The sequence below is a fragment of the Drosophila tropicalis genome, unplaced genomic scaffold (assembly GCF_018151085.1).
Source record: "Drosophila tropicalis isolate 14030-0801.00 unplaced genomic scaffold, ASM1815108v1 contig_158, whole genome shotgun sequence".
NCBI classification, from domain to species: Eukaryota; Metazoa; Arthropoda; class Insecta; order Diptera; family Drosophilidae; genus Drosophila; species Drosophila tropicalis.
The window spans coordinates 429193-498880 of record NW_027172602.1 but is presented as its reverse complement, the minus strand read 5'-3'; the positions used below and the strand labels follow the sequence as shown (position 1 = coordinate 498880).

General features: G+C 37.8%; 11 protein-coding genes and 2 long non-coding RNA genes across 13 annotated transcripts; 6 read left to right on the top strand and 7 right to left on the bottom strand.

The window, feature by feature from the left end:
* Positions 1-2795: 2795 nt before the first annotated feature.
* Positions 2796-10021, top strand: LOC137583034 (endothelial lipase). Its single transcript, XM_068297917.1, has 6 exons — positions 2796-3013; positions 3081-3235; positions 3379-3855; positions 3948-4246; positions 4280-4322; positions 9978-10021. The coding sequence occupies exons 1-6, from the start codon at positions 2796-2798 to the stop codon at positions 10019-10021; spliced, it is 1236 nt and encodes a 411-aa protein (XP_068154018.1).
* Positions 10022-15405: 5384 nt separating this feature from the next.
* LOC137587315 (uncharacterized) lies at positions 15406-26832 on the top strand. The gene is made up of 5 exons (XM_068303658.1): positions 15406-15549; positions 25874-26075; positions 26146-26262; positions 26333-26485; positions 26550-26832. Exons 2-5 carry the CDS (start codon positions 25875-25877, stop codon positions 26655-26657), a joined length of 579 nt encoding a protein of 192 aa, XP_068159759.1. The 5' UTR covers positions 15406-15549; position 25874; the 3' UTR covers positions 26658-26832.
* A 2090-nt stretch (positions 26833-28922) lies between these two features.
* LOC137586618 (uncharacterized) lies at positions 28923-30111 on the bottom strand. Its single transcript, XR_011033807.1, has 3 exons — positions 30044-30111; positions 29402-29481; positions 28923-29317 (listed from the first exon to the last, which is right to left on the bottom strand). It is a non-coding gene; the product is annotated as an uncharacterized lncRNA (long non-coding RNA).
* Positions 29931-31129, top strand: LOC137586619 (uncharacterized). The gene is made up of 2 exons (XR_011033808.1): positions 29931-30035; positions 30661-31129. It is a non-coding gene; the product is annotated as an uncharacterized lncRNA (long non-coding RNA).
* Positions 30495-31112, bottom strand: LOC137586617 (uncharacterized). The gene is made up of 2 exons (XM_068302720.1): positions 30684-31112; positions 30495-30614 (listed from the first exon to the last, which is right to left on the bottom strand). The coding sequence occupies exons 1-2, from the start codon at positions 31057-31059 to the stop codon at positions 30607-30609; spliced, it is 384 nt and encodes a 127-aa protein (XP_068158821.1). The 5' UTR covers positions 31060-31112; the 3' UTR covers positions 30495-30606.
* A 1246-nt stretch (positions 31130-32375) lies between the features above and the next one.
* LOC137587094 (uncharacterized) lies at positions 32376-33079 on the bottom strand. The gene has a single exon (XM_068303346.1). The coding sequence runs from the start codon at positions 33038-33040 to the stop codon at positions 32489-32491; it is 552 nt and encodes a 183-aa protein (XP_068159447.1). The 5' UTR covers positions 33041-33079; the 3' UTR covers positions 32376-32488.
* An 863-nt stretch (positions 33080-33942) lies between these two features.
* Positions 33943-34711, bottom strand: LOC137586853 (uncharacterized). The gene has a single exon (XM_068303033.1). The coding sequence runs from the start codon at positions 34619-34621 to the stop codon at positions 34115-34117; it is 507 nt and encodes a 168-aa protein (XP_068159134.1). The 5' UTR covers positions 34622-34711; the 3' UTR covers positions 33943-34114.
* Positions 34712-35311: 600 nt separating this feature from the next.
* Positions 35312-36219, bottom strand: LOC137586843 (uncharacterized). Its single transcript, XM_068303020.1, has 2 exons — positions 35882-36219; positions 35312-35815 (listed from the first exon to the last, which is right to left on the bottom strand). The coding sequence occupies exons 1-2, from the start codon at positions 36198-36200 to the stop codon at positions 35418-35420; spliced, it is 717 nt and encodes a 238-aa protein (XP_068159121.1). The 5' UTR covers positions 36201-36219; the 3' UTR covers positions 35312-35417.
* Positions 36220-37694: 1475 nt separating this feature from the next.
* Positions 37695-40672, top strand: LOC137586626 (uncharacterized). The gene is made up of 2 exons (XM_068302727.1): positions 37695-39562; positions 40261-40672. Exons 1-2 carry the CDS (start codon positions 38530-38532, stop codon positions 40323-40325), a joined length of 1098 nt encoding a protein of 365 aa, XP_068158828.1. The 5' UTR covers positions 37695-38529; the 3' UTR covers positions 40326-40672.
* Positions 40673-43488: 2816 nt separating this feature from the next.
* On the top strand, positions 43489-44320 carry LOC137587208 (uncharacterized). The gene is made up of 2 exons (XM_068303513.1): positions 43489-43933; positions 44139-44320. Exons 1-2 carry the CDS (start codon positions 43699-43701, stop codon positions 44153-44155), a joined length of 252 nt encoding a protein of 83 aa, XP_068159614.1. The 5' UTR covers positions 43489-43698; the 3' UTR covers positions 44156-44320.
* A 2729-nt stretch (positions 44321-47049) lies between these two features.
* On the top strand, positions 47050-47647 carry LOC137587209 (uncharacterized). Its single transcript, XM_068303514.1, has one exon. The coding sequence runs from the start codon at positions 47246-47248 to the stop codon at positions 47474-47476; it is 231 nt and encodes a 76-aa protein (XP_068159615.1). The 5' UTR covers positions 47050-47245; the 3' UTR covers positions 47477-47647.
* Positions 47648-47999: 352 nt separating this feature from the next.
* Positions 48000-50085, bottom strand: LOC137587207 (serine protease easter-like). The gene is made up of 3 exons (XM_068303512.1): positions 49933-50085; positions 49724-49875; positions 48000-49319 (listed from the first exon to the last, which is right to left on the bottom strand). The coding sequence occupies exons 1-3, from the start codon at positions 50012-50014 to the stop codon at positions 48342-48344; spliced, it is 1212 nt and encodes a 403-aa protein (XP_068159613.1). The 5' UTR covers positions 50015-50085; the 3' UTR covers positions 48000-48341.
* A 2690-nt stretch (positions 50086-52775) lies between these two features.
* On the bottom strand, positions 52776-54801 carry LOC137587030 (serine protease easter-like). The gene is made up of 3 exons (XM_068303268.1): positions 54628-54801; positions 54417-54568; positions 52776-54107 (listed from the first exon to the last, which is right to left on the bottom strand). The coding sequence occupies exons 1-3, from the start codon at positions 54707-54709 to the stop codon at positions 53127-53129; spliced, it is 1215 nt and encodes a 404-aa protein (XP_068159369.1). The 5' UTR covers positions 54710-54801; the 3' UTR covers positions 52776-53126.
* Positions 54802-69688: the final 14887 nt, after the last annotated feature.

Genomic DNA, 69688 nt, shown 5'->3' with positions numbered 1-69688 from the left:
CTTGCTATAATAACCACAGAGCACAGCTGGGTATGCCGCACCAACAAACCCAAACGAACTACACACACACACGCACACCCACAAACATTCCAAACATTTGTACACCCACTCACACACACACAGACACAAACACTTACACAGAGACACTGGCATACATTCGTAAATGAAAATCTTTGTGCAAAATTAATTAAGTAAACAATACGAAAATTGTGGAAATTGCTTTGAATGCGTCCCCAACGGTTACACACACATACGACATAGAGACAGACATTCGTAAAAGTTATTGCATACAGCTGTTGTTGTTGTTTTTACCATTACACATTATTATTATGATGCTGCTTAATAGGCAAAAGAAATGAAACGAAAGAGTTTTGCCTCAAAGGGGAGTTTCGGATAAAAGGGCCACACAGGATGCGAAGGAGGAGGAGGAATGGGATTGCTCTTCAGCCTGCTTCTTGCTACAATTAAGCTGTATCTTTATTTTAATGATAAGACATCAGAGCACATCAGAAGTTTGGAAGTATGTACAACAATTGTCGAAAGAATTGATTTTAATTTGAATCTTTTGAACGAATGTAATCAAATACCAAACCAAATGGCGATAAATAAACTGCTTAAATTACCAAAATCGAACTCTTCAGTTCTATAAAATCATATATCTATGCATAGAACGAAATCTATATTTCAAATACTTCACAATTCCCAAGTAATTAGGAATAGATCGCTGGTTTTTCAAAAACAATCAAAGAGGTGTGAGTAATTCGTCTTTCGCTTTTGTTATCTTAATGAATCAGCTAATTGTATGTTCTTTATCAAGTTAAGCAGTTAGCCTAACAAAATTGTCAGTTACACATTATCCTGAGACAAGTCAACAACAGATAATTCCATTATGGATCTAGAATGTATCTATTATGTTCACTTCTTAATTGAAAATAACTTTGAAAGAACTGATTTTAAAATTCCAATAATTTTTGACACCACTGTTTAGTCTCTTTCTCTCTCTCGCTCTCTCTCTCTCTCTCTCTCTCTATTTCTTCCATAGTTTTGCTCATTTATTTGAATTTCTTCTCTTTCGTTTCCCCTTAGCTTGGTTTTTATGGTGAAAATTAGTTTGATATTTAGGCCAAACTCTTAAATTTGATTCACAGAGAGATATGCAAATGGCAAGCGAACAAAAATAAAACCAAAATATTCGCCATGTGAAAAATATCAAATCATAAAAGAATAATAGAACAAGAAAAAAAACAACGAAGAACGACGAAAACAAAATCAAAATGCAAAAGCAACAACAATTCACCTGGAAAGAATTTCTTTTCGCATTAGTCTTTTTTATACCCGCCCAAGACTAATGAACCCAAAACGTGTATATTAAGATAATATTAACGTATAGAAAGAGAGCTGAGACAAAGAGTTATTAGAAAACTATGTATGCTTTGGCAAATTAGGTATTTGAGATTATGAGAAGTCTCAGTTGAGATATGTCTAGTCGAAATAAATCTTAAATTGTCACATTACTCCTTGTGATTTATAACATTTCCAATTTGTTTGATATCGAATGATAAAAATCGAACACATTTACTTTCATTCTTTCCGAGTACAGGGTATTTTCATATCGGACTTTGACTTAAGATACGCAATTTTTTGGGTGCTATTAGTGTAAGCCATGCTTTGCTCTTCGCTTTCGTTTAGCTTAACGCATTCGTTTTTTTTTTCTCGCTTGTTTTGTTAGTTTTGGTTTTATGGGGACTTAGAAAGCCCTTGCCAAAGACAAACATCATAAATCGAAAGAAAGACCTCGAGACAGAGACAGAGACAGAGGCCAGCAGAGAATGTAAGTGAAAGAGAGTAACCCAACAACAATTTATGATTATAGTCAACGATCATCAGCCACAAGACTATAAAAATAAAATTCACTTTAAATGAAAATTTTTAGATTCGAATTTAACTACCACGAAATATAGATAGTTTTTTTTTTATTATTTTAGGGCTCCTCATAAACAAAATGCAAATCAATAAACTTTTTAATCAGATTTCCAATTTTCTTTAACTATCCATCGACAGCTAGAAAACTTTTTTACTCGTGAGGTACATGAAAGGTCATTCATTCCATTTTTCTTAGGGCATATGATATTCGTTAAGTTGACATTTGTTGGTTTGGTATTTATTGTTTTAATTTTTGTGTTTTGTTTTGTTTTATGTTTGTTCTATTGATTTCAAGTTTGGGCTTTTTTTCCAATAATTTGTTTTATATTGTTTGGACAGCCGTTTTTCGGTGCCATCCATCCATGGGATGCCATGAATGGGATTTTGGCTACCGTTCTCTAGCTTCTATGTCAAGATCAGGCAAGTGGTTGTCAAGAGCCGTACAGAGCCGTCCAAAAGCCACACAAGACAATATAATAGACATCAAAGACAGATCAAGAGAGAGAGAGGGAGAGACAAAGTCGTTACAAGCTTTACTTTCACTTGTGCAAACAGAAATACACACTGACTCCAAGAACGAAAGAAGGCAAGGGTCGTCATCATTACTATAACCAACATCATCATCATCATCATCATCATCTCGATCTCCATCTTCACCATATCTAGTTCCGTCATCATTACGAGCAACGTTTTTCGACTTGACGTTGGATTTTACAAGCCCCGTCAAAGCGTTTCAGTAGCATGCCACGGGTCTAGCCAAGCAGTTATACGTATTCCCAATGAAATTGTCAAGTTTTGAATTGTTTTTCGGTTTCTTGGTTTAGTTTTCTTTTTTGTTTGTTTTTTTGTTTTCTGTGTGTGTGTCTTTTTGCATGCCAAATCACGCGATTAGAAGAAGGCACCAAGGCCTGCTACAAACTCTGACCGTCATCCATATTACATTGACCCTACTTCTGGGCAGTGTCGATTGCGGGCTCCACAAATGGCATCTGATGATGAACACATTTCGCTATCTGCAGGAGACGATGCTAAGGAACAGCCTTGAGCGAGCCCGACTCAATTATGGCATTGTGTTTGAGTGTCGCACCATGTGAGTAGGCGCCATTGTGATCATAATCCCAATCCATCACTATCTCTAAGTGTGTAATGTTTTGCAGTTCCGATCGAGATTTCGGCGAAGAAGTTCACTTTCATTTGCAATTGGGCGACTTGCGTGGTTTTCGTCGATTGGATGCTAAAAAGAAATTGGCATTATTTCTACACGGTTGGAATGATCAAGGCAGCAAAGATTGGGTGCAAGAGCTCTTGTTAAGTGAGTACTTAGGAGAAGAGTTAGGGCACATATTGTCAAGAAAATGAAGAAGAATAGATGTCAGGTCAAGTTCAAGGTCTTTGTGCACTTTCTTCTACAGGAATATTAAGAAAGGACACAACATTAATTTTGTTTCATTTCAGCTTGGACTCTCTTCGATGCGAACTACAATGTGTGTGTTGTGGATTGGGGAAATCTGTCACAAAATGATTACAAGAGTGCCTCCATGTCCATATTTGATGTCGGCCTAACTGTGGCTGGCATCATAATGGCCCTGGAGGAATTGCGTCCACGGCATTTCCATCGACGAAATGTGACCCTGGCTGGTTATAGTCTAGGTGCCCATGCCGCTGGCTATGCAGGAGCCGTTCTGGATGGCGAAGTGGAGCAAATCATTGGCTTGGATCCGGCTGGGCCTTTATTTACCCTGCCCTCAGATGTGTCGCCCAAATATCGTTTGGATCCCACAGATGCCCGATTTGTGCAAGTGTTGCACACCTCGGGCGGCACTCTGGGCACTAGTTTGAAGTGCGGCCATGCGGACTTTTATCCGAATGGAGGCCGCGCCCCCCAAAAGAATTGCCGCATGTTTATGAATCTCAGGGATATGCAGAACACAAGTGAGTCAACTAATTGCCAGCAGAGAATTTCTATTTTTGCAGTTTTCCCACTAACATTATCTGTGTGTGTGTGTGTGTTTGGGTGTATTTAGATCCGATTGCCTGCAGTCATTCCTCGGCGGCTATCTTCTTTCGCCAGTCCATGGATCCGGAATACCCTTTTGTGGGAACACAGTGTGGCAGCTATCGTGAGTTTACCGCTGGCAGTTGTGAAGGCAATGGACGAGCCCGATTTGGCATTCACTCCCATCGTAGGGCTGAGGGTAGCTATTATTTTGACACGGATTCCCAGCAGCCGTATGTGCAGCGTCGTCGTGAGGATCTGTGGTCAATTGGACGGCAAGCCAGCACGAGAGCAGGATCTGGAGTTCGATCTGGAGCGGGTCTAAGAGTCAAGGGCAAAAGCAAAATAGTTCGGCTACAGATATGGAGAACTGGCTGGAGAAGACGACAACGTGAAAGGAATCGTTGTGCATTTAAATAGTGGCAAAACAATGCCGGGAATGGCGTCGACTTTTGTGTGTGTGAGTGTGTGTCTGCATGGGTGTGAATGCGCGAGTATGTATGTATGTATGAGTGAGAGAGAAAGCTAATAGTTCCTAGATGTCTTAGTTTTAAATTGCCTTACATATGAGGGATTGTTTCACAACCATTTTTACCTCAACCTTTCAATATCTTTAAATTCAAGCAATTCACAATATATATAAAAAACAAAATAAACAATGACTAAATATTAAATAACAATTAGCCAAACCTCTAAATTTTCAATACAAACAGAAATCGCCTAAAAAAGTATTACCTGAAGATAAGCTCATCATTTTGCTGGTGGAAATGGGCTATTTGGTTTGATTCGGAACCCTAAAAGTATGTTATGATTAAATAGTTTAGGCACAAATCGTTAAACAAACCAAAATAGTCGCCAATTTTCCACTTGGGATTTCTAGCCTAAGAAATTTTGGTCATCCAAATCACTTCTGCCACTTCTTTGCCCTCCACTTGGTTTAAGGTCACTTTTGACGTTTAATTTGGTCCATTGGAATGAAGTGTATGTTGTCAGGCATTATAATGATACCGTATGCCACATTGCCATAAAAATTAACGTTCTTAATTAAACACCAGGTCCAGGTCGAAGTTCGGGCCATCTCAGTGTCTCGTTTCTCACCCACACGCAGTTGCCGTTGCCGTTGCCGTTGCTGTCCCTGTCTCTGTCTCTGTGTTTGTCTGCAACCACACATGCATATAAAACAATTTAACACTTAACGTGGCCAGAAGCTGAAATAAAAAGCGCATAACTCATGCGAGAAGTCGACGGCGCCATAAATTTCATAAACAGCTACAAAACAGGAAGCAGCCGGCAAAAAAAAAAAGAAAGAAAGAAAACGAAATATAAACGAAAGAACAACTTGCAATTCGAGTGGAATGTTCAACACGAAATGAGCGAGAGAGAGGGAGGGAGGGGGAGTTCAAAATATTAACTACCTTTTAGGAACAAGCAGCAAGCCAAGCCAAGGCAAGGGCCAAGCTGACGTCAAGTTGTAGAAAATTATGTTTTACAATGCGAAAATTGAATTTCAGTTTATTGTTTTTTCGCTTCTCATTTTTGTTTTACGATTAAACTGTAAACTGCAGCCGACTTTTTGACCCAGGTTGTGTTGCGTACAACTCACAATCCACCCTCCCCCCTCAGTCCTTACGCCTTACCTCTCCCCTGCAATGTCCAATGTTAACCTAGAGAAGAGAAATATCCCCCAACTCCATCAATTCGATCCTCTTCTCTTGAACCAGCCATTGTTGCAAGTCAACGAACGAACCAAAGGGCCAAGAAATGTGTGTGTGTATGTGTGTGTGTGTATGCGTGGGTGTGGACGAGTTTCCATTTTGTGCAACCTTTTGTAGTCGTCAACATGCAACACACAAAAAATACAACATTTCGTGGAACAGCAACAAAATTTCACAGCCTGCCAAATTGAACGGAAATATTAAAGAAAAAAAAAAAAAGAAGAAAAATTTAAAAAACGAAAAAATGGAACCCGAAGTTTATGTACTCTCAGGGGGTACTTTAACTTTTCTTTAATTCTGTTGAAATAATATTTATGGAAACAGGTCTAAAATCGAATTAAAGTAGATTTATAACCGAGGATAATGATAATCTGAGCGATATCATGTTCTAGATGCTGATCTATAGACCAAAGTTCCTCGATCTTGATATGATAGATTCCCCTAGACGACATATACATATCAACTATTCAAAACTCCATCCATAATAGTTGATGGAAACCAAAATATCGTAGGAAACTTGACTTAGAGATGAGTCTCATCAAATTGTTGGACTTACCTTCTGTGGATTTTGTGGAGCGAATAAGAAAAGAAATGGAAAATTCTTGGGAAAATTTAAATTTTAAACAAACACTTGGCTTTTCTAGTCTTTGTCGAAAGTTGCTAAGTGGATATCGCAAATGTAAACTAAACAATTGCCCAAAACAAAAACAAACAAAACGAAAAAAACAGAAAAGAAAAAAAATGATTTAAGTGAAACGAAAGAAAAGTCAAATGAAACAACAGAATAAAATGCAAAGTGAATCGAATGTAAATTAGCTAAAGTCAACAAGTTCAACTGGAAAATATATATAAAATGAAATTTCCATGAAAAACTGAATATATTTAACTCATTCAGAGTGATCGTTATGCCAAGGAAGTTAAAACTCGCTTACTAAAAGGAGTTCAATTTGATTTTAATTAATTTAGATTAAGGAGTTGCAATTATTAACGATTTTGAGAGCCTCAGAGACTGAGAGCTTTGAAATCGAAACACGGTAACGGGTAAATCAATGTGGTAGCTCCATTTAAGCTAATATGTTACCCTGTTGCTTTAACCATTTAACCAAACAAGTTGACGGCACACACAGACAAGCTCACCCACAACCCAAGATAGAAAAAAGCAACCGCAAATTGCAATGAAGACCATCCAAACGGGTCCTTTTCGTTCTTGCAACCGCCAAAGTGGCAAGCGTTAATGCGAAAATGACTCACCGAGTGAGGGCGGAAGAGAGTTGTGGGTAGAAGAAGGTAAACTTTCTAAAATATACAACAAATTAACGTTTCCCGCCTCCCGCTTCCCATCCGCACATACTCCCCTGTTGCGGCATGCACGCTCGCCCCCTCCAGCTCTACATACATACATATTCATTGCACCTGCCAGAGTCCTTCTGCAGGATCCTGGGCGAAAGTTAAGTGTTTCTTTAGCTTAATAACGGAAACATTTTAGTTGCTACCGTTTGCTGCCGCTCCAAGTAGAAAAGAATAGCCAAGGGGCCATAAGGACAGGCCCTGGTGCGGTGGCAGTGATGTGGAGTGAGTAGGCTATACATAGACGCTTACACATAAACACATTCAAATGCTTCCGGCAATGTGTAATAGCCGTGTACAAGGACGTCCAGGTCTTCGGCAGCAGAAGAGAACAAAAAAGAAACAGCCACCAAGCAACGTACGCCCTCTAGTGGCTGTAAATAACTTGCAGCAGGTGCTGCACCATCGAAAAGCGAGAAAGGACGACAGCGACGGAGCACAGGACTTCAGTTGGAGCTGTAGTCAAAGTCCGAGTTCCAGTAGGAGACGGTGTCGAGGACGGAGATGTAGCCGAAGTGGCAAGACCTGCAGCTTGAGGCAACGTTTTCTTTTGATTACCCAGCCATGCAGACCTTCTTGGCCATTGTTCTTCGGCCTTGCCCTGGCCATCGTGTACGTAGTAAGTGCAAATGAGCATGAAAGATGAAATATTAAGAGGCGTTCGAAACAACAGAAATCGATAGAAAGCCAGTAGATTTTCAATACACTGAGAGAAAATAAAGAATATTTTGCTAAGGAAAATATGCATATGGCTGGATGCATATGGCATTATCAGGATATACTTTAAACAAATATCAAATCAAGGAGAGTTTTTGAGTCTACCTAGAAGTTTGTATGCCAATCTTTGTGCTTTATAGTTTAATATTTTATGTCCAAATGAGTTCGACGATCTTTGAGAAATCTGTCAGAGCTCTAGTATATTTTATAATTTATAGTTAGCTGTATATAAACTAAAAGAATCGGTCTAAAGAGATCAAAAGCCGAGAGAAAATAGAGAGCTTAAAAATGTCGAAAACTGAAACTCTGATGACACTTATTGCACTCGTTCACATTGCAAGCATTGGGTATAATGACGCAAGCCCAAACAGCGAAATTTCCTTGCATCTTCTCACTCTCCTTTTCTCTCTCTCTCTCTCTGTCTGTGGGTATCTCATTCTCCATCTGCATTCCCCAGTTGACCATGGGAGAACAGCAAAAGCAACAACAATTGCCAGCATTGGTGGCAAAAGCATTTCTGAGTACAGCCGCTCTGTGGCATGCTGCAACATGGCCACGATACGTTGGGGCTCCTTGGCAAAAGCTATGGCGCACTTGCGGCTCAAGTTTGGGGATGCCAGGATATCAGAATGCCAGGACATCAGGACAATGGCAGCCAGCTGCAATAATTGTTTCATACAGAGCCCAATGTATGAAGTAATATGAGCATAGCCTTGCCAACTTTCTAGGTGCCTTGGTTAATGGTTTAATTTTTTCTTGCACTGCAGCATTTATGTAAAGTAAAAGTTAAAACAAACATGGACATCAAGAAACCCAAGTTGTAAATAGCCAGAAAACTGTTTTATTTAGCTTAACACTGAGCAAAGAGTTTTCAATTTGAGGTGAACGGGTTTAGGTAGTCGCCGTGTATTTGGTAAGCCTTTTATTGGACTAAAATTTACTTTGACTTATCCTCGATCATCTCTGATGCAGAGGAGTCGACTACATCTGAGTTTAATGCAATTGCTTTAATTCCACTGGTAATAATCCCTTGGACAGTTACTTACTTTCCGTTTCGAACAAACCTTTGGCATTTTGTCTCTACCAATGGAAGACCAACCTACAGTCACATCTACCTTGCCGGGTTTTTTTTTTTTATCTGTTTTTCTAATGACACTAAAATATTGTGTTGCATCTTTTGCTTTATTATGCCACCATGCTCCGACCGTTGGGACACGACACCAACCACCTTTGTCTCCGTCTCCGTCTCCACCTCTGTTCCCATTCACCTTTTGCACTTGAAGTGATTAAATTTCCGCGAGGCTCTAAACAAAGAGTCCACTGCCACTGACCAGGCGAGCCATGGCATACAATTTAGTTAATAACTTTTTAGCAAAGCGCATCATAAACATTCCACCCCACCGTTTCATCTCTCCCCTCGCCCCTAACGTTCTTTCATTCTCTATTCTCCATTTTACTCGCCATATCCCCACCCACAGGCACGTCACTTTCCTTCAGGACTGCGCTTTTGTTTTAACAAATGGTCAGCAATAAAGTAAACGCAGCAGATTACGACTGGGGACCAGAGTGAAATGATTCTAAATAAGAAGCAAAAACACAAGAGAAAAAAAATGGCAAAAGCAAAGTGAATCATGAACCACACTACATTCCACACGCCTTAAAAAACGACGAAATATCTAGAACTTTGGTTCAACACTAAACAGAAGAGCCATTGTCTTTAACTGTGCTTAGGTTATTCTAATCGAGTAGTTTCATCTTTCTATTTGATCTTAGAGTCTTATGTCTATCGATAGATCTTACGATTGTGTCGTTTATCAATAGTTTTCCATCTCTAGCTGCTTTTAATGACCAATTAAGATAAGCCTTGATTTTCAAACCGAAATAGGCTTAGATTATGATAGCTAAGTGATTACAAAAGGTAAATGGCCAACACTTTAAGCTCTATCGAGAGTTAATCAAATCTTTTCATTGATCGAAAGAAAAACCTAAATCCATGAGTGCGTGACTCACGCTGCCAACTCGAATTCAGTATGCCATGTGTGGTACAAAAGCCTGACAGTTGATATGCGTTTTTTTTTTTTCGTTTGCTTTGCTTGTGTTTGGTTCCTCCTATACGTTAACTTATTTTTTGTTTTGTTGGTCTGCGCTAAGGATGCTTTTAACCAAGCAACAAGGACATGGCAGAAGAGCTGCTACAGCTTAAGCTTAGCAATGACAGTGGCGTGAAAGTGGCCAAAGAAAGTAGTGGAATACGAGACCAGTCCGGGAAGGGGAACTAGAGAGACAAAGAGAGAGAGAGAAAGAGAGAGATACACATAGTTAGCTAGGTGGTTAGACAGAGAGGTGGTAAGTGCTGTGGTGTGAAGGGGACGACGGAAACGGATAAGCACAAAAACGGAGACAATGCGGAAAATTGTAAGACACTAAAATTGGCTAAAAGGACTCAACAGCCGTACATACAGCCAAGAGTATAACATGCATATATGTATCTATGTGTGTGCGTCTGTGTGGCGTGTAGTTGTAGTCAAAAGTTGTAGTTGTATTTGGTAGTATGTTGATGCTGTTTGGTGTTGAGGGAAGGAACTCATAAAAGTGAGCAACAAATTTCATTGTTTATGGCCAAGCTCCCGGATATGCTTATACTACATGCATACACATACATACATACATACATATTTGTATGTGTGTAATATATAAATATACGTGTGTGTGTGTGTGTGTATGTTCAATTTGCTTGCCATAATGGTGAGCAATTTCATTTTAGGCCTTTACTCCTCTTGCCCTTTTTCTGCTTTATGCATTCATAAATAAAAATTAGTTTCACTTTCATCTTGACTTTCTATTTTCAGAGCCAACAAAATGTTTCGATCAAACCAAAAACCTCTCAAGAACTTTAAATTTTCATCCAATTTTTGAAAAAGAAACATTTATCGAATCCTTTCATTCAACAGATTTTTGGCTCGACTTGATTAATTTAATAATGTTTCGATTATGTCTAAAAAAAAGACTAGAACTAGTAACTCATTTTGCAATGGTTTTGCATTTCCTTTTGGGTTTCATAATACCAATAATAGATATTAATAATATATAAATTGGTATTTTCAAGAATTTAGATAAATTTAATATTTAACTTTCTTCTTAACAATATTTTGCTGCCTGATTTATGGCTTCTACGAATATTAGCCAAAAGTAGAGGGACAAAAAGGACAAAAAAAAACAAAAAAATTTGCAAAGCGTGAAATTAAATTTGACTCGATTTCATAGATAAGTATAGTCTCCTATATACATATATGTATGTATGTGTTTTTTGTCATCTTCATTTTAGTTCTTTTTTGCTGCACGCAAGGCAAAGGGAACTAAACCGTAACGAAAACTGTCCATGGCCATGGATTTTTACTGGGCACTAAAATTATATTTTCATTGTTATGGCTATGTGTGAGTGCCTGTGTGTGGGTGAGTGTGTCGGTATGTGTGTGTGTGTGTTTTGAAAATATAGCCGGCTGTTGAAAGGAAATGGTCATTGAAATTGGGAAAACTTGTCCAGAGCATTTGAAATGGTTTCAGCTCCCAAGTCGAAGAGCAACTAAAACGAATTGCGGCAAGCAGCTCAGTCAGTCGGCAACGTGAGGCAAGAATGTGTTGAAGTTGAAAAGGAAATGTGGGGAGTTTCCCAACGAGCAAGAGAGTAAGCGAACATGAGAGAGCAGGCGATGCAACAGTTGGTTCTATTGGAAGGATTGGAAGGACTCAGATTAAGGCTTCAAAAGTAGATTCAATTCGCATTTATACTAAACACCAAGAGGAATTTGTTATAAATTCTAGTGATCCCAATAAAAGGGATAATCAGAGTCACTTCTATTGGTACATACATACATATATCCTTTCTTTAAAATGGGTCGCACATTTCAGCAAATGAGATTTGTTTTATATTTCACCCTTCTGCATACTTTTAGGCTTCCATTCGATTTTGTTGGTAAACTGTTTTGAACTCATGAAAACTATTTCTTGTCTAAATTAAGAAAATAAATAATCATAAATTCAAATAAAAACATAAAACTAAACGCCAATTAACTAATAGCAATCAGTTTTTGATAAGTTAAACTATTTTTTCAAAATTGTGACACCCTGTTACTCATGTCAAATGGAAAACATTTATATAGCATACTCTTGTGCTCAAGCTATATATTGCATGCACTATGGTAGAACTTCAGTTTTTAAAACGTATAATAATCTGATAAATCTGATAATAATTGTAAATAGTTCGACTGTTTCAATCAAGTTTTCTAGTTTTGTTGATATTTCAAAACATATTATTTCGATTTGAACGAATATTTCCAAGAATCGGTGAAAACAACCAACAGAAAAACACCTTTAACTATTCTGCTCACACATTTTGGTAATTTATTCACCTATCAACATTTTTCCCATCCATTTGGCCATTTACTCAAATTTTCATACAAAAACAAAAAGCTTAACAAAACATTGTTTTATCAAGATGCAATGAAAAAATGTATTTTTTTGTATGTACATATGTATGAAACAATTTTATTTGCGTTGTCGTCTAGGTCAAAGGGGTGGGAGAGTTGGTGTGTGTGTGTGTGTGTGTCTGTGTGTGTGGTTGATCAGTAGCCATTCATGTTTTCGCACTTGTTATCAAGTCAAGGAAAAAATTCAACGTAAGTGGAGCAAGGTGTCGACATCAATGAACCCTGTATCTAGCATTGGTCCTTTTTGCAGTGTGAAAGGATCAATCGGATAAGAAGGAGACAACTCTGTTCCCAGAGAGAATCACTTTCTAAACGAAATTAAAATATTTATTGTTTTATGTTCAATTTTGCCTATGCCATGAGTAACTTTAGTATACCTTCCATTTAAAAGGTACAGGGTATTTGTACATTGACAAGATTTATTTGCAAATTGTCATTTCATCTCAATTTTTGGCAATTTGTATATATGAATACATACATACATACATACATACATTCATACATATATGTGCATATATATTTTTTTCGTGTTGCCTAATTCCTGGCATTACTTTTTCTTCATGCTCCAATTAAATAAAAATTTTGGTAAAAGAATTTGTGCTTTTTCTCTCGTTCTTTCGCTCTGTCTCTCTCTCTCTCTATCTCTCTTTTACTATAAAATTTAATACAATATATATAAATATATATATTTATATCTTTATTTGTGTACATGTTCAGCGAGAACAAAAAGATAAAAAACTACGCAACGAATATTTCTATTTATTTGATCTAAAATAAAAAATTTTATTACAAAATAGGTGAATAAAAATTGGCAAAACTGAAAATTTATAAATATATATTTGAAATATGTCAAACCATTGGGGGAAAAATGACTGTGAACGAGGCCAAATACAACATACTTGAATAAATACCAAAAACCGACATTTTATCAACTCGTCATATTACGCCATGAATATTTCATTCATCTCCGACAAAAAGAAACCAAATTACTATTGAATTACTTTTATGAATTAAACTTTAAAAATAGCCAGAGGAATCTTACGAACTCCCTGTACCCTATAGGAATCCTATACTATATACTATAGCCCCTTGAAAATCTCTATTAATGTTTAATTCTTCTCATTGTATTACAATTTGTTGTTGTGGCCTTTTTTGAAACATGAAATGAAATAAAATTTAAGTTTTGAAGATCAGCGTCTCTTACATCATATCGTTCCATGGGCCAGTACCCGCTAAAGACTTGAAGACTTCTCAAAATTCGAGTCACATTTTATAACGTAAAAGTGTGGCCTTTGGTCACGAGTTATACGCATCGCATAGTCTTTAAATGGGGCGAAGTGAAGTGCTTTGTAATCACAATTTTTAACCATATTGCTTGTCAACTTAACTATGCCAATACTATTTACACACACACACAAACATAGGATGTTCATTGGCATTTTTATTGTTGATTTATTTGCACAATTTAAAATAAATGGCTGAGAAAAGATTTAGCTTAACATTTACAGTTTAGTTCAGTTCCGTTTTGCCAGCACACACACACACATACATACACACACACACACACACACATCCGGCTCGCTTATCATAAAATAAAATTTCTGATAAAATGAAATCCACAGGGCCAGAATATGTAACGAGACCCAAGTGAAATGAAAATTGCATACCCCTTGGTGTATGCGCGGCTGCTCTTTGGTTTGGTTTAGTATTCCAGTCCGGAATTCAAACATGAATTCTACAATCATTAAAGAAACTCCATTATCAAAATAGAGGACTCTAAAAAAAACAATGCAATATTCTTCACCAAAGTTGAGTATCCTGTGAATAAGTGGACAACTTATTTCCGTGATTTACTGAACATATAACCAAATTTGTTTCTTTTCTACTCAATTGTTCAGTCACTTAAATGATTGGATTAGCAAATAGTTAAAAAGGATCGCTAATATGTATATAAGAGTGTCTCACCTCATCTCTGATGTCCTTAAGAGAGATAGACAATCGAATTAGGTGTTTGTTGAATAACAAAATTTAGATAAACTTCCTCTATAACTCATAAGAAAAACAAAGTTTAAAGTACACATAATCTAAATTATATTTAAATTATTGTTTCGTTCCCTTGAACTATCAAAGAATTCGTTGGGTCATTTTGTGATGCCAACAACAATGTCTAGAACTACTCTGTATGGGTAGAAAGATCGACATTATTTTCAAGATGATTTGTTTCAGCTCGAATTAAGTATACAATAAAATGTCTTTTTTTTCAAGCACTTTGGATCATAACCTTAGTTTTTTACATACATACCTACATACCTATGAATGTCCACCACTCGAATGTACAATATGCACACATGGACACATACATTATGTTATTGTCCATTATATCTCTTATGCAATGGGCACAAAAAACGGAAAAGACAACAACAACAGCAGCAGCAGCAGCAGCAACATAAAAGCCAAGCGAAGCCAACGCATACAGCATTTGCAGCTTGTGTCGTTTACAGCGTTTACTTTACAACTCTCAACTAACTTACTTGCCCTGGAACGCGCACCAACTGCGCCGCGGCGCTGCTGCCGCTGCCTTTCGACTCTGACTGCCCGCTGACGCTGCCGCAGACGCTGCAGAGCTGTTGCAGCGCAGTTGACTATGGGTTTTTGCTGCTTTAGTCAATCAGTGCATGCTTGAGCTTCAGCACTGGCCACAGTGGTACGAGAGTGCCATGAAACGTTTAAGTGACGACTTAAACGAGACTTAGAATAACGACATATGTATAGTGACACTTTCTAACATTAAGTTGAGTAACTAAAAGTAATCGTATTTATACCTTGGGTTTTTGTTATAAATGATTTCGATGCACAAGATAAATTCATAACTCTACACACAGTTTTCGATGCCAGAGAGGCCACTTTAATTAAAGTTTACTTGTGATTCCCAACTAGTTTTAGCCAATGGCAATTTCTACTAATGAAGCTGAACTTTTTAGTTTTGAAAAATATTGAGTTGTGAGTGAATTCTCTTTGAGCCACTGTGCCCAAGAGCTAGTCGGGTCCGGTTCGCCTCGAAGTTGACTTCGCCACCGTCTACGTTGACGTCGACGCCGACATCAGTTTTTCGTATCACATATATATTTTTCCATTTTTTCATTATTTCAGTTTTTTTTCGCTTTTTGTGGCTGCATAAAGTTTAAACAATTTGGCCGCCGTTTAGTTCTCTTTCGTGTGCGCCAAAAACAAGTAACCGAAAAAACAAAACTAAAGAAAACCGAATTTTGGCGTTTGGCGGCAAATTTCATTTTCAAAATCGAATTTCGGCATTTATTTTTTTTCAATTTTTCTTAAATTGCTTCACTAATTGATTAGAAAGCGAGTGAGTTGAATTACATATGAACAGACAAATGATATAAAAGTATAAAAACTATTGTTTGTAATATTTTTGCGTAGTTTTTTATGATTGTAATTATTATTTTTTCTGCCTTTTTTTTGGGTTTGCAATTTGTTTGTGTGTGTGTGTGTGTGTGTGTGTGTGTGTGTTGGCAAGAGGTTTAAACATTAACCCCTCGCCTCAAATTGCTTTTATGTTATGCAAAAAAAAAAAAAAAACCAAAACCAAAAAGAAAAAATACGAAAGAAAAGTTTATAAGAAAAGCAACCAATTTTTACAAAAGTGTGAAATTTCGAATTGAATCGAAGAAAAGTGAGAAGAAAAGAAAATGTTTCACACCAACAGTAAAAGGCAAACACAAAATGAAACCTTCAGTGGCCTTGAAACAGTTACAAATTCAAAGATAAGAAATGATTGTCGAGATTTGGTTTGAATTCCAAATCAGTTTTGCGCCAGTCTTCATACCCTTTAACTCCATCCGGCTATAGTGGGTATATTAAAATCGATCTACATCGTCTAGAGATTAAGACACAAAACTGAGCTCTTGAGCTCTCTAAGCGTGGTTCATAGGGCATCTGACCTATTTATCCCAGGAATAAAGTTTCTCAATCCAAAGGTATTCGCAACTAAATAAGAGTGTATATCGAAACATTAGTACTGGGTATTAAGAGTGCTTCATAGGATCAATTCTCTATATGTTTTCTCGCATATTTCGAGGCGCATGCGCAGCGGCGTGTAAACAATTTTGACCCAATTGCCAGGCTTCACTTGCCTCGCGGCCAGTAAATTGACGCGTTCGCCTTCAGTACAAATACTCAACGAGATGCTGGCTCACTGACTGACTAAGTAACTGACTGAACGGCAGACAATGCAGCGTGCTGCAAGTAACCGCTGACTGCCATAAGTTGATTATGCAATGCAAACAGAAAACAAGAAACCAATAAAATAAAATTAACATGCTGTGGTACATATGTATGTACACACACACACACACACACACACATACATATGTATACCTCCTCGTTCGCATGTGCATTTTGTAAGTCATGCAAAAAGAAAAGTTCAATTTTGTGATGCAATCTTATAAAATGTTTTGGTTATTTAATTGAATAAGTGCTCTTTTAGGTAAATATTGATCAAATGCATTGACAGATCCAGTGAAGAAGGCCTAATGGTCTAGACATCCCCCATAAATTATAAGTACTTCTTAAAAGATTTCAATTCTAAAGCCCTAGATGACCAAGAACTATGAAGAATGATGATCATATTTACAACATAATCATTAATAATTCAAATTTTGCATTTGACTTTAACTAAAAAATGCAATAAACAGAACATAAAAGCCAATTGACAACAATTTTTAATAACACTCGACCAGTGCCGGATTAAGTCAGAGCAGGGGGCCTGCGTTTGAAAGTTAAAACATGAATACAAAATATTAGACAAAAGTATTAGCGTAATCTGCCTTATTTGAGATTGTTTTTTAGCCAATTTCTAGACGATTTCATAAAGTTATACATTAAGAAGGAATTATTATTAATTTCGACTCAATTCACATGACTTACATTCCAATTTAAAATGAGATATAACTTTTCAAAATCGTCTGAAAATTTGACACGTTCTGAGAGCAAGTCGCAGGACCCGTAGAATTTTCTAGTCCCAAACTGCTAAAGGTTAGTCAATACTCATTTATATATTCACATGAGTTGCTTGAATACAATGATTTGGTAAATATGTTTATATCACGATATTTATTATTATAAACTAATGCCAAAAATGCTTGTCAATTAACGATCAATTGGACACAAAAAAGGTTTTCAAAGCAAAAGAACAAAAAGGCGTTTATTTTTGTTTATTGAACTGCAACAATTGAAATTTAATAATTGAAATTAACTTTCGACCTATTAGTTTACAAACATTTCATATTTAAATTAAGCTTCCCCATCTCCCCCGATGACAATATGAAACTAATCAAATTACAAAACAACAACAGAAAAACAAAAATACAAAAAAAGGGGGCAATCAAAATGAAAAAGACAAGAAAAAACAAATGAATAAAACCAAAAGCCACGCCAAAAATTTGCCCTTGACTTTCAACATAGCAAATGGAAAAAAAAAAAATATACAAACGACGAAGCGACAACATCAGTTTCAACCTTTGTGACTCGACACGATGATGCCAAGGTCACTGAGGTTTTTCGATTTATTTTTTTTTTATTTTCTGGGTATTTTTCTGTGGTTACAAACAACCAAACACACACACACACACACACTCACGTTCAGATTTATATATTGGTAGGTAAATTTAGTTGAGTTAATCCGAAACACAATAACAAAAGATATGCAGCCAAAGACAACATAAACTATTACCAAATTGTTTGTTTGATTAACATTATTTTTATTTTCATTTTTTTTTTGTTGAACGTCAACGCCAACGCCAACGTGAAAACACTTGGCAATTGCCGAAATTGAAACCGGTAAACCGAAATTGACATTGGCAGGTGGTAATTGATGTGCGCGATGAGGGACAAATTGAACTGACGAATTGCCGCATTGTCCCGCTATGTCTTCAATATTGATTTCTTCTCGATTGGCAAATAAATGAAATATATATGCATATATGAGATATCCAAAGATATATGCAGATCTGATGAAATTAATGTGAAATTAAAAGTTATTTAAGTTTGGATCTCTAGTCAAAGAGAAAAAAGATTTTATTTGCCATCAATTTGATTAGTTATCACCTTGTCAATTTTGGATTAAACATTGCAAATCGAATGCCTTTCTTTCGATTCGAATTGGTTAAAAGCCAACAAAGATGATAAATGTTATTTATTTAACAAGATTGTTAACTTCATTCAACAATAATTCTTTTACTGCCAATAGTTGATGTTCAACTTGTCGTATACGTCATTTGTGTAACGTATACGACAAGTATGCTGCCTGAACACTTGGGTCAAACTTGGTTTTTCTCCTAGAAGCTTCTTCTTTAATATTATTTTCAGAAATACAAAGCAAAATTATAAAGTTTAGGAGATATATCTCATTTAGGGGTCGTTGTGTCTGTGTGGTTTCTCGAAAATCTATTTCGTTTTCAAATATAGGCGGTTGTAAATGCCAAACAAAAGTCGAAAGCTTTCGAACACCTAGAAATTTATTATATTTGGGGGTAAAAGTTTTGAATGAAAATGTATTCATAACATAGTCATGTTGAATTCAAAGAGGTGGCATCTGCTAGAACAAAGTTTTTGTGCAGTTTACTATTCGTGGGTCGTGTTTCTGACCCGGGGCACAACTTTAAGTTGAGACTCGACGCCGACTCCGACTCTCCCATAGAATGTCGGCATCATATGTATGTATGTATGTTTGTATGTTTTATTTATTGACTTGCTGTTTTGCCAGCTTTTTGACAGTTGGCACGTAGCAGGGACATAGAAGACGGCGCCAGGTCCAGGACATGGTAGGGCATAAAATGTTTCGCTCAGACTTAATATGAGTTATGAGCTCGTCTCGACGATCACGTAGCCCTGCCAGCCAGTCGTACCGCCCCCCTAGCCAATGCATCCCCTCACCCATGTCTGATAGAATAATGTTCAAGTAAACAATTAAAGTGAAGGCCAAAAAACACTTACTTTTAGTAAAATTTAATTGAGCATTTTTTTGTTTTTGCAATATTTGTTGATATTTTTTTTTTTTTATTTATTTTTATATTCTTTTTTGCATGGCCATTAGAGGCGATGAGACCTACGGCTTTCCCCCATGGCTGGGCCACGATAAAACTGGGTGGGGGGAGGGGGGAGGAAAAAAACACCAACCTGCAAGCTATACGCGTTGAGAAAAGCAATTTTCCGGTTGAGTTTACAAATGGCGGGGTTGCCGCGCCCAGCGCTGAAAATAAATGACATATCACGGAGTCTGGTCACCTTTATGCGATGCCACAAAAAGTAAACACACACACACACACAGCTGTGCGGCAGGGTGCACATTGTGTGTACACATACATACATGCACATAACAACAACACATATGTATGAGTAAACTACAATTTTCATTAAGTTCAAAATACCCTGTACTAGAATATCTAGGAAATGTTGATTACTAGATTCTATAGATCTGTTTTATCGATTTATTTTTGTTTGATCCGTCCTATCGATCAATTGCTTGCTATTCCCAAACATTATATGGGTATCTTGGAAGGTTTATAGACTTGCCTTCTGAAGGCTGCAGATTGGAAATGGATTTCACCTAGAGAATTTATTGAAGAGCAAAAGGGAAAAGACTCATATTGTAGAATTTTTTTATTTTGAAAATCACATTGACCTATAAAATGCTTTACCATAGAAAACGTTGCCAGATCGATAACCATATACACACACACACACACACACACACACACAAAACACTTTTACAAACTAACAAACGGGGCAACACTCAGTGAAGACTACAGTTTGGTGAAGAGTATAAAAACACACTCACCCACGAAATACACATAGACAGACACGCACATACACACACACACACACACAAACACACACACACACAGAGCAACGACAGTTATGAATGGGAATCCATTCCCTTAATGGAATTTCGTGTTGTTTAACATTTTGATGTCGCCCCTCCTTTCCCCCCTACATATATTCATGTGTTTTGTGAGTGAGTGTCGTCCTTTGCCAACTATATTTGGAAGTGGTGGAGGAAGGGAGGGAGGTAGGAGAGGGTTAGTTGGGCGGTGCACCTTTTCGGCCCTGGCTATCATCGTAAAGCTTTATTAGCATTTATTATGCAAGACTTTTCCGTATGGTCAAGTTTATTTTATGATCGCTTCCGTCTCGACACCTGTTTTGTTTTTTTTTTTTTTTTTTTTTCTTTTGGTTTCGGTTTGGGTTTAGGTTAAGGTTTGATGTGCTTTAATATCAATGACAATACGTTTTATGACTTCCAAAAGGTAAAATTTTGCTTCTACTGCTGACCATTTCCATAACGAATTGTAATTTCAATGCGAATATGACCATGAATGTGTAGCGTCCTGGTAACTCATATACTTCTATGGGATTTATGGCGCACTTTCCTAACCATTTCGTTTTAAGCTTCAATTGGGAAAAAAAAGGAAAACATGTTTGTACTATTGAAAGAGGTCAATGCCAATATATGTAAGTCTAAAGTCAATTATTTTAAACTAAATCTGAAAGAAACAAAAAACAAAAACAGATTTTGAACAAAACAAACAAATTTCACTTAAAAGATATAATCCATAATTGAACTATATAGTTAAAAAATCTTATTGATTTTTGTACTTATTAGAGACTAAGCATAAGCAAAAGCAGATGACAATAATGAAGATCATTTCCCATCGGTGGGGAATTAGAATGGGCATTCGGAATCTTACTGAAGTCTTGTCGACTTGCTACTTAAGATGCAAATGTGTATTGGCTCGAAAACTATGGGCAACTGGGGAGAATGGCTCACGTTCAGGCTTTTGCTTCCATTTCAGTGGATTGTGTCACAAATGCTTTAGCATGATGATTATTTACTTGGGCAACATACAATACAATACAGCAAATCGCATTGTTCCTATCTCTATCTCTGTCTCTGCATCACTTATCTATTAATGTGTGTGCACACACTAGCTTTGGGGTGTGTGTGTGTGTGTGTGTGATGCTCAAAACGAAATTTAATTGAAATGCCATGCAAAAATATTTCCTAAAGCATACGAAAATTGATTGATTTTTGGTATTCGATTTAAATGCCGCACCCAAATGCCGCATTCTACTCCTCAAATAATTCATCCTGCTGCCGCTTTCTTCTTCACCACCATGAACCGCTCATTCGATATAATTACAAAGTTTTGTTGGCCAGTTGATGAGCCAGTTGGAAAACATAATCAAGAATGCGTTTTGGCCATCCTGCTCTGCCTCGCTCGGACATCTCTCTTTTTCGACTGTGAGACCGAAACTGAGACTGAGACTGGGACAGGAGAAACGAAAAAGTTTTAATTTCAAATGAAGTTTGCCCAAGTGGGTGTGGCTCGTCAGGCAATAAAATAATCAAAGCGTGCAGCACAAAAGTGCAATGAGAGTTGCCAAAAAAACAAAAAAAATAACTGGGAACTGGTAGCAAAAGTAAGCAAACGAAATAGTGGCTAAAAAGGCAATCAAATTTCAATAGGGTCAAATCAAAGCTTGAATACACTTACTTTAAATGAACATATAAATACTTATTACAAGTTGTGGATATTGCAACTAGCCCTATAGTACACCTTCTATTCATCCCTAATAAGTGCTCAAAGCGGGTTAATCGAATCAATTTCAAGTTGTTATTTCGGTAAATGCGGTTCTTCGAGTAATTTCTAATTCCTAGACAAACTTGGTTTCATGTATGGAAACCATTTCGCCAAAAGTTAGTAAAGTGTTTATAGAGTACCGAGTACTGAGTACCGAGTACCGTGTGCTTCTTCAACCAGCTGCGGGCCACTGTAAATTTACCTGAAGACTGGCGACTCAACTCAGTTATCAAGTCGAAAATACAGAAAAGAGCGAGAGAGAGAAAAGAGAAAACGGACGAAAAGTTTGGTTGTGGGCGCCAAAATGCCGTTGAAGTTCGGTTCGCTTGGTGGGCATAATGAGGATGAGGTCTAAGAAAAAGCGATAGATACAAAAAAAAAAAAAAACAGAAAGAAGGAAAAAGTGCAGAGTGGTGTGAGGGGAGAGAGAGACAGCTATTATGCGCCATTAGGGCATAATTAAAATGCTCAAGTTGCAACCAGAAAAACGAAGACGCTGCGTTAGATAATGACAACAGACTGCTGGACGACAGTTCAGGAGGCCGCGACAAAGGATGAGAATGAGGCCCAGAGACGGGAGGGATAAGCATCAGAATGCGAACGAGGACAAAGTTGCCAATGCAAACTGTGTGAATAGAGCAAAAACTTGAATTTGGCTTTTGGCTTGTGGTTGTCAACAATGTTGTGGGAGCCGCAACAACTGTTGGCCAACTAAATAGCCCAAGCGAAAGGTGCAAAGAATTCATGGCAAATGTATATAAACTGATTTTCGAAAGGTATGCGGCTACTACAAACTAGTTTTGGTATCAGCAGGAGAGGAAAAGCGAGATGAAGAGCATTTCAAATTGGAAAATGCATTTTCCTACCAACACACTTCGCTAGATTCTAAATTCTCGATTGAAATCAACAAAGAACAAAGATACATAGTCTACTTTTGGGGTCAAATAGTTAATTGGACTGCAACACATGCCTCTGACATCAATTTCATCGTAATGCCACACAAGCAACTAAATAAATGGGTGAATAACTGGCTTACTAATTGACCAACAGACAGCATTTTTATTGTTACCCATCAAATACAAAATGTTGCCCATGGAAATGCAAAAAAAAAAAAAAACAGACACACACAAGAAATCAGCAAAAGGAGCAACAATCGACTTATGCTGGAAAGCTGCATATCAATTTATGGCCTACCAAACGCCACAAAAAAAAAAAAAAGCTGATTAAATATAGTAATTTGCTCGTCAGCTTGCAGGCGAATTACAATACTTGTAAATACACACGCACACACACATACACACACTCAGAAAATACAGGGTGTACGCTAGTAGATTGAGACAGCATTCATCCATCCAGTTATTCATTCTCTGAACCTTGTTATTAGAATCTCATTGTCTGCTTTGTTATTTATGTGTTATGAGTATAAGGCAGCTAAATGGGTCACCCTGTTTTTGTTTCTGCATAATTTTCATATATTTCTATTATATTCAATTTTTAAATATTTGATTCAATGCACATAAAGTGAAATTATCATGATCCTTGAGCATTGCTTGCGAATTGCTAATTTATTACAGACATAAGTTATCTACACATAGAAACAGATTGACGGAGTCAGCTGTTCAATACGTCATTGTTTAGCAAACATATGGAACAACAGCTAGGACATGACAAGATTTACAAAACTTCAGTTTAAGAAACAGGGAAATAAGGACTTCTCATGAATGCTCAAAAGGATTTTTAACAGACCTCTTTCAACCTTTACGAAAAAACTTGTTTAGATCCTAAAAATGTTGAGCAGTATTTATTATAAATTAGTAAAACAGACAACTATTTGTTACAATCATGTAAGATATTCATTTCATATGAATATTTTTGAGTATTTGTACTCAAATTCAACAAATGCTCACTGGGTACGCTGGTTGTATGCTTATGAAGGTATATACATACATATACTATATATAGTGCGTGTGTGTGTGTGTGTGTGTGTGTTAGGCAATTGTTTGGTCTATAAAATCTCTTGTTGCCCTAATGCTACTAGAGTGCTCAACTCTATATTGCTATCTCTGTCGCTCTTTTTGCCAGACGAGAAAATACTTGGGTACTATAGAATATCCAAAAGAAAGCAAACGAAAAAACTACTTCAAGTGAAAACTTTTGCTTTTTATCCACCCGCACCAACGAGGCAACGAGATGCCATAACAAATGCATCATCCCCACATACCGATACTGGCACACACACACACACACACACACGCACACCCACACTTATATAGTTATTCGTATAGATTGCCTGTTGTAGCGTAAGGCAATCAGTGAAGTGTGCAGGCAAAAGAAGAGAAAAGCAACAAAAAAAAAAAAAAGGAGAATTCAACGAACCGATTTCGATGCGTCAACTTCAACAACTGACAACATCATCATCATCATCAGAAGCAGCAGCAGCAGCAACATTGAACTTTTCCGTTTTGCATTTGGCAAAAGGCAGCATCATGAAACCTACATACATATAAAGAAATGATTGCTTAATTGCCAAAATGCATTGCATACTTTTAGGATAAGAAGCATTACAAAGACTGAAAGAGGATGGTGAAGATAGTAGCCAAATCTGACAATGCAATGGCATTGAGAAATTGAGAATCAACATTTAAGCTGATTGTAATGATGAACTTTGCCATGAATTTTCTAAAATTCTTCTTACAGAAACTCTAAAACGAATAACAATTTCAATGCATCGCAAAGGGAAGGTTAAATCAAGTGTCTAAATGAATTCATAGAACTATTGACACATTGCAACCCCAACTAAAGACCTGCTATAAACCAACATCGTATGACTCGAGGTCATTTTAATGACGAAAAAGCTACCTTAAAATCAAATAAGGTAACTGAAATGCAAGTCGCTAAAAACTAAATTAATTGACGTCCATACGCTTCAGGCCTTATTCCCGATGAAAGAACAGTCCAGAACAGGCAGCCACCCGAATTTGAGTCAATTAATCGATTCGGCATAAATTTGCCTGCAACCGAAGTCTAAATCTCTCATGCATTGAACTTGTTTAGAACGAAAACAAATTGCCACCACCTCCACCACCAGCACCACCAAATTAGCACCACCAAATGCCTACATATAATTACGCACAGAAATGCCGCTGCATTATGTTAAATAATATACAATAATATTTATTTACTCTGGCATTCGTTTTGAAAAAAGAGGTAGTTAGAGGTAGGGCGATTCTGGATTTTGGCATTTAAATAGAATTTGTATTATTTTTCGACAATTTCTATGAAATTATTGGGCAAACAATTAAATAGATATGCATTTCGCTCCCTGCTTCCCGTCTTGCCACAATCTCATTGATTTCTATTAACTGTTGTTGGTCGCTGCCCTCTGTCCATGGTCAAAACACTGAACGGGCTTAAATGGCTTTTGATAAACAACAACAACAACAACAAAACAAAACAATTTACAATTGCCAAAGAGGAAAGGGAATAGAGGGAAAAATGCAATTAAAACGTAAAAATCCCCATGTGCATAGTTGAGAAGACGACTTTTCGATACCCTTTTCACCCTAATCACCAGACCAAATGGCCATCATAGTTTGGGGTGAGCCTGTTGGCCTCAACGGTTTATACAAGGGATATAACCATCAGCTACACATAGAATTACAGGGCATGAAGTTGCACTAAGCTACTTTTGGAAAATTTTCCCTAATTATGCGAATTATGCAACAGCAACAACAGAAAGAAAAATAAATATATAATAGTTTTGCATTTTCTCTCGTGCAATTTTTTTTTTTTTTCATTTTGCATAAAACTGTCTAATATTTGCAAATTTGATTAGAGTAAAAGAAAATTTGCCATCTTGGGAATTTAAAACACAACAATTTCCATGTTAATTTTCATTAACGAATTTTCATTTCGTTTTTCGAGTTGCAACTAATTTAAACTTTCTTGGAGTTTTCATTTCATTGAACGTCAGTGAGAGAGAGTGAGAGAGAGAGAGAGAAACTATTTACCCAATTTTCTTCTTTACAGTATGTTCAACTCGATGAATAGTAAATTTCTACCAATGCTGGTCGTCCTGATCAGTAGCATCTTAGTGATATGTCTTAGCCGAGAGACTGAGGCGGCTGCCGACGAGAAGTTACCACAAAATGCCCCACATGTGCGCCATAAACGTGGAATATTTTGGGATTTCTTTCAGAAAATGGTCATCACCAAGAACCTCATTGTGGATGTAAGAAAGCCATGACACAGAGTGAAAAACTGTTTATATATATTTTCGATTCTATTTTGATGATTGACAGCAATATACAGATACAAGGAATACTTTGAATGACATCTACAATACGGTTAATGAGCAATTCAGTGATCCGGCACCAGCTAAACCAACCAATCGTCCACGTGTAACAACCGAGAAGGTGGTAAGTTCAAATGAATATTTCTTGGCCGAAAGTCAAACCAAAAGACCCTATTGAAATGAGTAATTTCTAGGCCATTAGTGGTGAGGATAACAGCAATAGCAGCGAGGAGCCGACCACAACTGAAGAGTTTAGAATATCTCGTTACGAATTGGGTCAGATATTCGGTCGCAATTTCCGGGGTCTACAGCGTCTGGCCATGAGCGAATTCCGTGAGGCTCTCAATGTAAGTAGCTTCAGTTCTGACCATCAATGAATCTCTCGCTTCATCTTTCTCTGATTTTCTACAGGCTACTCAGTACAACCTGAAGGAGTACAAAGCGGAAGCGGATCAACAATTTGCCAACAGTTTGGCTGTGGAAAAGAAAAACAAACTAAAGAGTCTCAAGGGTCGATGAGCTGAACGCCCTGTTGTCCCCTCAATTTTCCCCGAACTAGTGCCGTGCCTGATAGTTGTTAGTTTGATATGATAGTCGTCTCTGTGATAGGCTCAACGAGATGAGGACAATGCACCAAAATGTGCTTGTTTCCATATGTATATTCTTTTCCCCTTCTCTTTTCAACTTTGCTCTCTCTGCCTTTTTTTTTTTTTTTTGTTGACTTATAATGTAAGTGGTTTAACCTGTTTATCCTTACTCCATGTACATACATATATTTATTTGAAATAAAAACCTTGACAAGTTTTTCCCATCTCTCCAATGGCTCAACCCACACAAGGATCCCCAAATGCCACACAACTATTATACGTCAAATTAAAAACTTTTCTGTCATAATTTTATTGATAAACTTTTGAGAAGACGACACAGCAAAGCAAGAAATACACCCAAAATGAATGAAAATCACCGACAAAAACAAAAAAAAAAAACACATTTACAAAAAGAAAAATGGGGGAAAAAAAGAAAACACTGAAAATAAAGTGCAAAGTGTCGCACGGTGTCGTTGGCTTAAGTTTCCCAAAACTTGTTAAGAAAATATTCATATCTATGGATGAAAATTGTAGTTTACATCTAACAATGAGTAAAGTTTTCAAGCGAAAACTTCAAAATTTCGGACATTACATAATAATGGTATAATGCCATTATTTACTGAATATATCAGACTGACCACGCTGATCTTCAATACCAAAAAGAAGCAGAGCCATGATCAATGTCTAGCAGAGGGACAGATTTCAAGCAGACAGTTTAATCAAAGGTGAATCTGTCTAGATTAGGGGAAAATGCACCCCAAACAAATCCTCGAATCAAACAATGTTTGTACACAAGAAAAGTTATAAATTTGTTGCAAATAATGAATACTTTTCCAGCATTTTGCATACTTTTAGGAGCAAATATCCTGAGAAATCGATCCGAGAAGTGCTTTAAATGATATTCATTTCAAGGGATGACTCGCGATACATACATACAAACATATGTAGGATAGGTAGAAGAAACTAAAGTGAAAGGCGTGTTATCTATTTAAATTAAAAACTAAAACTAATGGTATGCCATGGCTGCATTTTCCACACTGAAATGAGTACAATACAACTAAATGCTGAAACACTGCAAAGTTTCTCTGGCTTCTGCTCTGTCCCAGCTGCCCAACTGCCCGACTACTGAAATCGAAGTAAAGTTGCAAACAAATCCGGAAGGCAAAACTGCAAACACAAAAATACAAAGACAGCATTTTCTTTCAGGTCCCCACGTCCCGCTTGCCATCCTGTGTTCTTCATTCTTTCCTTCTCGTTTAGTTTTTATTTTTATTTTCTTTCTTTCTTTTTGTTTTTTGTTGTTTGTCTCGGCATAGTTAGCAGGAGGAAAACCACTAAAAGTGTCATAATTCGATGCCCATGAGATGGCTGTCTCGAAAGTACGTTTGGTCGACAAACTTTCTGCGGCGGTAATGAGTGCCCCCCGTCAGTTGGCCTTCCGTTCATCTACCGTCACTCCGTCGCTTCTTTCCCCTGAGTCTGCAAAGTTTGAGAGGCAAGCAAATGCCGGCAATGGCAAAACTTATCGAAAAGCGAAGTTCAAAATTTAATACTTTTCGAGATATATATACATACTTACATATATATATTTATATTTTTTTTTTGTTACTGCTTTTTTCTCTTTTACGCTCGATGCCTAAAAGCCTGCAACAGTTTTTGCTAGCAACGTTTATAGTCTATCAGAAAGACATTTTATGTGTATAATTTTTTAATTTTAAATTCAAAGGAAATACCCTTGAAATGATCTAAAAAATGACCAAAGTTGTTATGGCAGAGGTCCGGACAAACAGTTCGTTGTTCTAGTGCCCCAGAAGTATCAAATGGCATAACAATTGGACCACACCTCGCAATGGAAGGTGATAATTGCATGGAAGATGTGTTTATTTAAAAAAGTAATTTAGACAGTTTTGATTGCTTTAATTATGGCTTTGGCATTAATTTTACGTACATGTATGACATCTGATAATGGTTGGGGAATTTACGCGTAGTTAAAAATAATCATGCTTGACTAATTACAGAGAGAGAACACAAAAAACCAATCAAGAATCGTGGAATGAAGTTCTGACAAAAAATAACTAAAACTAATTGTTCAAATTTGTAATTACTGAATGCAATTACAATCAAAATTATTGACAAAAATGTATTTATAACTCTTTTCCAGATTTGTTTAGTTAGTTAGTTGAATTTAAGTGGCCCCTAGAGAAATCGTTTACTACCTATAAAAGTCATCGAATGGCTTTGTTTCTTCTTGAAAGACATTGAGAAAGAAAAAAATGACATCAATCCAATCGAAACCTGTTGCCGAGTAGAAGAACTTTTCCCTCTTTATGCTCCCTGAGATAATCATCGACCTTCAATTGATTTGCCAACATTTTACATAATTTGTCTTTGTCTGTAGTAAGTGTCGTAAGAAAAAAACGAAAACACTTTTCACTTTTTTGTGTTCCACAATTGCAATTATATTTCTATGCTCATCCATCGTCGGTAGCAAAAATTAAAATTCATCTCGTTTGCTTGCAATTAAGAGCCACAAAGAGCGGCACGGGGGGTTGGCTAGGGGGTCTGATAGAGGAGGTAAATAAAACTGGAAAACTAAAACATAAAGCAACACTTAATTGATTTAAACGACTGCGGCAAAGCGCGATAAAGTCTATAGACTTAAGTCGAAATACTTACTGACATTGAGAGCACGATTGAGTCGACAAATAATTTTGAACTTGACTATGCCTGAAAGCTTCCATAAATGAATAATAAATCTATACAAAAAAAAAAAAAATAAATAAACTAGAAACATTCGAAACAAATCAAATAACCGCAAAATGAATGACAAAATGTTAGCCGTAAATAATAAAGTAGCGAAAATTATATACATTCAAGAGTAATTATATATGGGGCATCCGATTTGGGGAAGTACAAGGGGGTTAGAAAGAGAATATTTTATTATACAATTTCAGTTGAAATGATAGCTACCTAAACTCGTATCGTTACTACCCTCTCATACTCTACTTAGATCTATACCCGATATCGGAGCTTCCTATATACAAATGTATGTATGTACATATAATAGCCACATTGCTTTTGTTTTGATCTGTTCCTCGTAACTGCAGTCGATTAAGCTTTTCCTGGAATTATCTAACTGACATTTTATGAATCAGTAAAAAGTGCCTTTAGTGTTTCCATTCAACCCATACGTCAAACAGTTTAAAACAGTGTCAAGTCAATCACATTTGTGGTTAAAACATATTACAAACAATTGATTGGTCGTAAAATGTTAAAAAATGAACAGTTAACAAAGGAAAAATACAACAAAGTACTTACAGCTACAATGTTGTCTGAAAACAACGTTTGAGTCCAAATCAATCAAATCTAGTTGATTGAAAAGTCATGGGCTAGGGATTTTGAGGATCCTTTAATTAATTAAATAAAGAGTGGGCAAATGTCAACCTAAATTTTAGTCTAAAGATTTGTAAGCTTATCACTTTAACAAGTGATCAGGGACCATCAAAATGAACAAACACGAATTGACGATGATGAGAGAATGAAGGCTTTGATCTATATAAAAGTATCTCAACTGTAAAAAGAAGAATTATATTCTAAGACTTCAAGATTCTTTGGGAATTGCATCCAAACCCTCGACTTTTATACTGCGTAGATCTATTTCAACTTGTTGATTTCAGACTTCTTAGTGCAAAATAATTGATTAGGCTGACCTCACAAATGGCTTTTAGATTTTCTTATCATTTTCGAGTATTAATTAAAACGCCAGTAATTTAAATCACATTTCATTTATTGAACGAAGGAAAAAAATATATATAATTCTAGAGAAATCACATTTAGAAAAAAAAAAAAAAAATAACGATTATTTCTTGAGCGTGTTAAATTTAAGCAGCTGCGAAAAACAAAACAAATAAATTTACGTGTATATTTTTTTAAAGGAAACATTGCAAACTCTGCTTACCTGGACTGGAGGCAACCGATGGCAATGGAGGCTGTGGTCCGCCAATGGGGGCCAAGGGCACTTTTTCGGTAGGCGCATCATAGACAACCGGTGTCACCTGTGGCTTATCAGATGAATCGTCGCTCAGATGGTGCTTTATATCGTCATATTTCTGGGCCAGCCGACTGCCAATATCCTTGGCTCCTTCGTTTATCTTTGTGGCATAGGGTTTGGCAGCCTCGGCCACATCTTCGGCGCCCTGTTTAACCTTGCAGCCGAGGTTCTTGAAGAAATGCGTAAAATCACTATCATCGGGAGCCTTGGTGTCATCGCAATCAGCCCGCACATTAAGGACCAACAGCATTCCCAAGAGTGCGTAGATTAGATAAGAATTCATCGTGATTCAAGTTGGACTTTACTGTAGTAGCTAGAAACTAAGACTGAGAGTAAATCACTTCACTAGACAATCATCGAGAGTTATACAAACGAAAGCTTCTGTTTAATTAGTAATTGCTAGCTCTCTCTCTCTCTCTCTCTCTGTCTTGTGCTCTCCCAACCGGTTTTAAACTCACTTGTTTTGTATTTGTAGACTCTGGTTCTTCTTTAGATTTATTATATTTGTTTTTTTTTTTTTCACTGCGATTAGACTTTGATTTTCCTTTTGATATTACACACAGGCCGTAGCCGGGGGTCACGCCAAACGCGACAACAACCAAGATGATCGAGACTATAGCAGCCACCACCAGACCAGATCCCTCTACATCGACTATTTGAGGGCAAGATGGTGAGAACGAACAGGAACAGAAATCCACAAATGATGAACCGCAATTGCATCTTCTGGGGCAGACAGAACGCAGGCAAATGACTGGTTTTAGGACTTTCGAGAAATTTTGTGACAACCTTTTAGATACGCATACGCATACAGATACAGATATTCAGTTGCAGATCCAGTTTTTTCTTCACTTTGTAATGTGTATAAGTATGTAAGTGAAAGGGGGCAAAGAGTTTGTTGACATACTATGAATATTCAAGAACCGGTCTGCTTCAGTTCCTCAAATCAAAAAGATGACGCACTGAATGGATTAACTAAATAAACTGACGACCAGACACTTTTGAAATACATAAATAAAGCCACTATCTCTCTCTTTCCAGATGGCATAGATTTTGGCCAAATAATTTCTGTTCTTTCCTATTAAAAAGAATCTTCGAGAAATTACTTGTTTTCCAAAACTCGCGATAGTAATAGATAATAGCTACATTTTCCATTTGGCATCGACCAGAAAGAATATTTCAACTTTTGAGGATAGGGGAAAGAGTTTCTTTCCATCCCATTTAGTTTCTATACGATCTAAAAAGTTAGTCTGAATATTTTCAAGTCGCAAGTCATTGAAATTGATGTCAATCTTTATAATATGACTCAATGTGGGCAGACTCTAAACTATGTTTACGTTATTGAGTTTAGTTATTATTTAATTCAAGTCGCCATCTAAGTGACCAGAAGTTGTATCTATTGTATCTAAACTATATGACTCATATGGGGATCACATGATTGAACCCAAAATTAAATTGAGAACTATAAACAGCTGACAAACAAAACAATTTGATATGTTTCATGTTTCTGGGGAAGGGGAGAAATCAAAGCTTTTGTCTCAAAAGCTTCAATCGCCTGAGTTACCTCTCTCTGTCTTGCCTCCCATTGTTTTTCTCTTTCTGTTGCTCTTCGTTTGCATTTATTGGCTAAGCTTGGTAAACTTGATCTATGGCTAAATAAATAATATACAATTACTAGATAAATGTTAATGCACAAAAAAAGTATCCAAAAGATACTATTTGAGGCCAAGAATCTCATTCTCAGCATCGTTGGCATTGATCAGTGGCGACTCCGTGGACTCCACTGTAACACTCTCCGCAGTGGACGAGGGGGCAGTGGCACTGGAGCTAGGACTGGAACTCTCTCCAACACTGAATTCTTCAATTTCAGGCTTTTGTGTGGTGCTGGGCAGCGGTTTCCTTTGGCCAACTGTTTCCAGGAATGAATCCATTATGTCGCCAAAGCTATGAACAATCCGAAGTCCCACACGCTTGGCCGTCTCCTCCAAATTTTTGGCTTCCTTCTCAATGTTCTCTATCCAGGGTTTCGCCTTTTCCAAGCTACATTGGACTGTGTGCAGCAATTTGTTTATTTCACTTGGCTTTTTGGTGGGTGTGACCTCAGAAGAATCCAACGATTCGTCTGCAGATTTTGAGGCAACACTAGCTTCACCATCCGAACCGCAAATAATGGCAGCCCCCTGCAAATGACTGAGGCACAGGCTCAGGACCACAATGGCCAATATCAGGGAGTAATTCATTATCGATTGGCTGCACCGTTTGGCCATCTCTTGTACGTACTGTTGCCGCTGAGGCTCAAAACTTGACTGAACCGAGTCTGGAAACCCGTTTGCAGCAATCGCCCAGACGCAGCCACTTGACCAAGTTCTCGTCTCACGAAATACGAATACATGAAGTAAAAACAATACACGGAAAGCAAGACAGCCCTGGCCAAACAGAACTCTGAATACACTTTCTTACCTGAAACTAAAATTAAGCAAATTCGAAAAGAACACCAAGTGAATTGATTAATGAAACGTAAATCGCTGTAGCTAATATATCCCACGGTTAGTGTATCAATCCAAACAAAAAGCCCATGGATAATGCCATTGGTGGAGCTTTGGTCGGCAGTTTGCGAGAAAGTCGTCGAACAAGTGTGTCCATCAAAATGACATATGCATTTCTCATTTCGAAGAATAAAGCAAGAATAAAAAAGAAATAACAAACAAGAACTTGGAATATACCTACATATAAAACTTTCTATACCCTTCAACTTATTAAACTTGACAAGAAATAAATTAAGGTTCCATATGCCAAATGAATAAGCGACAAAAATTGTCTAATCGTTATATTCGAAAATCACATTTACTTATCTTATAAAACGAGGCATCATTTGGTGTTTCAGGGATATTCGTTTTCGATTCAACTGATTGAGTAAATCGAAATTGCCAATTATGTAAGGAATCAGCTTATGAGGTGTCGGTATCAAATATCAAGACAAAGCAAATCCACAGCCGATTATACAAACTTTTCATTAACGAAACATAAACAAAGTGTCGCAAAGCCAGTTAAAGGGAAGAATACTAACAGTTTTCAATTGAAATTTGAATCAAGTGAACCTCATTGACTGAAACCATGTGTGAGTCAGTCAAGTTTTCCGTATATCCTTCCATTGAGTCGTAGCAACATCTATCACTTTTTTCTTTTATTTATGTACACAGAGGGAATACAAAATAATGCAGAAAATCGTTGGCATATATGTATGTATAAATTAATATAAAGGAGAACAAACAAAAAAAAAGGAGTAAAAAAAAAACAAAATTAAAATAAAATATTCAGTAAAGTTCTTTGTAGGGCAGGTCCTATTTTCTCAACTTGCTGCAGTTGCCCAAAGCATCCAAAATGTGACCATGTCCGCATTGTTGCTCTCCCTTGAGTATATCCGGATTGATAATCTCAACGTTGGCCAAGAAACCGCGATCCTTGCTCATCTCCTCCGCCGAGTCTTTCGAGAGTTTTTCACGGAAATCCTCAAAGCGTTCCTTTAGATCACTACCCAAACCTTTGGCTTTTTCGCCCCACTTCTGGGCGCCCTCCTTCAGCTCTTCGCCCAAATCTTTAGCCTTCTCGCCCAATTTCTTGGCACCCTTTTTGATCTGGCATCCGAAATTCTTGAAGAAATCACGCACACCGTGCTCAGTGCTCGAACTGGAACCGGTGGCCTCAGAGATTTTATCGGTCAAATCGGATAGACCGGGCAGTTTCTCCTCGCAATCCAGTAGATCGCCATGGCTAAGTGTGACTCCGAGTAGTACTATTAGAAGGCCAAGCACCAAGGCGCTGGATCCTTTTGATTGATTTGAATGCATTGCTAGAAATTCCTTTGGCTTGTAACCGTATCGAATAATAACCAAACTGAACTTTCTCGTCGTTGCGTCTTGACACGAATGGCCTGGGGCGCCTCAATTTCCAGGCATTTTATTCCGATTCGTTGCCTTTTGTTTGCCTTTAATTCAATTTTCAGCATTCGCATTTTCTTGATTCATACACAAGTAATTCAATTTACGATCTCAGTAGCAGCAACAACAAAAGATCATGCCAATTGTCAGTTGATTGTACAGGAAAAAGAAAAAACAAAACTGGGTGGGTGGGGGGTAAACAACATTCAAGCAAAGCACTCACACAAATGCACATAATGTGACATTTTGCTCTATAAGGCGGCTCGGCCCTGTGACCTGAGCGTCAAGGTATCCAAAACGATTCCCTTGGTCACCCTTCGCTCAGCTTGGTGTCAAGGCCATTCCGATAAGACTAGAATCAAATCTATATTCATACGTACATATGTATATATGTATTGGCTGAGTGTACAAAAAACAACAACAACTGCAACAAATTGCGTAGCAGTCGCCCAAATTGAGCGTTTTGTTTGTTTCACCTACTTGGGTCAGCGTTTTTTTGTTTTCCGGAAATGCTCTCACACTTGCCATTTATGCGTGTGTGTAAGCAGGCGCGTCGAGGGTTTCTACAATAGTTTATTAAGCAATATACATAAATGCACATTTTGTAAATTGTTTGTCTGCCCCTCCATTTTATTGAACTGAACTTTATATGGCTACAAGGAAGAAGAACTAAACTCATTCCTCATTCCTACATTTGTAGAACAACTCACACATTCGATTCGTTCACATTGTTCTGGAAGCTTAAGTCGTTTGGACCTATAAATCCGTAAGGGGAATCGTTCTCGGTTTCATCATTTTCATCGTCTTTATCATTATCATCATCTTTATCATTTTCATCGTCTCTATAATCATCACTGTAATCATCTGGATCAATGGGAACAAATTCTTCTGTGATGCTTTCAGTTTCTTGTTCTGGCTCCGAAGGAGTCGGAACTAAGGGCAGGAATGGTAGATCGGTTGTAGTTGTTGTGGTGCTAGGGGTAGTCGTGGTGCTGGTGGTGGTTGATGGTGTTGTTGATGTTGTTGTTGTTGATGTTGATGTTGATGTCGTAGAGGTTGTTGTGCTTGTAGAGGAGGTACTGGAACCGGCGTGGTTCACATTGCCTTTAAATCGAACATATATCCAACATTAATACGCTGAGAAACTAAACGTGATAACTATAGACTTACACTCCGGTAGGGTAGGCTGAAAATCACAACGTATCTGCAGATCCATATCCTCGTCGTTGAGCTGAATCACCGGTTTTGGTTTCGGGGTAGTGCTGCGGCGTACAAAATACACATGTCTCACCTCATACACACTCAAGGTGGGATCGTGTGGGGAAGGACGTCGCCTTACCCAACGCTTATAGGCCACCGGATTTGCAGGTATTCCATCTGATGTTTCCAATGGCCTTAGAGCAGCAGCCTGGATTAGCTCAATAGCACAGTTCATGAGTATGGCAGTGGCCATTAACCAGAGCCAAAAGTTTCCCATTGATCTTGCCATTTCGTTGACAATCGATTGAATGATTTGCAAAGAAATTTTGTGGCTTCGCAAGCTCGAGTCTACAAGCGATGGCTATGGCTTATCACACTAATTGATAACCCTCTGTGACATTGCCTTGGTTAACAAGAATATCAAAGCAACGACTCTGTTATGCCCATCAATTGATATTAATTAAAAACACACTAAAAGAATTTTAAACTTACACATGATCGAACAACAGACTATATATACATATGTATATAACTCTATCTTTGATTTGATTTTCACATACATAGGTCATGTGTTGCTTTCCTTTAGCATACAAAATAACACAACAGAATAGACACTACACAGCGAACAAGTGCAGGGTATGAATAGACTGAACTGAACCTGGCATACTTTCAGGCCGTGCACTTAATATGTCAATGTCTAGGCTAAGTGCAAAAATAATTCCAAATTTTTTAGCTGTTCTTCTTATTCTTTGTTCATGACAAATTGGCCGCAAACATAATTGCCAACTTTTGCCAAACAACGTCAGAGAAAGAGAAGCGTAAGAATGGGATAGATGGAATACGTACGTGCACACATTCAACGATGGGTGAAATCATAAATTTGAGTATTGTTTAACCGCAAACATATAGTCGAATACTCAACTAGATTGGATATCATCCGAATTATTAAAATAAAAGATAAATATAGCAATTTCGATATTACTCAAAAGGCATCTCTATGAGATGAGTTCTTAAGATTGCAAATGAAATACATACATATATCTATAGATCTGTGTATTTTTTAACTTATCAGTGGCTCATTTCAACCTCAAGTTTGAAGATAGTTTGTCATTAAATAAAAGATCAGATCTTCTGAAGTTTGAAAACTCAAACTAAATCGTTTTCCAGCTGGAAAATGGGTAGAAAACTTGGCAAACAAATGCCTGCTTTTCGGAATTATCACCTAAAAGATTATAGAATTGAATTCCCTCTCGAATGAGTGGCACAAATCTTATGGCCAAGTGTCATAAACTCTGCCAGCAAAGAGGAAAATTATGTAAATACATAAGAAGCAGCTTTGCCTTCCTTTTTGTTTTTCTTTTTTTTTTTTTTTTGTTCATGTGCGTTTTGCATTTTTTGTTATTGTCAATTTTTCAATGGCAAATGGTGAAAAAGCAAATTAGCCAAAAAGCGACAGGCTGCCTACATAGATACAATACATGCAAAGTAAACAGATATACTCACACACACACATACACACAGATCGATGTGTGTTAGAACAGAGAGCACACACGCAAAAGATAAACAAAATGAATATGTTTTTATTATTTTTTTTGTTGTTTTTCCGTTGTTGAGAGCGTGAAATATGCATGAAATTAAATGCCCACCGATGGGCTATATGGGGAGAACAGTCGATGGTGGAGGAGGGGGGTGGGTGGTGGCCGGTGGCTGGGAGCTGGCGGCCAGTGGGTGGATGGTGTGAGGTATGGCGGTACGGGGGAAAGCTTCTTGGCTATGAAAATCCTCCCAAGCCAAACAGTTGGCCACGAAGCACGTCGATGGGCGGACGGTGAACAAAAAAGAATCCGCTTGAAAAGTCGTCTAATGCAAACAGCTGATCGAGCATAGAAACGAAAGAGATGAAGCATACAATTGTGTGTGTGTGGCAACAGTGAAACCGAGCGAAAGAGCGAGAGAGGAGGCGAGAAAGTGACACAGACAGAGACAGAGAGCGCGAAAGAGAAAATCCAACTAAAAATACTCCCCATACAAATTGCACTTTTTTTTTTTTGGTGTATTTTCTATTTTTCTTTTCTTTTTTTTTTCCACGTTTGTTTTTCAATTTTGTTTGTAAAGTGTTGTAAAAAGTGGGACAGTGGATCATTTAAATGCCAATGGGAACATCGGTGGGAGGAGGAGGGATTAGACCCAAATACATAAAATGACGAAAACTATAAATAGAAAATATCTTCAAAAGTGCCAGAGAATACAGATTTAAATATTATAAGCAAAAATAACAAAAAGAAAAGTGAAGAAAGCAAAAAAGCGTGGGCATTAAATACCAACAACAAAAACAACAACATACATATGTGGGGGAGAGGGAGAGAGAGAGAAAGAGAAGGAGTGAGTGAGTGTACGGTAAGCATTCGATAAAATATTCATCGTTTTGTGAGAGAAAAATTTACCTTGCTGTTGAGTTAACTGGTCTATTGGCTTTTGGCCAAAACTAGACAAGGCAAACAACAAGGAACAGACAACCAACAGGTGGACAAGGTACATACACACACACATACAAAGAGAGAAAGAAAGGCAGAGAGAGAGACAAAGAGAGGACTATCGCAGATGCTTGACCAAGAATCATGTTTGAAGATAACGAAACCAACGATGGTGATAATGATCCATTGGCCAATCTATTGAGCCTGACTTTGCGCAAGCCAACACACTGGAATTGGGAGCTGAGCACCTCCAGAAGTTGCAGTAATATTGCCTTGCCACGAATCCTGCTGTACGATCATACGGGCAATCTGCTAGTAGATGCCGATCAGCATACCGAAAAGACTTATCGTCCGCAAGAGAGGCGCAAAAGGTCAGCCACATCAAGTCTGGTCCAAAAGCCAAAGACCAATATTGCCAGCAGTGGTGATAGTGGGCGACTTTCGCAGGATTTCCATGGACTACGCATTGCAGAGGCCACACCAAGCATTAGTCCCAGTCGTAGTCGTAGTCGCAGCTCACGGGATCGCACCTCCAATACAGGCAGCTGCATTGACTTCAACACCAATGAGCTACCCGACTGGGAGCCCAGCTGTAGCTCTCACAGATCCAGCTCGTTGAAAGGTGTACGCTTTAAGGAGTCGTCAGCCTCTCCATCAGCACAGCCAGTGCCCAGTTATCCAACTCCGCCCTCCACATCGACGTTGACCACAACGGATCGCACATCATCGTCGTCGGCAGGACCGCGGGAGAAGCGTCGCTATCGACGCTCACAGAGCTCCATACTCGAACGTTTCAGCATGGCACGGGGTCGCCACTCATCGCCCGAATATGTCCAAGAGCACACTTTGGAGCATTCTCCATGTTACTTTCTACGTTCGAGCAAAGCTGGCACTTTGATGATCAAAGAGGATAGTTTTCAGCGCCAGCGCCGTCGTCGACCGCCTCGACATTCGTCCAGTGAGAATGTCTTGCTGGACAAAGAGAAGGATCGGAGTGCAGTCGTGCAGGCCACGACCACCACCACAAAAACAGCACGACAACGCCCAAAAGCTCAGTTATCCACTTCAGAAGAGGAACACCTGGGGGAGGCGGAACCGGAACAAGCTAGGAAGACAAATCCGAGACAATCCCGAGGACGAAGAGCTCAACGCAGTTGCAATCAAGATGTGGCTCAGGGTAAGTGATATCGAACAATCGCTAGAGTCCTAAAATGCCATGAAAGTATTTGGAAAATATTAGTGAAAATTCAATAGCTCATTTAGTTTCTTCAATGCGCGAACTAGTTGGGAATCACAAATAAAACTAAAGAAACGTGCAAAATCTGTTAGCAGCTGGTCACGAAAAGTGCCTCAAAAGTGCTTTCAAAGCATTCATGAATCACAATAAAATGAACTTGAGAATTCATTTAATTTGTTTCTTCTTTGTGTGAATTGTTTTCAAAATTGCGAACAATTAATGAAATGCATAGAATGACATCAAGACAGCGGAGAGCTGACTGTTTAGTTCGATTCCAAGAAGATTTCTATAATCCAAACATTTACGTACATACGGCTTTATAGATGTATTTATCAGTAAGATGATGATGTATGTCTTTATATGTATATGTGTGTGTTTGCCTGATGGATAAACGAAGCTAAATATGTGAAAAGAAAACAAGACAAAAAGAATGCAATTAATAATAGAAATGTATGATGGAAAAATGCGAGGGGTGTGCGAGAGGATGGGTTTTCGAGATCAAAGATTCAAAGAGATTCGAAAAAGAAAACCTAATCTAATATTTTCCATTTATTTAAATGTCTTACTCCTTCTCTCCCTCTCTTATCTCTTATCTCTCTATATCTCTTTCTCTCGTTTTCTCTTCATGTTTTTTTTAGAGCTCATCACAATCGATCCGGACAATTGCGTGTATCGTGCGGCGCCGGGTGCCACAGCGCGTTAAAATATCAAAATTTTGATGTCATCATTGCCATCAAATCAAAAAAAAAAAAAAAAAAACAATATAATAAATGAAATGAAACAGACAGATTTAGTTCCTCCTTGTGATGTAAACTAGATGCCGCACTCTCGTCTTTCTATCTCACTTTCTATCTCGCTCACTCAATGGCATCTAGTCTATATACTCTGTAAACTAGAAAATAAATAAATCAAACGGAAAACAAAATAAACACAAATTGTAAATCTATAAACAATATATACATACATAAATATACATATATATTGTACATATATGTATACTATTTCGTATTTGTTTGCCATACAAAATATAGTGATGTAAAATATGCAAAATGCTTTCAAAAGGGCTGTCAACTGTTTTCAATCATCTTGTAATATTTCTGTTTCTATTTATAGATGAATTTTCATTTCAAGACTTTTCATTCGTCTCAGTTAAGTTGAATTGAAATCAATCAACAACTTTATTTGCACCATGGATAAATTTAGCATATTTTCTGCTACATTTCAAAATTGTTTCTCAACTGATATGCAGAAAAAGTTTCTTTTAAATTTCATTAAATTTCAGGAAGATAACTCAACTGGGGCATATGAACAATCTATAATTGAATTTAGTCCTATATAAACAAGTTTTTTACAGCCGATTGATGAATAATCTAATATTTAGTCTAAAGATTTAGACAGGATAGACATTTGGATCTTTTACTAAACACGGTTCTGCTGTAGGAAGAAAAACTATTGACAGCTGCCTAAAAGTAGGCATCACGAAATGTTCACATCAACAATAACAGGGTGCACCTGGTCTTGTATTTATATACATTTGATTTGTTTTCTATTTTGTTAAGAAAAAAAGCAAAAAAAAAAAAAAAAAAAAAAAAAAATAACGTAAAAAAACAAATCTTAATCTTATAAATGATAAGCAGCGAGCTACTTGGCCAGTCAACATGAGATTGGGAGCTGAGTTCTGGATGATTGCCCGCAAATGGAAAGCGAACCTCAGACAGATCGGACAAACTCACAATTATCGAGAATCACAATACGATGCGACTATTATGGCTATGTTGTATTTTAGTAGTTGCTACTATTCTAATCTCTCAGCCCGAAGGCAGTCAAGGAGGTCGTGTCATTTACTATAATCCGATCAACTCAAATCATACCGTCAAGAATATCACCGAGGAGGCGATGCTACTAAGTGTGAATCGTTCACATTGTCGTCGTGGCTATATGCACGATCACCATGGACGCTGCCGGCGGGTATGTTGAGAATCTTCAGATTAAAGTAATATAAATAAAGTTCTAAAATTCTAATTGTACAGATTGTTTAGATCGAATGGCCAGGCGTTTCATTCATTATCACAGCCCATTAAATATTTATCAGTGTGACTACGTCACTTTATCACGTGTGGTTTCGTTTTGGCGCTTGGTGTTTACTTCTTGGAGGTTGCCGTGTCTGGGGATGGAAACGGTTAGATATAATGATGAAATAATTATGGCGAATTGTGAACTTTCATCAAGTCGCGTAAATGGCAACTGGTAACTGGCAAATGGCAACGGGCAACGTGTTCTGTATGTTCAAAAACGATATCAAGATACAACTACAAGATACAATTGAGGGAGGCAAACACAGATAAAGTCAATGCCTGTTTCTCTCCCACCCACCCACACACACACACACACCCACACACACTGTCTCCCTATCTTCTGAGTCATTGGGCTATTTCCAAATGTTTCAGTTGCCATTTGGTCACATTTTTCGGGAAATTTCAGTCAGAAACCCAACTGATAAGAACCGCCCAAATCTAACAGCGTAAAATCTGTGACGTTGCATATATTTACCAGGAAAGCGTTTATGAGAAAATCACAGCTGGGCCACACTAGTCAGAGTCCAAACAATGAAATCAACAATCATAATCAAAGAATCAAACAAAATCAAAAGAAAAACAAAAAGGTTCGCGGTCGCATGGTAAGTTGTCATCCGTAGAAATTGTCTTTTTTTTTTTTTTTTTTGTGATGTACTTGTCGATATTCCATTGAATTTTAAATGTCTCATTTAAGAATTAGTAAGCAAACTAAAAAGAAGAAAATACCCCCTAAATAATTAGCCTCTTTAGTTTTATTGGCCCCAGATTATGATATAAGCCGACATTTTTACTACCTCATCTGTAATATAGTAATAAAATTTTACTTCTCTAATTTAATGTTAATCCTTTAAGCATCAACATAATTATATATTATTATTATTAATAAACTTGAACTTAAAAAAAAGTGGAAATGAGTGCTCGAAACTGATCACTAAAAAATGTTTTTAGTTTAGAAATTTGATATTTATTTAGGTATTTTCATAAGAGCTTAAAATTTTGAAATTTATGTATCTACATGAAGATGAATCCAGGTGGGAATTAGTCCTATATTGATTCATTATTCATTCAAACTTTAAATAATAATTTCTAACGAATTTTTGACATCTAATTTTAAAGCTTTGAATTCATCATTAAAAAAATTATTTAAAAAATCCCCCCATATGCCGCATTATCACAAATTGTACAATATAAGATTTGCCATCTTTATTAAATATTATTTGTTATGTTGTTTTTTTTTTTTTTTGCATATCACTCTTTTGCGTAATCGGGTAGCACGCGTTGTGCCTCACATGTGGGCCTTACCATGTCCTATGCAAATGCATTAAGCCCACCCAAAGATATCCCCCATAGACCCCCATTCGATAGGGGGGAAAATCGAAATCGGTGCTAAGCAAAGCGAAACACTCAATTACACAGATTGCGTGTGACAAAAAGAGGCAAAACGCCATAGATAAGATTCCCTCACACAACAGAAGAAGAAAAAGGAAAAAAAAAATAAATAATAATAATTATATATACAGGGTGAGACTCAAATTCAAGAGAAAAGTTACTAAAAATGCCTTTAAAATAAACTTAATTCGTTGGAATAATCTAAATTAAATGACTATTTCTATAAAATCATTGCTGAATTTGATAAAAACTAAAGTTACAATGTTAAGTCGTTTATTTTCGAGTAATATCGTTGACAAGGGCTTCAACTGTTGTGTCACCCTGTGTGATCATTTTGCTGTTTATCAATTCCGAAAGACAAGCGAACTGAGGCCAGGCAAACTTCTTATTTAAGAACTGCTTGCCCAAATTCCATATAATCAGTTAAATGCCGGCATTTGAGCAAGCCAGTTAGTTAGTTAGTTAACAAGAAACAAAACAAAAAAGTATCACAATTGTTGAAGAGAGGCTACAGAAAATCGTCTTGGCCAGATTGTTACACTATTTCACAAGAGAGAGAAAGAGAGGAAAAGTCTCTGACAGATCGATTGCGACAGCGGGAGAAAAAGAGTCATGACCATGACGTTGCAACGTTTATATCAGCTACTTCTCTATGCGCTCTGCCTGAGTGCTGTGATTGTGATTTGTGCCCCCGCACCAAGTGAATCGCGTCGCGTGATCTTTCTAGCCCCACCGGGTATAGCCCGCAGCCAAATCTTGTCAACCCATCGCATGGATGTCCCATGTCAGAAGTGTCATATGCGGGATCATCGTGGCAACTGTCGTCGCATTATAGCCTTTAACGCAGGTGTGTGTGTGTGTGTTTATCTTTCTTTCTGTTGGTACAGTGCATCAACAAATTGGCGCATAGAATATCCAACTAAGACAGAAATATAACCTAAGGACCTTGTGTTTGTGTATGAATCTTTCTGTGTGTGTGTGTGTGTGTGTATAGATGCATTATCGATCTTAACACTAAAGTGTTGTTTGTTTTTTTTGTTTGTATTTTGCAGATGGTGTACAGTGCTGACACTCAAAATGTCCAAAAAACCAAAGCGAATCTCCAACACACTCAAACCATTCCAAGGATGAATCATTAATTTATGCACTTTATTTATTATAATATTTATAAAACGCCAATAAAAAGAAACCCTCGCACTCTACCTAAACTACATGACATCAATCAACAATTTACTTGGAACAGACAACAAGCCTAAAACAGGATAACATAATGACTACAGATATATAATATCGATTTGATTTATCACTGGATTCAGAGTTTCAACTATCCAAGGATCTGAAAGACTTTCTTATCCTCCTTGCCCAGTTTAAAAAAAAAGTCATTTAATAATTGTTTTTTCTTGTCGACTATGCCATCTGTCATCTGTTATTAGCGGACTTGAGGGTAATTTAAGAATCATCTCAAGTTCCATTAGCAGATTTTTCTAATAAACTCCAGAATTGCATGGCCATTTCAAATCTTCAACGCTTAAACTAGTTAAGAATTACAGGAAAATAAAGTCAAAGTCTAAATTCTTTCTTCTTCAGCTGTTGTGCTTATAAATCAAATGTTTTAGGTGATTTTCGTAATAAAGATATATAATCTTCATAATATATGGATTAGTTGCTCCTGGACACTAATTATATACATTCATAATCCAGAAAGTGACCTATATCTATATTCTGATCTACTGTCAATTATTTTAATTACTAATTTTCATATTTTAAAACTAATTTAAAACTAATTTCCAAATGTCGATTAATACAAAGTTTCGCATAGTCAAAGTGACTTGAATAAAGTACTTTAAAGTTATATTTAAATAACTTTCATTGTGAAGAAGGATATAAAAGACATAAAATAGTTTCTTAATCTACAATGCAAACGAAATCCAGAGATAGATAGACCTTATTATATACTCGATTATTGGGTTTTGGAGTTTATCAACATCAGTGATAGCAGCAAAGCTGTCGTATGGGTCATATCAGTTAAATACATATTCAAGTTGAATCGGAAATATTTTAATTTGCAATTATAATGCCTGCTTGACAATAAAATGTCCAGATAATTGTCGAGTTACAATGGAAAACAAGAGATATCAAACCTCTCACTCTCTTTCTCTAAAAATACATTTCTATTTTTGCAATGGGCCAAATTAGTATATATACCCAGAGCTATGGGTTTTATTAACGTGAATTTATCGCTGCTAGTAAAAATAAAACAAATTTACTATCATATTATAAAAGAGAATTATAGCCCTGGTAGATATGAAGGGTAGAGCTTAGTTTTTTCTTTTCATTTTGCTGTCGTCATCGTCAGTCTGGAAGCTCCTTTTAAACTCATTCAAGTCACGTCAAATCCATCGATCACTTGAATATGCCAAAGACAAAAGAAATGCTTTTGAAATTGATTGTAAAATTTTCTATAGAGTGTGTTGTGAGTTTTGGTACGATTCTCAGACTTTGCACCTGGTAACGACTTTGGCCCTACGTCAGACCAAAAACACCCAAAGCGGATAATGTAATCAACATTTATGTATCGGATGATTCAGTTTTGTTTTTTCTTTCGACCCTGGCCACTCTGATATAGTATTTCGTTGTTATTGACATATCAGCCATCGAAGGTACTATATTTTATTGAATGAAAATTTACTGGCACACTCCATGAATGCTTAAAATTCGATAATGAAGTAGGCAGTTAAGGCAACAGGGCAAATAATGTATTATGGAATGTGGTGAAAATAAATTGGTTGGTAACCTCTAGAAAGATTCTAGAGAGAGCATTTGAGGCAAATTTTAATGGCACGCTTTACTTACCAAAATGTACTCTGGGATGTATGTACAAAAGTAATGCTAACATTAATCATACAAATTAGCCAATGATTTATGCGATCACGGCATTTCCTTACCTCACACACTATATCCATAAGTAGTCAGATTCAAGAACCCTAAAGCAATAGCATTATGAGCCAATATGTATTGCAAGTACAGTACTTTGCAATGCTCTAGTTCATTCCAGTTCCTTCAGTGTTCAAATCGAAATTTCTGTAGTACTTCTTTCAAGCGTTTTGTATGAAATCAATTTTCACAAATTGCTTTGAGCATAATTTCAGGCGCTTCTGTGAAATTTCAATTGACTTTTGGTTTCTGCGACCGGAAGAGACAGCGTCACAATGATAAGATTGAAGACCATGGCGTGCGCATTTCCCCATTAATGGTCAGTGATCCACCGGCGATGACGAAGTTGTTTTATTAGAACAATTAGCAACTACATTGAGTGCCCCCACAGCGCATTGTTGTGGAATTTGTATACCCTATTATTAGTAATCTACGACTAAGAAGTATATTGACAAGGGCAGATTGCAAAACGGAAATGATCTCTGTGATCAAGGGAGGGTTAGTGTAATTCATTTCCGTGTCTCATCAACCATCTCACAAACTAAATATTTTGGAGTCTGACTGTGACAAGAGGGAAAAGCTGTAAGCCAAATGCTGCCAGTGTATACAGGGTATTTGAAATTCGCTTATGTGTCTTAAGCTAGGAAATTTTCCCTCCATGATTCCAACTACAAATTCCCGAATGCCTTCGTCACAAAACAACATATGTAGGTGATACACAGGTATGCACACACACACACACACACACTATATATATTATATATGTAGACGTACCCAACGTTGGGTAAGTCACCACAAATAGAAATCAATAATAAAATGATTTGGTCGCCCTCGTCCAGTTGGATGAATTTACATTACAAACTTTGCAAACGAAGCCGAGGGCTACACATTAGCTATCTTATCGCAGTAGACCCATATGGAATGTCTTTGGCTTATCTTATCGAATGTATGTATGTCTGTTTGTATATATGGGGGGACTGATTTAGTCTATTGGCGGCAGGGCAATATCGACAGGGACAACATTCTGGAACGCGCCCAGTAATAAAAGCGAAGCGAAACGCGGACAAACTAAGCGCGTGCCGGCTCCACAAAAAAAAAAGAAAAGAAAAACTAATTGTTAACAAAAATTCAAAACTCAAAATTCGAAAAAAACTACAAACGAAAACCCAACCAAATCGATTGAAAATCCAAAGAAAACTCAACCTCTTCAATTCTCACAATAATCATGCATTTGCACAGATTACTTATCGGAATCCTAATTGTCGTAATAGTCCTGCTCTCGCAATGCCCGCAAGAGACAGAAGCTCGTCGTCTGATATTCTACAATCCGCGAAGCACTACATTTACCGGACAGCTGCTGGTATCCAGGAAGCTGCCTCGACCCTGTCCCGATGGCAAAATGCGGGATCATCGCGATCGGTGTCGGCGAGCGGTTATTTTCGGCCGCCCCAAGTAAAGGTCAAAAGAATGTTAAACAGGAAGAAAGGATGTTCACTCACTCACCCCCTCTGCTTGCTTCCTGCATTCGTTTTGTTCAGTTTTCTATTCTCCATCAATTACTGTTTGTTTTTTTTTTTTCCTAATTGTAAGTTTAATTTATTATACACACATAGTATTTATTTATAATAGATTACGAAATAGTTGCTAACTAACTGTTAAATAAACAAAAAAGTTTTATGTAAAAAGATAGTTTTAAAAGAATTCGAAACGTAGTGGAAAATTTTACACTCTGCGAACCTGTGCTTCTCTGTGTCACAGTGAATAAAATAATTGTTGAATAAAAAACAAATGCATTATAAAAAGTTTAAAAATTTACAACAAATGGATAAAGGAATGCTTCATTAAGTTTATGACTAAAACGAGCCTCAACCGCAGGATGTTCCGTGTTCTGAAAACGTTTTCAAAATTCGAATGGTTTTTCGTTTTTTTTTCGATTTTTTTAACTTAATTCCAGTTTGTGAGAGTTTTGCAATAATATGTCAATGGGAAAATTTAATATTTTAATCTTTGATTTGCAGTCTTTGCATGCATTTTAGCCATGTCCCACTGTGTGTGTCCATGTCACAGAATTCGTAATCTTAGTTATAGATTGTATGGCCCTGATAGGTTGAGGTTGACATGTCTCGGACAAATTGCCCACATGAATTGAATATGACGAAAAAAGTACACAAAATGTGAAGAAGAGTAGATAAAAAAACTGAAAGAGACAAGGCAGAAGTCTCCGCCCCAACATGACTAGTGACGTCAGGGACAGAGGTGACGTTGAATGGAAAAGAAAATTCCCCCTTGAACAGTGACAGGCGGGAATCAAAACGCCTTCTCTAACGTCCTCTATTCTCTCTGATTGTTGCCTCAATCCAGTCCATGTAATGACTGATCCTCGTGTAAACACCGGGAAAATCGGATTTTCCACATTCCGTTTTGCCATACGACACAACACCAGCCAAATAGACAAAGCGATCGCGTTGCGGTGTAATTGCCTCGGCGGTCAATGGGCCGCCAGAATCTCCGCTGCACGAATCGACACCCAACCCGCCACTGGCACACAGTTGACCTTCGCCCAGGTTATAGCCCTGACTCTCATATGCCGCCTGACACTCATCCAGCGACTGGACATGCAACATTGCCTTGCGCTTCACATCGCTCAAAGCATAGTTCTCCTCGGTGCGTCCCCAGCCGGAGACATCGACGGCACTGCCCACCAGTTGATTGGCCTCTCGTCCCCGCGCCGGTGGCAAGCACACCGCTTCCAAATGCCGCAATTGGGTCCACTCCACTGGCTGAGCCAATCGTAGCAATGCAATATCATGGGTTAAATTACCGGAATCGAATTCCGGATGCACTAGAATCTTATCGATAGACGCCTGAATAAACGGGGGAACACACTCTGTCTTGCCGTTGGTCGAGACTATACAGTCCGGATTGGTAGTCTGATCCCATTCACCCAATCGGGCACCAGTCAATCTTCGTCCATAATCCTCGACAAACTTCTTATGAGCACAATGGGCGGCGGTAATTAGCCAACGCTGGGCAATGAAGGCAGCTCCGCAGACATATTCTTTCTTCCGTGTCTGGAATATCGTATACTCCAACAAAGTTGTCCAGGGGAATTCCGTGATGCGTGTTTTAGAGCCGCCGAAAACCTTATTGGGAAACGATGTACCGCAATTGGGGTACTTGGGCAATTCATCCGGGCTATACGCTGGTCCTCGACGTTTATGAGAACTTGTGGACGATATCGTTGGTGCTATTGTTGGTACTAATGTGGATAAAGCTTTCCGTTCACGTGGACAACAGACCTAAGTGAATAAAAATCAAAAGAAAAGGGAATAATTCGGTATCGAAAGTATTTTCTAGATTTTTTAACGCCTTCTTCCCCCTTTGTGCATGGTAAAGCAACTAACAAGTGTATATGGAGATCAAATTAAAAAGCAACTAAACAAGAGTGGATTTAAATTAGCCAAGAGAGATTCAAATGAATAACTTCATCTTGATCATCTAGGTAATATTGAGCATTTATCAGATATCACTTCAATTATTGGCCAATCAATCGTACTAAGTAAATCAAAAGATATTGCAATCGGTTGTCTGGGAAATGAATTGAATTGATTAGAAAAATATATTGGAAATCAATTTTAGTACCCACTATTGTCTGCCCCCTTCCTCTTTACTAGACTTGTTTATCCCCCGTTTAGCTACTTACCAAGTCGGGTCTTCTTTGGGAACTGCATTGCGCATTATCGGCTGAATCTAATATATTGGCATGATAGTATCCGCAATCATTTGAGGCAACGCATCTACCGGGCCCAAAATTAGTAGTGTTACAATTGCCATAATGTGTCACCACTCCTGTGTCTAGACGCAAAGGAAAATTAGGCCCAAAAATAAATAGAATAACTCAAAATTACTCACTTCCTCGTCTCTGGGACTGGACCCGATGGTCGTCTTTAAGCAATAGCAGCAGGAATAGAGGCAACAGCCTCAAAAGACCCATAATTTTTCAACTGTTCCCCTCGATTTGATACGAATAAACATATATTCATATATATATATATATATATATATTTTTATAGCTTCGTGTGTACTTGTTTGTTTCAGCTGTGTAGCTTTCGTCTCAATTGTTAGCAATCGACTGATTGCGAATTCCATCAACAAGCCAACAGATTTGCCGCAGCGGCCTCGCTTTGCGACCCTCAACCTGTTGGCGTTTTGGATTTTCCATTGATTGTGCGGTTTCCAGTCCCCCATTCTATGTATAAAAGGGAAAACTTGTTCCAGATAGAAATGTTCCCTTGCTCTCTTCTGATCGGTTTTATATATTTTGTTTTTCAGCGAGTTCAGCGTCTTCAGCGTGGATTTCCAGTTCCAACTTGAAACGATCGTTGAATAAATCGTTCAATTAATGATTACTCTCATGCATATGTATGTTTACAGCTATCTATATATACCTCAATATGCAAGTACATATGTAGGCACACACATATATACATGTAATCAAAGATCGAAAACTTGTTGTTGATGTTGCTTGTGTCATTTGCAGTTATCAGGCTATATAGAAAAAGCTTTAAGCATTGAACTGTCTTAGAAAAGTTCCTCAAAGTGCGATACTTGGCAAGAGTAGAAGTTTTTGGAGTAGAAAAGCAATAAAGATCTTTCTTCCAGTCTCAGAGACAGAGACAGACAGATTTTAAGTTTTAGTTTACGTACCTACTTTAATCAAATAGATTATGTTATTTTTATCGACTGACTGACTTTTTGTTGCCAAAACTGACTAGTGAAATGAAATTTGGGCCTTATATTCATCTAGTAATATTGAGGCAAAGCAACAGCAGCAATCATATGCATACTTATATATACTTATAGGTATATAAATATATTTATTTAGTCAAAACTATCTCAGTTCTATTTGAAGTTGAACTCTGCTTTTCCTACCCATCTTGCCCCAGCCCGTTCCGCCAAAATGAAATCTATGAAAATGTCATAGAAAAACCGCATGCAATATACAAAAGTTGAAACTTTTTGGCTATATATACATACATATATATATGTATGTGGGCGAAGAGGTCTTGCCTCAGCCTTTGAGCCATCATCTTCATCTTCATTGAGCAAGCTGCCGCTGCGCTCCATTTAGTATGTTTGTATGTTGGCCAACATTGCCATTGCCATTCGCCTTTTTGCATAAATGCAAAATATGCACAAGGCTCTAACTATAGTGACCAGACTTCGGAGGGCTATGGAAAACCCAAGCTGAATGCTTCACAGCATGAAACGGGTGAAGAGTGAGTTCTATTCCAAGGGCTGGGGGAATGGTGGATACGTGGGTGGGTTGTTAGGCGGTGAAACGAAGACGATATGCCCACACGCAGGATACAAAAATTTCAGCTGCAGCTGCATGGTCACTCTACTACCAACAGCAACAACAACAACACGAGACCAAAGACAGTAAACAACTTAATTATCCCTGGCAAAAACCGACTAATTGATCTCCTGATATTTTTAAGCCCTTTTTTCAAAGCCTGCTTATGTTTGTTAATGTTGGAATGTAAGGATGTTCACTCACTCACCCCATTAGTTTCGTTTAGTTTTCATTTCTCTATCAATTTCTGCTTTTTATACCCTTGCAACGCATAGAGGGAAGCATTTCCGACCATATAAAGTATATATATTCTTGATCAGCACGACGAGACGAGTTCCGTCCGTCTGTTCGTCCGTCTGGATCAAAGCAAACTCCAAGACCGTAAGAGCAACAGAGTTGAAATTTTGCTTGTATATACTGCCGAGGTTGTATATCTTGGATTCAGCTGGATCAGACCACTATATCGTATAGCTCTAATACAAACGCCAAAGTCACGAACAGTGAATTTTCTCAATAACTTCGTTATTTTCTTAGCTGTCGTCGTGAAATTCAACATGGGTAAGGTTATTACACCTATAAACGATTGTGATAAATTTGATAGAGATCGGGTGACAATATCATATAGCTTCCTTAGGAACAATCGGTGGAAAACTGTGACTTTGATCAATGTCTTCGTTATTTCCTATGCTAAGATTGTAGGTGATTCTTTCTCAAACATAAGCCTTGTTACACATTGTTGGCCATAAGTAAGGAAAGAGTTACCAAAAAAAATGCAAGGATATACAAACTTTGTCTCGGTCAAAGTTAACCCCGGCACTCTGTTTTGTTTTTTTGTTTTTTGTTAATTGGAAGGTTAATTTATTGTACACACAAAGTATTTATTTATAATAGATTACGAGATAGTTGCTAACTAATTGCTAGGTCAAGGGAAAAGTTGTATGTCAAAAAAAATAGTTTTAATAATAAAGAAAAAAAAGAGTTCAAAACGTAGTGGATGCTGTTACACTCTGCGAACCTGTGGTTCTCTGTGTCACATATAGAGATATACATACTTGATCTCACCCAGATAACTATATAGCTTAAAAACTGAATTTCATCCTTATTGCTTTTAAGTTGACGGAGTAAAACGCATATGCACAGACGGACAGACGGACATGGCTATATCAACTTAGCTTCTCATGCTGATCAAGAAGATGTATACTTACTGGGATCGAAAACGTCAAGGACTGTCCGTTGCAAACATCTGACCAATTTTATATATAACAACATTAGAAAGAGTTTTAAAATATACAACCCATGAGAGGGAAACTAATTTGTGAGAGTCTCAGAGATTATTGTATTTTTGAATACACAAGGCAATCGATTAACTAACCCTGTGGAATTTAGAGTCTTTAGCATATCCTTTTAAAATTTTCATGTTAGCTATATTTTATTCTTCGATCTGCGGTTTTTGCATGCATTTTAGCCATGTCCCACTGTGTGTGTCCATGTCACAGAATTCGTAATCTTAGTTATAGATTGTATGGCCCTGATAGGTTGAGGTTGACATGTCTCGGACAAATTGCCCACATGAATTGAATATGACGAAAAAAGTACACAAAATGTGAAGAAGAGTAGATAAAAAAACTGAAAGAGACAAGGCAGAAGTCTCCGCCCCAACATGACTAGTGACGTCAGGGACAGAGGTGACGTTGAATGGAAAAGAAAATTCCCCCTTGAACAGTGACAGGCGGGAATCAAAACGCCTTCTCTAACGTCCTCTATTCTCTCTGATTGTTGCCTCAATCCAGTCCATGTAATGACTGATCCTCGTGTAAACACCGGGAAAATCGGATTTTCCACATTCCGTTTTGCCATACGACACAACACCAGCCAAATAGACAAAGCGATCGCGTTGCGGTGTAATTGCCTCGGCGGTCAATGGGCCGCCAGAATCTCCGCTGCACGAATCGACACCCAACCCGCCACTGGCACACAGTTGACCTTCGCCCAGGTTATAGCCCTGACTCTCATATGCCGCCTGACACTCATCCAGCGACTGGACATGCAACATTGCCTTGCGCTTCACATCGCTCAAAGCATAGTTCTCCTCGGTGCGTCCCCAGCCGGAGACATCGACGGCACTGCCCACCAGTTGATTGGCCTCTCGTCCCCGCGCCGGTGGCAAGCACACCGCTTCCAAATGCCGCAATTGGGTCCACTCCACTGGCTGAGCCAATCGTAGCAATGCAATATCATGGGTTAAATTACCGGAATCGAATTCCGGATGCACTAGAATCTTATCGATAGACGCCTGAATAAACGGGGGAACACACTCTGTCTTGCCGTTGGTCGAGACTATACAGTCCGGATTGGTAGTCTGATCCCATTCACCCAATCGGGCACCAGTCAATCTTCGTCCATAATCCTCGACAAACTTCTTATGAGCACAATGGGCGGCGGTAATAAGCCAACGCTGGGCAATGAAGGCAGCTCCGCAGACATATTCTTTCTTCCGTGTCTGCAATATCGTATACTCCAACAAGGTTGTCCAGGGGAATTCCGTGATGCGTGTTTTAGAGCCGCCGAATACCTTAAAGGCAAATGATACGCCACAGTAGGGGTACTGGGGCAACTCATCCGGGCTAGACGGCGGTCCTGGTCGTTTTTGTTCAGAATTTGTAAGCGATGTTCTATTCGAAATACGTGCAGCCAATATGGGTAAAGCGTTCTGTTCACGTGGACAACAGATCTATGTTAATGAAATCAAAAGAAAAAGGAAATAATTAAGTCAGTATCGAAAGATTCGTCAATGCATTCTTCCCCTTCTGTGCATGGTACAGCAAAAAACAAGTTCAAAAGCAACAGGTAACCAAATTAATTGAATTGATTAGATAAATATATTGGAACTCAATTTTAGTGCCCACTATTGTGCTGGATTATTTATTCTTTTCTACTTGCTTACATTTGAATAGGCAAACTGAGTGAATCATGTTCAGCCAGTTTACCCTGCCCCCTTCCTCTTTACTAGACTTGTTTTTTCCCCCGTTTGGCTACTTACCAAGTCGGGTCTTTCTTGGGAAATGCATTGCGCTTTATCGGCTGAATCCAATATATTAACATCATAGAAATCGCAATCATTTGAGGCAACGCATCTACCGGGACCGAAATTGGATGTCTTACAATTGCCATAATGTGTCACCACTCCTGTGTCTAGACGCAAAGGAATATTAGGCCCAAAAATAAATAGAATAATAGAAATAGTTACTCACTTCCTCGTCTCTGGGACTGGACCCGATGGTCGTCTTTAAGCAATAGCAGCAGGAATAGAGGCAACAGCCTCAAAAGAACCATAATTTTTCAACTGTTCACTCGATTTGATACGAATAAACATATATATATTCATATATATATATATATATATATTTTTATAGCTTCGTGTGTACTTGTTTGTTTCAGCTGTGTAGCTTTCGTCTCAATTGTTAGCAATCGACTGATTGCGAATTCCATCAACAAGCCAACAGATTTGCCGCAGCGGCCTCGCTTTGCGACCCTCAACCTGTTGGCGTTTTGGATTTTCCATTGATTGTGCGGTTTCCAGTCCCCCATTCTATGTATAAAAGGGAAAACTTGTTCCAGATAGAAATGTTCCCTTGCTCTCTTCTGATCGGTTTTATATATTTTGTTTTTCAGCGAGTTCAGCGTCTTCAGCGTGGATTTCCAGTTCCAACTTGAAACGATCGTTGAATAAATCGTTCAATTAATGATTACTCTCATGCATATGTATGTTTACAGCTATCTATATATACCTCAATATGCAAGTACATATGTAGGCACACACATATATACATGTAATCAAAGATCGAAAACTTGTTGTTGATGTTGCTTGTGTCATTTGCAGTTATCAGGCTATATAGAAAAAGCTTTAAGCATTGAACTGTCTTAGAAAAGTTCCTCAAAGTGCGATACTTGGCAAGAGTAGAAGTTTTTGGAGTAGAAAAGCAATAAAGATCTTTCTTCCAGTCTCAGAGACAGAGACAGACAGATTTTAAGTTTTAGTTTACGTACCTACTTTAATCAAATAGATTATGTTATTTTTATCGACTGACTGACTTTTTGTTGCCAAAACTGACTAGTGAAATGAAATTTGGGCCTTATATTCATCTAGTAATATTGAGGCAAAGCAACAGCAGCAATCATATGCATACTTATATATACTTATAGGTATATAAATATATTTATTTAGTCAAAACTATCTCAGTTCTATTTGAAGTTGAACTCTGCTTTTCCTACCCATCTTGCCCCAGCCCGTTCCGCCAAAATGAAATCTATGAAAATGTCATAGAAAAACCGCATGCAATATACAAAAGTTGAAACTTTTTGGCTATATATACATACATATATATATGTATGTGGGCGAAGAGGTCTTGCCTCAGCCTTTGAGCCATCATCTTCATCTTCATTGAGCAAGCTGCCGCTGCGCTCCATTTAGTATGTTTGTATGTTGGCCAACATTGCCATTGCCATTCGCCTTTTTGCATAAATGCAAAATATGCACAAGGCTCTAACTATAGTGACCAGACTTCGGAGGGCTATGGAAAACCCAAGCTGAATGCTTCACAGCATGAAACGGGTGAAGAGTGAGTTCTATTCCAAGGGCTGGGGGAATGGTGGATACGTGGGTGGGTTGTTAGGCGGTGAAACGAAGACGATATGCCCACACGCAGGATACAAAAATTTCAGCTGCAGCTGCATGGTCACTCTACCAACAACAACAACATCAACAAGAGACCAATGACAGTAAACAACTTAAATTTTCCCAGCCAGCACCGACTAATTGATACCCTACCAATAGGTCTGCTTATTGCTTAAATTGAGCTTCAGAAGGACGTTTTCTCCAGAAACTTATCTCCCAATGTTTCAATTTAAGATAATCGAAAAGGATTTTCTTGAGTTTTTTCTAGAATTATTCTTTTTCCTAGTCATTCGTGCATTTTGAAAGTGATTGGACAAATCGACTTTAATCATTAGATACTAAAGTTCTGAGAATGAAAGAAAAATGATAGGAATTTATGAAAGATAAGCAATCTGATCATGTTTAGCTCAGCAAGAGAAATTGTTATTCTTCTCAATCGACCTTATATGCTTAAAGTATAAGCTCATTCTAGTATCGACATTACATTCATATACATATATTGGTAATCGGACTATTTCAGGCTCTAAGTGAACCATTTCCGTTTATTTTTGTGAAGCTATTTAGATTTCAAATCAGTTGATCCAGTCAATGTGGCAAACTGATGACCCATTGTGGATCATTGTAGGGCATAACAACAGGCGACAGCAATTGCCAAAGCCCAAGTTGAAACGGAAGTTTTTGTGCCAGCAGTGTCAACTGTGTCACTGCGACTGCGACTGCGACCGACACAGCGACTGTGAGTGGAAAGCCTGCCCCTCTTGCTGCGTGCCTTCCTGTCGCCTCCTGTTGCCTGTGTCTTGGTGTTTTTTCTGTGCTCCTCGTTTTACTTTTACTGAAGAAAAACTTTGTCCAGAGTTTTGACTTTCATGTGGCTCAAAAGCATCAAGCCCGGAGTTTTGAGGGCGCCAACGTGGAGGAGGGCCGGAAAAAAAGAAACATAACTTGAGGCATGGACCAGCAGCAGTAGCAAAAGTATCTGTTGCAATGTCACCAGCCAACGTGAAATGTCGAAGAGTTTGGGTGTGGGGTAAACGATAATGAATAATGTTGCTGGCTATAATGTCGCTGCCGTCCGTTTGGCAACACGAGCAACCATGCTTAGAGATGGCAGTGTCAGGCGATGGGTTTGACAACGATTCCAAAGAGTAATAGGAAAACTGAAGAGAACTCGACACTCGATACGACTGAACGTCATTAGTTTTATATCTAATCTGATGTACGCTCGTCCGGGCTCCTGAAATTAAAGCTACCTTAACTTTGAATTCACTTGAGAACTAAGTTCAGGCAACATTCTTAAGCCAGAAAAACACCCAAACTACTAATTTCTCAAGAATCTAATGCAATACATTCTCGACCTTTGGCCATATGAGACACCATGTAATCAATGACATCATCTAGCTACTGTTGTTATCAAACAATTCGGCGTATTTCATAATCATCCGATTGGTCGACATCACGCAGCCATCCCTACGCATACATAAAACATATTGGGAGCAAAATTTCAAGTTGGGTCGAAGGGAAATGCTGATAAAATGCCCGTAGTATAATTTCTGCTACAATGGCTGTCCGTCTATACATTCTCAAACCTTTACCCCTTTTGTCTACCTCTTCTTTTCTTTTTTTTTTTTTTGGAGTGGGTCACCGCCTTGTGTGGGGTCTTGCCGCCCATTGGACTTTGCACTTTTTGCATTGATTCATACCGAGCGACGTGCTTATGAATAACCATTCAAAAAATGCAAAATAACAGCAACAATAAAAGCAAAAGTTTTTAACATTTTTAATTGAAAATTCAAACGAACGATGTTGTCGTCATTGCACCAGAGAGAATAAGGGCAACTTTTGTTTTTTGTTTTATCACCATGTTAAGAAAGACCGGAAGAAAAGAAGGAAGGAAGGAAGGAAGGAAGGCAAAAACAAAAAACCAAATATTCTGCATATTCTGTCAGATCGAATCAGATATACCCTTGATATAAACAATAGTTCAAAGATATAGTATATTTCGATTCATAAGTGATTGTGTTCATATTTAACATTTGAATTATTCCAACTAAATTTGCATTAAGGTAACTTTGGTTTACATCATATGCAAAGGATGCTGATCAAAAATCTATATATACATATGTATATATGTATCTGTTATTGTGAGAAAGTTTGGCGGACTTTCGTTTGGCAGAAAGAGTAAACACAATGGAAAGAAACAAAATCGACAAAAGAATGCGAAAAGTAAATAAATAAAAGTTTCCAATTCACTTGAAATAAACGTGTTATATTTATGCTCGATTTCACAGAGACGACACACACACACACTCACATACACAGGAGACGATATAAATATTTTTGAGAGGAAAAGAAGAAGAGAAACGTAATACCGAAAAGTTATAAGAATAATACACAAAAGCACAGCACGGAGGCAGAAAATGTTTATCGCACGCTAATCACAAATCGCAAATCGGAAATGCGATTATTTTTGCACAAATACACAAAAGTCGTGTGTGTGTGTGTGTGCGTGTGAATGTGGGGCGAAGGCATAGGTTACACACACCATAAAGAGACAGGTGGAATAGCAAATATCTCGATGAATCAGAGGCTTAGGCAAAGGAAAAAGGATCGAGCTTGAACTTTGAAACATGCAACTGACTATTCCTACTAGGGGAATCCATTCAAGCAACTAATTTATATCCCAGATGATACTCCAGGCTTAAGATCATTTATATTTTCAGTCATAAAAAGTCTTGCAAACAACAACCAAATATTTGAAAGGTTACCTAGTTAAGTTTTGCCCCCAAACCACAAGAAATCCTGGAACTTATATTGACAAATTTATGTCAAAGGTTTCAGTTAACATCGTTTACGGTGGCTTGCTAATACTAAACAGAAATCTATGAACAACCAAGAAGACTTACAATTAGATAAATAAGAAAACTGATTCCAAATAACTAGCTTAATAAGAGTACAAGTAAGTGGGGAAACCTACTAAGAGTCCGATCTAGGGATGTAACACTCCAATTGCCCCTAAGATGTAACATTCTTTAGCGTGCTGATTACGTATCCCGTGTGATCTTTTTTCTAATAAGTTATCTTTAGGTGAATGGGGATTGTTTTTGGGGGAACTACGCCTCTGTGTGTCACAAACACGAGCGCACACACCACTTGAATTGTCAACAATGTGCTTAAATGTGAATGCACCAGCTAGCTACTATACTGGAAAGGTTATCCACTCTTCAAACTCCCTACAATGTTGGTGGGTTTTGTGTGGGTGGGCCACCCGGGTGGCTTGGTGGATAAAGCGAAATGGGGGGGGAAGTGATTTTAACGCACTTCATGCGCGCATTTTATTTTTTGTCCTCTGTGTGTGTGTGCATAAAACGCGAATGCCGAAATTGATTTTGCTTCGATTTAAATAGACACGGAGCAATCCGCTTTCCCGACAACTCTCTTCTTGCCATCACCTTTTTCATGACGACGATGTCAAAAGCCACTCGAGTGTCTCTGTCATACACACACACACACACACGCATACTGCCTGGGGGGATGGGGTGTTTAATGGGGGAGCTAGGGGAATGGGTGCTCGAAAAAAACAACAATTGTATTGAAAGTAAAAGTAAAAGTGTGCATAAAACGGCAAAACGACGAGGGCAAATAAATAAGCCAAATAAACGACATGGTCGTGGTAGCGGGGGAGTGGAGGGGGGCGTAGCTACCTAGCTAAAGCGGTCGAAGGCTCATTTAAGTCGCAACCCTCTTCGATATTTATGTATGTGTATTATGTCCTACATATGCGTCCTGAGGGCTTTCAGGTGTATACTGTTCAATTTTGTTTGTGTGTGTGCGTAAAATAATGAGTCATAAAATTAAATTTCATTTTCAACATGAATAAGTTTAAATTTAACAAGACTTCACTCTCGCTCTCTCTCTCTCTCTCTCTCTCTCTCTCAATAACAAAAAGAGAATGAATACTAGAAAAAAACGACAAAGCCATATTTATCCTGAAAGTATGCAATTGTATTTTACAAATGCGTCTATAAGTTATCCCTCTTGAGAATCAATATCAATAATAACACAGGCCGACATGATTTTTGCTGACGTTAACTTGAGAGGTGTTCCTTACTAATTCGGGTACGCTGATTCTAACTGCATACTTGGTTTTTGTCCATCACGTCTAGATTTTGTGAAATCTGGAGATCTTTGGTTGGAAAATAGGCACCCAAAAGTATACTATTTAAAGTTTAAACAAAAAATTTCAACTTTTTTTACGGATTTTAGAATATTTTGTGTAAGAAAATTAGTTCTTGTTTGCACATATAACTAATATACAATTTGTAAGACGCAACAAATTCCCACAATTCTTTAAAATTTAAAAGCAGAGAATTCTTGAAATCTCTATAGCATACTTTTTGGTCGAAATTTTACTCATTATAGAACTATATCCGGAGTGTAAGATATTATCCATTATAACAAAGAAATAACTCTTTGATATTTTGTAAATTTCTTTTAAATCAAGCCTAGTATATTAATAGGATAAAATAATAATGTTTTTAGTACAATATTATGCTTATATCATGGAAAAATATATTGCAAATTAGGTCATTTTGAATAATTTGAACGCATTTTTTTCGAAATCCTGACGTGATGGAGAAAAACTAAGTACAGGGCCGTGATTAGCAGCCCCCAATTACTATAGGAGACCTATTGAACTTCAAACACTTTTTCATGACCTCAAAAATGTCGGCCTGTGTAATCAAAGTTACGCAACTTATCATAAATAATACGAAAAATGAAACAATTTCTATTCCTTAAAAATATCTGTCACATTCAATGCAAGTGGCAATAAGTAAATAAAACACATTTCGTTTATTTATACCATAGATCGCGCCACTCAAGTGCCACATTCAGGCGCCTTTCCGCTTTACTGCCAGAAGCCCTAATTGTCACACACACACACACACACGCACACTCACATCGATTGTCGATAGCTCACCAAATTGCCAACTGACTGAATGACTAAATGACTGGCTGACGGACTTTCTCACGGACTCACTGGTCTAAATGGCAAATAAACACATCCCAGCAATCGACACGCACCCAATGAATGGTGACAATTTTCGTTTTCATATTTTGTGAGGTGTGTGAATAGCGCCTGGCACCGGAACCACCTACTTATCCCTACATCCTGCCCTGTCCTTTCAATCCATTGCGTGTGAAGTTTCTTTTTTGTTGTTGTTGTTGTCGTTATTCGTTCGTGTTTTAATGAGCCGACACAAAATAAAATCAAAAAGCAACCGTGGCAAGCAGATGGAGAGAAAATAACAAAAGAAAACAAAGAAACAACAAAAAAAAAAAAAGAAAACGAACGTAAAGAGTCCTAAACGAAATGTGCAAAACGACAATTGACATGCAATCGACAACTGCGTACAGATATATTTCACCTAGTCAAAAAAAAAAAAAAAACAAAAAATGAAAACCCTTATGAAGCGAAAAGTCCATATAAAGTCAACTATTACTATGTATCTTCATTTTCCAATTCGAATTTGCAAGTAAGTCTTTAACGAATAAACTTTCACAACTTACTCCATATCCAAAAACGAAGATAGAGGACAGTTAGACATACAAATAAACTAATGCAGCTAACTTATATAGGGATATTCTGGTGTTCAGGATGGTCTGGTGTTTATTCTAATGATTAATCATCAAGAACTACCAAAGCTCAACATGGAGAAATTTGGCTTTAGAGCCGTAAAAATGATTTGATAAACAGGAGGTTCAATTGTTAAAGGTTTAAGAAAAAACAAGTCGATAAACCATGTTTTAGTGTCGAGTATTCATGGATAAAGAGATATCGTACCAATCGAAGTTGTCACTTGAAAATTTGTGCACAATCATAATTCCATTTGATGTATTGCTCCGAGAACTGGTTAAACTATCAGAAATAAATTTCATATGCAACTAGATCCATTTACCTAAATCAGTTGATGAAATATAATTGAAATGTGCTTCAATATTCCAGCACACCACACACACACACACACACACAGACACAGGCGTAGATTTGAATACCCATCTATCAATAACGTCAGTGTATCTGTATCTTCCTTTTATGGGCTTTTGTGGAAGTGGAAGTGGCATTGTCAGTGCCAATTTGCGTTTCAGATGCAGAAGTCTTAGAGTGTGAATTGCCTGAAAAGACCAAAATCAAATTTTATTGCAAACACTTGAACCTGAACGTAAGCGGGTGAGATAGAGAGTGGGGGAAAGAGAGAGAGAGAGAGAGAGTAGGTACCCAACCATTGACTACTATCGTCATACAAACATATTTGTACTGCATACTTTGTGGCGCTCGAGCAATTGGCAATTGCATAAAAGCCAATTTGCCTTGCCTGCAAAATAGCTGCAAGTGGCAATTTATTAACACATTCGATACACACACACACACTCACAAATACATACGCGAGCGAGCATACACGATTTGTGCATCAATTTCAAGATGGAAACCAACTCCAAGAGAAACAATTTTATCTTCATACCATATCGAATGAAACTCTTACAGTGGCCTCTCAATTCTCTATTTGTTTTGCTTTATCCTCTTGCTGGATATATTTAGATCGTTTATATGTGTTACCAATTATTTGAAATATCAGAGGGATACAACATAGAATACTTGGAGCAATTAAGAGGTTCTCAGAATTTACTTTACTTGAAGGTATCTGAAAGTCGGCGGTCTGAACTTTGAATATACATACATACATATATATAGGAATTTTCTTTTTCTTCTGCTTTTTTTTTTTGCTCACGGTTCTTTCTTTCTATCCTTTATGATTATTATAAACGTTCACCTGGCACATAAAATGAGCTATGCAACTCAGACGTGGCATTCTACAGCAGGAGCAGGAGCAGCAGCGCACACAAGCTGGCTTCTTGTTGAGCTCGAGAGCTTCCAACGTGGTTTTTGGTCGCCCCCAGGGGTAACTAGTGTGACGATGGGTTCAGGTTAAGTCGAAGAGAGACAGAGATAGAGACAGAGAGAAAGCAAAGAGTCAGACATAGCTAGCCACACGGTGTGCCCTCGTCGTCTCTATGAAATAAGCAAAACTAATATTTCAGCACCATAAATCATAAAAAGAAATAGAAAATAGCTGCAGCCAATAGACGTATGGACGATGTTGGAGCCAGTGACTCTACATCTACGACGGAGACAACGAATACCAGGTCAAAATAGAAATAACGTTGAAATTGCAGCATGTCAATGTGCAGAGTATGAATAGAAAATGCGTTTAACTTGACTGCTGGCCTCTAAGGGCTTATCTCGAATATATTTCAAAGCCCAACCAAAACAGGGAATATAATCTTTCTGTTTTATTGGGTGATCATGAAAAGGAATAAAAACTAGAGTTTCAAAGTTATTTTTGCCCATTGTGAAAGGAGAGAGAGAGAATCTGAACATTTCCTTTTGCTTAGGAGCAACGCGCACATTCATGGCCTGTGACCCAGGACCCCGCACGACCCTGAGAACCGTGTGGCTCCAATGTGAATAAGGGAAGCTGGGCACTGTATTCACTGGGTTCACTTGTTCATTGTCATAAGTGCAGTTTACATTCAATCTAAACACTCACCACCTCTGCCCGCCACTGTTTGCTCCGCGTGGGGCGAAACGGAGAGTTCAATCGATTTGTATCTGGCAGGACATAAATCGTTTTGCCACCGCATTTAAGTTCTTCCCCTCCCCACCAAAAGAGAGCTCTTCATAGTTGTAATGCCAATCGTTGTTGGACTTTTGACCCGTGAGCAATCTTTTCATTTAATAGCTCCCACTTGGTGGCAGCGGGGGTGTGTGAGGCAGCTTGGAGATCGTGTCACGTTGGCCAACAGGACTACATATCATTCCCAATTTCCGGGCAATGTTCACGTCACGCTACCATCTCAAAGTGGTGGCCTCGGATTTGCATATTTTAATGATACATTCGAAACTGAAACGATTTCGCTTCGTTTTCTGAGTGGTGATTGGTGGTGGGTGGTAAAATTTATGCGAAAATGTAACCAAAAAACCAAAAATTCGCGCCAAAATTCAAAACGCGCGGTTTTCATTCTGCATATTTTAATTTCCTCTTTTGTACTCTGAATATCTGTTTTTCGGAGTCCGGGTTCGGGTCCGGGTCCGTGTCCGGGTGCGGGCATCCTGAATCCATGAATCGGGCTGCAGCTGCTGGCCCTGCTAACATCCGGTTTCCGAAAAGACCTGACCAACCAGCACACCAGTAACCTACCACCTGTACGGCTCTCCCATGGCATGTCCGTACGTCCGTCCGTCGGAACGGATTGTTGATTCGTTTTCCAGTTTTGCAGTTTTCATATCTTCAATTGGCTTGGCGTTTTTTTTTTTTTTTTTTTGGTTTTTCTACAAATCTCACTGAAATATGGAGTTTAGAATGCCATAGAAGGGTGAGGTAAAAGGCACCGAAACAGTTATCAATAGACGCCGTAGTTTAGTGAATATTCTAAAAGGAAGCCCCTTACTTTGTTTAAATAATATTGATTAAAATTTTCCTTAAAGTTCTTTTAGATAAGACATCTTGGTCAACGTCTCCGAGGGTAGTCTACATGTCGAACTAACTTTCTAGTCCTTCAAATTTTTTTCCCAGTTGTTGTTCCGGTGGTATTGCAATCGAATGTATGTATGTATGTATGTATGTGTGTATGTTTGGTTGGATTTGTACTATGATTTTTTTACGGCTGCTTCTCCTTCTTTCACCGTTATTGTTTATACCTACGCTGGGCGTATGTAATCCGATAGAACTAGCGCTAGGTATGTACAATGTCTGTGAAAACGTGATGGGTTGGGGTGGAGGGAGGGAGGGAGGGCGGGTGGCGGTGTGCAGATTTTTTTGTCCATGAAACTGAAAACGTCACAAATTAGAAGATAGGAGCAGACCAAAATCAATAAGCAAACAACACGAAAGCGTTCATTGAACCCAACAGGAACTAAGAATATGCCCAGAAATGTTAAAGAAGGAAAGACCTTAATGCCAACAGAAGCTGCTGGCAAATCTATTAAGCCTCCCAGACCCCCCCAGACCCCCCATACCCCGACGACTCACTCACACCTCATTGAGTTGCTCCTGAGGGGTCATGACTGGAGAGGAGGCTGCTGATGGCGTTTGTTTAACAAATTTCCTCTCTCTTGTTGTTATTGTCGTGCGCCTATTAACACCGCCATCTGGCCTAAGGGGCGTCCGGATATCCGGCATTTATTTCGTTACATCCCCCTCGTTTCGTTACGTTTCGTTTTGTTTTTCTCTTTTGTTTCTTTTTTTTTTCATCTTTGCTTCATTTTTTATGTTTGGCCGATAAGATGCGTTCTTTCCTCTGGTTCTCACTCTGACTCTAGAGAGGCATACGGCGGCAAATTCAAATGGGAAATGAAAGAGATTTTTATCGTTTGGTAACAATAACACACATAAACTTGGCCAACATGAAAATCCATATTATCATCTTATTATATTTATTTCATTTGGGTGTCTTTTTTGTTGTATTTTCTCTTGGTTATTGGAACTTCTGAGGGCGAGACTTACAATTAGTTTGTAGTACTTTCACACACTAAATGTTGTGACTGAAACTTTGAAAGCAGCCCTCGTAGAGAATTAGAAAAGCACCTAAACTAATGTAGAACAGTTGTGGGGCTTCCTTGTGGGCGTTCATTGGGCTCTCTTTTATTTATTTTTCCTTTACTTTTTTTTTGTCTTTTAATTGTATGACATTGTGTCAAGGAAGCTCCTTCTTACTTATGGGCGTGTCGGAAATTAGTTTTTTTAAGAGGGCGGAGAGTAAGAGAAGAGATGGAGAAGGTGGTATAATGTTACAGGTAATTTCCTACAGCTTGAGGCTTAAATCTGAAAAATAAAATGAACTGAAGACGATCAATAAATGTTTCACCTCCTTTTTGTATATATGCTCGTATATTTGTTATTTCCCCAAACACATACATAATCATAGTATATATATGTACATATATATATATATATATATATATGTCTCTATATTGTAGATATATGTTTATGGTATATTATGTCTTTTTACACACTAAATCATTTGTGTTTTACGTTATTATTTTTATTATTACTATTATTATTAATGCCTTTTTAATGTCAACACACACACAACAAAAATGAAAGCTTATAGGGTTAAAAGGGTGCACAATTTACCCCTAATATGTATCTTAATATTCTTCCTTTACACTACACTACACACATTTGGTGTTGATGCGTCTTATAAACATATGTATATATATGTATGTATGTATATAAGCAGGTTTTCTTTTTGTATATATATTTACTTTATATTTATAGTAACTACAAGTGTATATATATTTATGTGTTAATCGTATAAATATTCTGATTCTGATGATTATGGTTCAAGCTTACTAATTTTACAAAATAAACATAATTCACATAATAATACCCTTGCCAAGATTATTCGGTATATCTACCAAAAATCAGTTATATATGGACACAGTTCCTTGTTGAAAACTCAAGCAATCGATTAGTAATCGTTTAGGTAAAGCTTTAGTTTCTAGCAAGGGTATTAGAACTTCGGCTGACCAAAGTTTGTTATAATTCATCTATTTCTGTTATTATTCTCATATAAATTTTCATATAAATTTTCACATTTATTTGTACAACTTAAAAAACACTGAGAACACTTTGTTTTTATTTTTTTCATTACTTATTTAAGATTTTCCTACAAGTTAACATTGAATTTGTTCAAGTTTATTATCTTATTTGGTAAATTTTGTATATTGGAATTACATTATTTATATAATTTACTTAATTGAACATTTTAGTTTTTCATTTATTTTGATCGTTTTATGAATTTAATTCGACAATTATTTGAATTTGATTAAAATTTGGATCAATTAATGCTTTTATGACTGAACATGATCGATTGGGGATAACTTAAAATTAATAAACTAATAATAGGAAATAAGTTTATTGAGGAACTCGATATTTGATTTTAATGCCACTATTGGGCAGAACTTGCAAACTGTAGCATACCTTTAGGGGAGTGTAACCTCAAAATGGTGTTAAGTAATCGTTATGGAGACAGAATATTATTCGAAATAAAAGCTTTAGTTAATAATAATCGATATGTATGAGTTGTTGTTCTTTTTCGAATTTGATTTCAATTTAAATTTATCTAATTTAATCAACTAGCGCCACTTAAAGCCAAACACACACACACACACACACACACACATGTGTACATACGCCTTGTTCGGACTAAAAATTCCCCAAAGTATTTGATTATTTATTTATATGTGAAATGGAAGCCTACATACAGACATCCTACATAAATACATGTAGATGTATGTATATGTAGCTCTGCCACGCCCATCACCGACAGCTTGACGCCCCCTTAACAGCCGCAGCCGCCATGTGCAACAAATATTTGATTTGGCAATCAAGTGCAAATACAACAATTTGCCACAAAAGCATCGTCAACGTGAAACGGGAAGAGGGTGAGGGTGAGGTCGAGGGTCGGAGGTTAACGACAATCGCAATGTCCAGTTCTCATGTCAAATGCATATCACACACATACCCACAGAGACAGGGAAGACATACATGACTGAGAGAGTGAGGGGGAGTGGGAGGGGGTGGAGAAAGTGTGAGAGTTTGAAAATAGAATGAGAGGGGGAAAGTGCGAAATGAAAATGCGGCAGCAACCGAAACGCGCGTTACAAAATGTTAATTTGCAGCGACGTCATCGGGCATCGGGCATGGGGCATCGGGAATGGGAACTGTGGCAGGTGACTCTGTTTACCACAAGGCGGCAACACCACCGACATTAGCAATAACAACAACAACAACAATAACACATTTGCAATCAGTCGCTGACCAACAACACCAGCAACAGCAACAACTTTGATGATGACGATGACGAGCAACCGCTAACACCAACCAAGCAGCAACCAAATGACCAATGAGCCAACCACTGCCCACACACACACACACACATACACACACACACCCTCAATACACATGCAAACACGCAGGAACGACATGTGCCAAAGTGAGCCTGTCGCTTTTTATACCCAGCAATTATTTAGCTCCTAGAAACTCGGGTATATGAGATTAAGAACCCAAAAAAAATGTGTTATGATTTACTTTGAAAACGCCGAAACGTTATATTGTTTGATTTATAAGTGAAGTGCATCTGCAGGAGAGCTCACTGTACAGCAAACTAAAAGATAATAATATATTGCCAATAAATGAAGGAAAGTTAATTGGTTCATTTTAGTAGGTATATTTGGCAGGAATTATGTGGCATTTAGTTAGTCTATCTTTTGGTTTCTAGTCATGCATTCTATGCCTCTAGCATAGCTACTTATTTGTCTCTTTCTCTCTTCGTCTCTCTCTATCTCTCGCTGGCATTCTCTGCCTCTCACTCTATGGCAATGTTAATGCTGATAAGTAGCAAAACATGAGGTCGCCTGTAATTATGCGAGTGTTGCAAGTTAATTGCAATTGTGTGCAACTGACGGTAGCGAGATTAATTAAATTCAGGCGAGGAGAGAGTGGAAGTCATCCTTCTGCTAGAATGCCATCACTCAATGCCATGGACAAGGCAAAGGACACACAACACTGGATACAGGATGTTGCTCTGTGGATGAGGACGAGGAACTGTATAGTCAATCTGTTTATTTGTTTATGCCACGCACAGGATACACACACACACACGCATATACAAATGCCACTTACACTCCCACACACACACACACACACACGTATTGTTTAAATTTTACACTAATTTCATACATGTTGATGGTTTCGCGATGCTCGCCGCCAAACCAACCCGCAACCATTCCACGCCACTCCCCTTTCACCCGTCGTACATTTTGTCTGGCATAATTTGCATTTGTGTTAGTTAAGTGATTTATTGTCGCAAAATTGTCATTATTAAAAATTAATGATGTCATAATTAAGTGCGTTGCTGCCGTGGCATGTTGCTTGCCGCTCTATGCCATGCATTTTATTGTAATATGATTTACATGCCGACCAAAAACGCGAAAATCATGATGGGACAGGGTTTTGGGTTAATGGTTAAATTTATGAACTGCCCACAACAAATATGCTCAAATTCAATTTCATTTACATAATTTAATTAGTAGTAGCTTCTGCACACAATGCAATGCAATACAATACACATACACACAAACACACACTCACACTTATTTATAGATCTCAAAGTTGGCCAACATCATTTTGTGTGTGTGTGTGTGTGTGGGTGATGGAGATGGCGAAAAGTCTTCAAAAGTCTTAAACATTTTTAAATGCCAATTCAACAAATTCTTATCTTACTTCACTCCCCAAAGTATGCAATGCATTTTTGCCTCTTGACCTTGGACAGTTTTAAACATCTTAACCCTCTAAGCCTCGAAAATGTTTAAACAAATAATCAATCACTAATATATTTTGTTGAAAATTTTCAAAATTTATGTCTCAAATGATTTCAAAATGCTGCTTGAGGCAATCGCAAGTCTTAGAGGTTAAAGTTATTGATATCCAGAGTTGCTTACGATTCAGCAAAGTGTTCAAATGAAATTAACTGCAATTGCTTATTACATAATCCCTCAACAATATCCGCATTCC

What these genes read in the sequence shown, in the direction of transcription:
- LOC137583034 (XM_068297917.1), top strand. Translation starts at nt 2,796, where the DNA reads ATGCCAAATCACGCGATTAGAAGAAGGCACCAAGGCCTGCTACAAACT. An exon ending in GTGTTTGAGTGTCGCACCAT is followed by an intron (nt 3,014 to 3,080) that starts GTGAGTAGGCGC and finishes AATGTTTTGCAG; the next exon opens with TTCCGATCGAGATTTCGGCG. An exon ending in GGTGCAAGAGCTCTTGTTAA is followed by an intron (nt 3,236 to 3,378) that starts GTGAGTACTTAG and finishes GTTTCATTTCAG; the next exon opens with CTTGGACTCTCTTCGATGCG.
- LOC137587315 (XM_068303658.1), top strand. Translation starts at nt 25,875, where the DNA reads ATGTTCAACTCGATGAATAGTAAATTTCTACCAATGCTGGTCGTCCTG. An exon ending in CCAAGAACCTCATTGTGGAT is followed by an intron (nt 26,076 to 26,145) that starts GTAAGAAAGCCA and finishes GATGATTGACAG; the next exon opens with CAATATACAGATACAAGGAA. An exon ending in AATTCCGTGAGGCTCTCAAT is followed by an intron (nt 26,486 to 26,549) that starts GTAAGTAGCTTC and finishes GATTTTCTACAG; the next exon opens with GCTACTCAGTACAACCTGAA.
- LOC137586617 (XM_068302720.1), bottom strand. Translation starts at nt 31,059, where the DNA reads ATGAATTCTTATCTAATCTACGCACTCTTGGGAATGCTGTTGGTCCTT.
- LOC137587094 (XM_068303346.1), bottom strand. Translation starts at nt 33,040, where the DNA reads ATGGCCAAACGGTGCAGCCAATCGATAATGAATTACTCCCTGATATTG.
- LOC137586853 (XM_068303033.1), bottom strand. Translation starts at nt 34,621, where the DNA reads ATGCATTCAAATCAATCAAAAGGATCCAGCGCCTTGGTGCTTGGCCTT.
- LOC137586843 (XM_068303020.1), bottom strand. Translation starts at nt 36,200, where the DNA reads ATGGCAAGATCAATGGGAAACTTTTGGCTCTGGTTAATGGCCACTGCC. An exon ending in TCAGCCTACCCTACCGGAGT is followed by an intron (nt 35,816 to 35,881) that starts GTAAGTCTATAG and finishes TTCGATTTAAAG; the next exon opens with GCAATGTGAACCACGCCGGT.
- LOC137586626 (XM_068302727.1), top strand. Translation starts at nt 38,530, where the DNA reads ATGTTTGAAGATAACGAAACCAACGATGGTGATAATGATCCATTGGCC. An exon ending in CAATCAAGATGTGGCTCAGG is followed by an intron (nt 39,563 to 40,260) that starts GTAAGTGATATC and finishes TGTTTTTTTTAG; the next exon opens with AGCTCATCACAATCGATCCG.
- LOC137587208 (XM_068303513.1), top strand. Translation starts at nt 43,699, where the DNA reads ATGACCATGACGTTGCAACGTTTATATCAGCTACTTCTCTATGCGCTC.
- LOC137587209 (XM_068303514.1), top strand. Translation starts at nt 47,246, where the DNA reads ATGCATTTGCACAGATTACTTATCGGAATCCTAATTGTCGTAATAGTC.
- LOC137587207 (XM_068303512.1), bottom strand. Translation starts at nt 50,014, where the DNA reads ATGGGTCTTTTGAGGCTGTTGCCTCTATTCCTGCTGCTATTGCTTAAA. An exon ending in CCAGTCCCAGAGACGAGGAA is followed by an intron (nt 49,876 to 49,932) that starts GTGAGTAATTTT and finishes CTTTGCGTCTAG; the next exon opens with ACACAGGAGTGGTGACACAT. An exon ending in CCCAAAGAAGACCCGACTTG is followed by an intron (nt 49,320 to 49,723) that starts GTAAGTAGCTAA and finishes TTATTCACTTAG; the next exon opens with GTCTGTTGTCCACGTGAACG.
- LOC137587030 (XM_068303268.1), bottom strand. Translation starts at nt 54,709, where the DNA reads ATGGTTCTTTTGAGGCTGTTGCCTCTATTCCTGCTGCTATTGCTTAAA. An exon ending in CCAGTCCCAGAGACGAGGAA is followed by an intron (nt 54,569 to 54,627) that starts GTGAGTAACTAT and finishes CTTTGCGTCTAG; the next exon opens with ACACAGGAGTGGTGACACAT. An exon ending in CCCAAGAAAGACCCGACTTG is followed by an intron (nt 54,108 to 54,416) that starts GTAAGTAGCCAA and finishes TCATTAACATAG; the next exon opens with ATCTGTTGTCCACGTGAACA.